This window comes from Urocitellus parryii, chromosome 8 (genome assembly GCF_045843805.1).
Source record: "Urocitellus parryii isolate mUroPar1 chromosome 8, mUroPar1.hap1, whole genome shotgun sequence".
Lineage (NCBI taxonomy): Eukaryota > Metazoa > Chordata > Mammalia > Rodentia > Sciuridae > Urocitellus > Urocitellus parryii.
In genome coordinates this window covers 66715398-66787486 of record NC_135538.1, presented here as the reverse complement: position 1 = coordinate 66787486, position 72089 = coordinate 66715398, and positions in this window count along the sequence as shown.

Here is a 72089-nt window from a genome sequence, read left to right as displayed (position 1 = left end):
AAGGCATCTACTCATTTATGAGTCATGGATGTTCAAAGGAATTGACCTCTAACTTCCCATATAGACAGCCACATGCTGTCTTTATATGTGGGATGAGCTTGAGTTCAGATATTCCTTTTGTAATCAGAATATATGTATTGAGTTTTTGCTTTAATAAATATAGCTATCAAAATAATGGAAAATGAAAATTTTAGACAAATATGGACTCTCCAACATAATGTTTAACAAACAAACAAAAAATGGTTACTGTACTTTTTTCAAATGATTTGTCTCTTATAACTGACAGATGAAATTATATGTATTTATCCTATACAATATATTTTTTTGAAATATACATATGCTGTGGAATGGATAAATCAGGTTAATTAACCTGTGCATTCCCCAACATCATCACTATTTTTCTAGTGAGAATAATTAACATGTATTCTTTTAGTTATATTCTAAGAATATATCATCCTCAACTATAGTCACCATGCTGTACAATTGATTTCTCCTCCTTATTTCTCCTAAGTATGATTTTGCAGGCATCCTTTATCTAATCAACATCTCCCTAACCTCAGCCCTCACTGCAACAGCCTCTGGTAACCACCATTCTTCTCTCAATTTCTGAAAGATTAACTTTTCATAATTCCATTTATGAGGGGATCATGATGTCTTTGTCTTCCTGTGCTTGGCTCATTTCACCTAACATAACCATCTCTAGTTCAATCCCTGTTGTTACAAACAACAGGACATCCTTCCTTTTATAGCTAAATAATATTCCACTGTGTACATGTGCCACATATTCTTTATCCATCCATTCATTGATGTACACTTAGTTTAATTCCATATCTTGGTTCTTGTGAATGCTTCAGTAAACACAGAAAGATAGATGCCTCTTTGACATACTGATTTCATTTCCTTTGAATAGAGACCCAGTAGTGAGATTGCTGGATTATATAGTAGTTCTACTTTTAATATTTTGAGAAACTTCAGTACTGCCTTCCCATCAAGAGTATCTAAGGGTTCCTTTTCTTTCCCAGATTCTTAGCAATACTTATTTTGTCTTTGTGACAATAGCCACTCCAACAGAAAAGAGGTGCAGTCCCATTGTGGGTTTGTGGGTTTGATTTGCACTTTCTGATGATTAGTGATATTGAACAGTTTTCATATACATTTTGGTCTTCTATATATCTTCTTTTGAAAAATTTATGTTTATATCTTTCACCTATTGTTCAATTGATTTGTTTTCTTGCTACTTAGTTATGTGGCTTTCTTGTATAAAAACTTTTTTAAATTGCAGATTTTAGCAAATAAATTTTGGTTAGAAAGAAAAAATATTAAATTCATGTTTTCAGATTTAAATTTTGTTATTTCACATCTCAAAATTGTTTTCTTATAACAGTAATAGAATACTTATGAAAGCATGTTTGGGAACTAAGTCAATAGACTATAATGCACAAAACAGATAAGGTAGGAATCAATAATGGAAGATCATAGATAAATAAAATTAAAGAAGACAACAAGCTATATTCCTGTAGGCTAGATAATATCTAGAAATGGCCTTTCTTTATGAGTAGATATTCTGTTTCTTGTATTTCTTTCTCTCTTTCACTATTATAAAGGGAATACAGAGAATAGCTTAGCTTAAGAACAAAGCCACAATTAAAAGGATTCAGGCAGAGGGACAAGCAAATATTCACCTCTGCTACCTTGAACTTGAAAGATAAGTGAAGTTTCTGAATCAACATGACTTCTACAGAACTATACTTTAGAGATGATTAAAATTCTTCCACTAATGATGTACTCTTCCACTCGTGATATATTATTGAATTCTAGAGAAGAAATTTATCAAGAGGTTTTGAAATATCAAGAGATTACTTATTTAAATGAAACAGCTCCCAGAGAGGGTCACAGATTTATCAGAAAGTACTTAGCCAGTTTTGTTTTGCTGTAATGTTAGAAAACATTGCTTGCTGGTAAGAGAAAATAATAGCCATCTAAGGAGCTACGGGAAAGGAAAATTAGGCACCTAATTTGGAAAAAAAAAAAAAACAAAAACCTTGGAAGTAGAAAGTACTAAAAATGGACTTCCCTGGACGTGTGCCTTTTCTTAGTCTGCCCCGTTCTACCTACAAAGGGGTCCAAGTCTAGCTGCTCTTCCCTGATGATATGATTGGCATTCAGCTGAACGTCTGCACAGAGAATGTCACAGTCACGGCTGGATTTTTTCTGTATTGAAAAAACAGAGACCAACTTCTTGGCACTCCATCACAAACGATATGATTTCCTAACTAAAGCAGAATTCTCAATCAGAAGGTTTTGGAATTTTTCCCTCTGCCATGGAACCTGGTAAATGTTTTCATTTTTTCCAAAATCACTTGAAATTTAGCTGTGAGGAGGTTGTGCCGACCATTCCAATTTCCCTTTCAATTTTGCATTTTGTTGGATGCTTCCCTCAAGTTTTCCAGTGCAGTTTAGTGATTAGTCAGAGCCGGAAGGTTTATTATTTATTTTGACAGTCACCAGCCTATTTTGTCAAACAGTGCACATTTGACAGGTGTTACTCTTAAAATCCTTCCGTTTCTTTTCCCTCCTTTGTGTGCAGCGATTGTATCTGTTGTCTTGTTTTCCTTTCCAAAAGAAGCCCAATACACTTTCTGCTTGATAAAAGCTTTGTTGGCTTGCTATTTTCTCAATGACAGACTAAGCAGCCATTGGTCAGGAATATTTTTCTTGAATTTTAATGAACAAATGGGAGATAAAATAGAAGAGCAGAGGTGAGGGTAAGTAGAAGCAATATAAGCAGAGGCAAAAAAATCACACTGGCATTTCCCCCAGAGTCTGTGTCTTGCAGAGGATACCAAGGCTGTAGCTGCTGATTGGGCTCTGAAGAGCTCCACATTTCCTTGTGTGAGGTTTCAGGGGAAGAAGGCTGCATTATGTATTCTAAACCTCCATAGAAGAAAATAGAGGGGTTTATGCTGATGTAGAGGAAAGAACTAACCCAGCTTAGAGAAATGAGGCCTCCTGGAGAAGATGATATCTGAATGGAGTTTCAAATATTGATAAAAATATAGACCAATAAAAAAAAGAGCTGATAAAAAGGGCCTTCTCTATGAACACCAACACAAGAAGAACAGTGAATTTGGTTCTGGATATGTGGCTTAGGACATATCATGCAAACATTTGGATATTACTGATTTTCTGATATCAGTGCCTATTTGTGTTATCCGTTTAGTTCTCTAGCTTCCTTTTCTGCTCAACTTTTGCCTCCTCTGGGAGCCATCTCTGGCCAGTCCTTGTAAATATTTCTCTAACATCTCTCTGATAGCTTTCCATCTTTAAGTTCTGTTTTGTTTCTTAATAGGATTTTCATTACCTGTCAGGAAAGAAAAGCAAATATTTGTTCAATTAATTTTTGTTAGTCATGTTCTTTTTCTTTGCTGTACTGTGCAACACATGGTCTTAACACTTAGTGGTTTATTTATCATGATTCTGTGGTTCAGGAATTTGAGTTGGGCTTACCAGGGATAGTTTATCTCTGCTCTGTGTATTGTCAGCTAAGCTCAGTCGTTTCTGGCAGTAACTGGGCTAGAGGATCAAAGACAGCTTCATTCACATGTCAGGGACCTTAGAGCTGGGCTGCTCTTGGGGTCCCTCTATCTTCATGACCTATTTCTCCATATGGATGACTTAAATTTCCTTGTCAGGAGCCTCAGGATAGCAACAGAATGAACACATCAGCCGCCATGTCTCTTAACTAGCATGGCATCACTTCCATAGCATTCTATTGGTCAAATCAAGTCTAAAGCCAATCCAGATGCAAGAGAGAAAAAATTGTGTGTGTGTGTGGGGGGGGGGAGCATATACCCAGCAACAGTAGAGGAACATTTTCAGCAATCTTTGCTGACTATTTATCATACTCTAGAATTTAAACTTTCCAATGGCATCACCTAGTGGTGTAGAATTAAGGGTATAGTTGCTCATTTATTTATTTTTTTCATCTTGTTTAACCTCGAAACATTGCTGACTATCACACCCACATCTTTCATTTCAATTTTCTTTTTTTTTTTTAAAGAGAGAGTGAGAGAGGAGAGAGAGAGAGAGAATTTTTAAATACTTATTTTTTAGTTCTTGGCGGACACAACATCTTTGTTGGTATGTGGTGCTGAGGATCGAACCCGGGCCGCACGCATGCCAGGTGAGCGCGCTACCGCTGAGCCACATCTCCAGCCCTCAATTTTCTTTTTAACTAGAAATTTTTATTTCTCTTTGACTATTAGATATTTCTTTTTATATGTCCCAGTATCACTTTGGAAAATAAATTACCACAGTAAACTCATCTTTCTTCCTATGCCAATTTTATCACAATTATTCTAGTCTAGAAATGCTATTATCTCAGATTTTCATTTTCAGCATGGAATTATTATGCAAAAGTGTTTTTTTTTCTTTTTCCTTTCTTTTTTTTTCTTTTTTTCTTTTTTCCTATTTCAATCAAATGAAAAGAGAGCTACATTTGAAAATTTGCCCTTCTCTATACTGGTAGTGTAGAATCACTTAGCCTTTCTGATCTTAATTATTTTCCATTTAAAGTTAATATAATGCCTGCCTTTAAGGATATTTTGAGAGAGAAGTCATAAAAAAGAAAAAAAAAACTTTGTAGAGCGTCTGCAGAGATTGAGCATTCATTAAATATAAATATAAATCTCCAACTTGATAGTGTTTTCCTCTAGGGCTTGTGTGTGTTCTGTCTACTATTGTTAACATTTTATGTATAGGCTATATAATTAGAGCATAAACTCCTTGCAGAGAGTGACTCCAAAATTTTTGGTAGAATTATACAGGTATAGAATTTAAAAATATTATAAAATCTGTTAATTGAGTCACATTAACTTTAATTAAAATGCATAAACCACACTTTAGATTAAGTGTATGTGACCTCACTAGCTTCATTTAAATAAGACAATATACATTAGTTTTTCTTTTGCGTTTTACGTTATGATGTGCTCTTTATAAAGCAAACTCTATTTAAAGGAAATGTTTCTAAGAAAATAAAATGGCTGATCTGAAAGGGATCACTGATTTTGACACTGAGCAGAGAGTTTCAGGACCTAATCCCAGATGTTGAGCTGATTTTTAGCAATCACATCACTTTATGTTTTAAAATAAGGTCTCTATACCTCTTTTTTAAAAGTCCAATAATATCACAGCAATTACATTTTTTAGTCAAATATATTTTAGAGACCAAACGTTTTTCTCTTTCTCTCTGAAATATGATTATTTCAATTACTAGTAGCAACAATTAATCACTGGCTGATTCATGAGCCTGCAGCTGGGATTGGAGAGCTGACTTCCCTTCTCTATTCCTATTTCATGTTCTACTGCACTCAGCAGGGATTGGGTAACAAACTAGGAACCTTTCCCCAGCCTCATGACCTTTCCCTAATACTAGCAAAGAAGAAAATTCAGAATATTTTTCCTAAGTATATTTTTTCCCATACATTTTTTGACACTGTTTCATATATCTGTTGGCTGTTCATTTATGTTCCTTGGGAAAATGCCAGGTTCTTTGATCACATTTTGCTTTGGTTGTTGTCATTTTTGCTATTGATTTATATGAGTAATTTTTGTTATTTGGATATACAATATACAAAAATACATTTAATGAGTTGCCTTTTCATTTTGTTGATTCTTTATTTTGCAGTTCAAAATCTTTTCAGATGAATGTAGTCCTGTTGGTTTATTTTCATTTTTTTGTCTGTGCTTCTGATTATAACCAAAGCCAAAAGATTATAACCAAGACCAATGTCATGGATCTTTTATGCCAAGTTTTCTTCTAGTAATTTTGTGGCTTCAGGTCTTACATTTAAACCTTTAATATGTTTTGAGTTGATGTGTGTGTCTGTGTGTGTGTGTGTGTGTGTGTGTGTGTTTGTGGTGTATGATCCAAGACGAGGATTCATTTTCATTTTATTTTATATTTTGGGTGTAGATACTAATTTTTCAACATCATTTTATTGAAGAAATTTTCTTTCTCCATTATACCCATACATTTCAGAAAAAATTACAAGGGTTAAGTAAAAAGTGTTAATTACAAGTGTTAATTACAAATGTAATTAGAATTACAAGTGTTAATTGTAATTACTAGTATAATAGGGAGGCATTTATAGAAATATCTGTTTCCTTCTGGTGTGACAAATCATCTTTAATACTTTTTATACACTTATGCTTTAGAAATGTTTACATAACTTATTGCAAACAGAAAATTATTTTCTATTTCTTGGCCATCTGACCTTTTGAATTTCATGTGAAATGACATGTAAAATGCTGTATTAATGTTCACAGAAACAGAATGATTCAAATTTACATTAGTGGGGCATTACACATACTTCTAAATTTTGAAATAAACTTTCTTTTACTTCCAATGTACAAAGTAAATCTCAGTTTAGGCATTTATTTCAGACATGTGACTTCAGATCTACAATTTAATCAATATAACAATCATGAATTTATTCATAGACCTTATTCTAGTGTTACAGTTATCAATATGTTGCATTTTCAAGGATTTAGTAATAGGATATTGCTTGAATGACTCCAAGGAGATTCCAGAATAGTCACTAGGAAGCAATATACAAACTCTTTGCTGTAAGTACCAGAGAAGGCATAATGTCTCGGAGAGCAAGGGTTGTCAGTTAAGTAATCCATGAATTCAAATTATCTACAAATATCAAAACTACTTTCTTTCATGGGCATTTTATATGTCTTTCATAGCCTTCTTCAAAATATTGAAATAAATCCCCTTGGTGCAAACTAGAAATTTTCTTCTGGACACTACTGAATAATTCTCTATATAATCACATTCATTTATTCATTTAATTATTTCAAAGTCTAGCATCCCTTAGAAATGGTAGCCAATGGGTCTACAGAGTCAAGTATTATTTTCTGTTTTCCATACTGTATGAATTAAATCATAATTATTATACTTTAAAGAAATTTTTCTTGAAAGGAACTTAGAAGCATCTGAGGTTTTATCTAACTTGTGTGACAAGTGAACTTGCCACAGTTTCATGAGTGCTAACAGACACAAGAGATTCCTTGTCAGAAATGAAGGTCTTTATTAGTCAAAGCAGTTGTTTAAGTCATTAGCATTTATTCTGGTTTCCATAGGACAATGCAAAGCAGGCTAAGTGCCCACCTACACACAGTGGTTTGTATTAGAAAAAAAGAACTCTAATTTCGGGGAATTGAGTCTTTTATAATAGACAACAAACTTTTACTCAAAAGGAACCTTATCTTTGTCATACAGAACATTACACACAGCTTTTACTTTGTAGAGAGACATTGTGCTTAACTTCCATGTCCCTTGAAATGATAGTCCAGAACAATGTTTATCATTTTTATCTGTCCTCAATAAATGCAGAAATTTATAAGACTCATGGAGAATATTCATTTGATAATATTCATTTGATAATATTGAATATTCATTTGATAATATTCATTTGATTCATTCATCACCTCTTTTATCAAATTTTCCTGTGAGTACAACAGTCCGTGAACCTTAATGATTAATTTAATAGAGATTGAAACCTAGTTTGTTTGATTCTTCTCATACAGCATGTAGTAAAGGTTACAATCCATAGGATCCTGAGCAACAGGATGAGAAAATATGTAATATTAATATCAACTGTAGTCCCCAGGGTCCCAGACTAACCCTTGAGCAAACCTCATAGTCCACCCAACTCTGTAATAGAGCCATGTAAGTTTATGTTCTTCCTTCCCACGAATTCCCCAGCAAATCCAGACAAATGTATAAAGCTTCTTTGGTGCTCTTTAGAGTCAGGTACATCTAGAATTCGCTCCAGGGTCACCTTTCTTTTTAAAGCAGTCAAGTTATTGCAGTAGGGAGTAAAGAACCAGAGAGATTGGAGGAATCAAAACGTAAACATGAGCTCAAAAAAAAAAAATCTTCCATTTTTTTCAGTATACTTGAAGCCCTGTATTAGGAAAAATGTTATTCTTATTTACAACATATATTTAGTTTTGGGAATACCTTGGTTAAATAGCCACAGTTGCACTGCTTTTTGATTGAAGCTCTGGGATTCATTTGCCTTGGATAATTTGGATTTGACATATACATTTGTGACTTTTAAATGTAGGGTAGTCCCATTACCAAATAACATCACTAAATTTCTTAACCAGTTTCAAGATAAGGCTTAAGACAGTTTTCCAAAGTCCCATAGCTTTCTTTAAGAATTTGTCCATTTGAGGTGTGTGTGTTTATTTCTAATTCATTCACAGATCTCTTTCATCATCATTGTAAAGCCCATCCAGGGAAGTTAGACTTCCAATAGTTTGGATTGTCTCATCTGTAATTTTCACAAGGACCTTGTCTTTCTCTTGTAAAAATCTGCTGGAGACAGTCGAAGTTCTTCATAGCAGCTAGAACGTACTGCAAAAAACCTTGAAAGGATTTAGGATTGGCAGTCTAAATGCAGGAGGAACTAAGCCATAAGACAGCATGTTTTTCCTTAAAAACATTATATGCTTCACTCTCATTTTCCAATGAATTAGCCAAAATTCTAATGGTTCACCTGATTTCTGACTACAGCAATCATGAATTTTCCTCTTTTCCTTCTCAGTGCATCTCTGTTGAAAAAATCCCAAGACAAATATGTATAGTAGTTATTGGAAGCAGCAAAATTGAAGATGTGATCACCAGAAAAATTGCTTCTATTCCCCTTCTTATAAGACAATGAGCAACAACTAGGGTATGATTTGTTGTTTTTGCACCTACTTCCCTGTGCATGAGCTGAAAGCATCTCTCTTACTCCTTCCAATTGTAGGATAACAATGTGGAGGATCCTATATTACCCAATTGATCATAAATTAGCTTCCCTCTATTCATATTAATTTGCACTGAGACACTATTCTTCCTAATCTTTTATAGAAAACCATGTCTGTGTGAGTATACCATTTTCTTCATCAAAACTCTCAGGAAAACTTGAAGGGTTTGATTTTTACCCTATGAAGAAGTTATGCTGCCTCTCATGAATAATCAGTGAAGAGAAAAAATAAAAATAAAAAAGTAAACTCTTGGATAGGAGACAATGGACTTTATTATTTATAGTGATAGAGTCAGAGTATCAGATTTGAAATTGGTTCCACAGATTCCAGCTCCTAAGGGCTGGCATGAGGAAGTTCAGGTTACAAGGTGACTTTGTACACAGGCTGAGTTGCATTACAAGAAAGGAAGCATGGGTTAGGGAAACGAACCCTTTTTATAATGAGTAGAAATCATAGCTGGTGTTTACACAAAGAACAATATGTTTAATATATTTTTATTTTACTGGATAGTAAAAAACAAAACAAATAGAAAAAAGCCAAAAAAAGACCTTTGCTAAAAATAGAAGCACAATATATTCTGAGGTTCTTTGTTATACTAACATTCTTGAAATTATAATTTGGAATAGAGGCAGTCATTACCTATGCTCATATGTATGAAGACATGTGAGAGAGCCATGGAGAACTGATTCTAAAAATACTACCCTGTAAAAATACACTAAGGTGCACTGTCTCTGAGTATCTGTCTCTCTCTGTCTCTCTCTTTGTCTCTCTCTCTCACACACATACATACAAACACACTTACACACACATAGAAAATGCTACAGTGTTTTTGAGGTATTATATAGCGTGAAAACAATTTCCAGACATTATTCATTGACACATCAAGGTGTTCATTTGATGTGAATCTTATGATTTAAGAGTCAATATAAAAATCCCTACTTTTCCTGTAATTATTAATAAGAAATAGAAAAGTTGTGACTGTATTAATATACAGATAAGAAGAATGACTGTTGAAAGACACAGAATCAGGAACATTGTATGTAGCTACACTCACATCACGCTTTTTATGTAGCTAAACTAACATCAAGCTGGGGAAACAGACTGCACTGAGAAGTTTGGAAATATTTGAAAAGAGAAAACAATTTGAGTAAAATTTATAAATGAAAAGAAATCTAGTCAGTTAAGGTGATAGAGGAGGAGTGAGGGTAAAGCAGACCCGCTTCACCGAGCAAGATAATAGTCTGCTCAGAGTATTCTAGACCCTGGAATTTTAGAGACTAAAGATTTAAGGTGGCTATAAAAGAATGAATTGTAGTAGTTGACATAGGAAGGATGAATAAGGATATCAATTGAAGCCTACTTAACGTAAGGAAAATCTGGCAATGTTTCAGAGATGATGATAGTCAAAACTATATATGGAAGAAGAAAGAATTCTTCTCAGAATTTTTCAGTACAGGACCATTTGACTCACGTGGAAGTGAAGGTCTTTGGAACAGCCAGCTATTTCACAGGACATAAAGATCTGTTCTAAAGTGGGAGGTAACAGATTTAGCCCTCCCAGCTTCAGTATGAAGATATATGCCACACAAGCTTAGGAAATGCCTATTATTATATTATTTTTATTGTACCATAAATATTCATAGCATCATACCACAGAGGAAAATTGTGCCAAAGGAGAGATAGAATTCCAGCACCAATGAGCTTATGGAGCAATGTAATATGCAGAAGGAACAGAAGGAGAAATGTAATACACTGATTTTTAATTTTTATTGGAGGCTAATGCTTATGGCTATCTAAAGGCTGTCCCATTAGCAGAGGAACTAAATAAGTTACAGCAGTATAAGAGAGAAGCATATTACAATTCCAAATCCTATTTTTGACAGACTTATTTATTACATGAATATGATGAAAATGAAAGTATTATAATTTATAATTATGCTTTGCAGTCAGGTTTTGTTTTTCCTTTTTAAAAATGCATAGATGTAATGTGGATAGATGTTAAGGACAGTTTAATTATTCTCTCAAGAATAAATATCTTTGTGTGCGCTCACACAGGGTATAAACATAGGATGGACACTAACTATTTGAAATTCCTATCCGAGTCTGCTTTGAAACTGAGAACAAAAGGGGACAAATGCAGAAGTTAATACATCAAGACTTAGTCTTCCCTAAAATGCTTTATGCATCACAAGTATAATTCCATAATAAAACAGATTTCATTCAGGCTTCACATTCTCAGAAGTCACCTACAGCAATTGCCTCAAATCATGCTGCCTTGCAGTCTATCTTGGAACACAATCTCAGCTAATTTGAATCTGTATTATAGAAGCAAAGCATCTCTAAAAAGGTGTGTGTGTGTGTGTGTGTGTGTGTGTGTGTGTGTGTGAAAAGACTTACCTTGCATTGTCATATATATTATAAAGCAGATCTTTTATTTTGAGTCAAAACTTTGAAACTCTGCTCTACCAATAGCTTTTATGTAGATATGAGTAGACACGAGCAAATGTGGAATTGACTCTGGATTCTAGGAGTCTGGGTTCAGTTTTATTTCTTTTGCCAACATTTCTAGGGAAATTATTAGCAAAGTTGCATTGTACAATAAATATAATGCAATAACTGACATTTTCAGAGTATTTTTCATATATAGCAGGGTTGGGATAAATATATAAATTTCTTAATTAATTGTTATTATAATCCTATGAGATATGTAACATTATTTATCATATCCATTACACAGATGAGAAATTGCAGGCTTAGGATATGTAAACTTGAATGCATAAAGCATTTAGATGAGATTATGTGGATATAGACCAAAATCTTTCTGACCTTGGAAGTCAAATTCTTCATAAAGATCTATGAATGACCTTGAAAAAAACCAAGAACAAATTCTGGGATCCTGAAAAATATTAAATAACAAAATAAATTTAAGAATTGATTAGAAAAGAACAATACAGCTTGAGATATATTTAATGCAGTTTGTTAGAACATATTAGTAATAAAATTTTTATATTTTACTGTCTCATGTTTGAAAGTCATCTTTATCTAGAAGCTTGAGTCACACAGCAAATACCCAACTCAGGAAGCTTCCCTGCAAATACAATCTGCTGCTTTCAAGTAGATGTAATATCATAGTGTGTGTCTCAGCATGAAATATCACTGTTTTCAGAGTCTTCATGCAGCCAATCATTATGATTCCAATGGTAGTGTCGATATCTCAAAAGTATATCTTTTTTTACTCAACAACAATTTGTTTAGAAAAGTAACAATATTGAAAGTTTAGAGATATCTCCAAAAATTTTCTTGTGAAAATAGTCTATATATATGAGTGAGTTTGTGTTAAGGTCTGTAAAAAGTCAAGATGGCGCCTGCCATTTTGCCAGGGGGAGTGGTTTGTGAGGTGGCACCAGAGAGCCATTAAGTGTGGAGATTCCTTATTGGTTGACTGTTGTATCTAGTTTATGTTAATTAAGATAAGCTGTGTGGAATGTTTATATACCCCTCCTGTCCTACAATAAAAGGCTCCCACTCCTGCAGTATCAATCTACACAAGTTGTTTGTCACCCTCTGGTTATTTTGCTGCAGCTGGACTGCAGCAAGTTCGCATATAGAAAAGTCATTAGTCATTTAGGGATTCAGTACATATCAATCAGAAATAACACATTTTTTTAATCTTGCAAAGTAATTCACTCAATTAAATGTTCAAATAAATTATATAATACATGCAGCTAATAATTGAATAATTACATTATTTAATTCTATTTCAATGTGACAGATTCCTATGAGAATAAAATGGACTCCAATTAAAATTTTGATGGAATTAAATTAATCATTACTTAAAGGCTAAAAAAATGTACTCATGTTTGTTATTCATTCAATAAATATTGATTGTGTGTGAACTGTATGTTGGGTGTGTTAAAAACATAATGCTATACAGAGATATCATTTCTCTTAAGAATCTTACAGTCTAGACGGGCTGGGGTTGTGGCTCAGTGGTAGAATGCTTGCCTTGCATGTGTGAAGCACTGGGATTAATCCTCAGCACCACATAAAAAATAAACAAGATAAAGGTATATGTCCATCTACAACTAACTAACTAACTAACTATATATATATATATATATATATATATATATATATATATATGAATTTTATGGCCTAGAAGGAACACATATTAGAATACTTATTAAAGATAAAAAATAGAAATTTTGTATACAAAAAAAATAAAGTTGAGAGCTTTTGACACAAGAGACAAGTGGGGTGAGATGGAAACAAAGAGGTGGGCCATGGTAGTATACAATTATTAAAGAAAATAAATGCTTTATTCTTTAATTGGGGTCAATAGAAAATCAGTGAATGTCTTTAACCAAAAATTGGCATGATTCAATTTAAGTTATATATTGTTACTTTCTCTCTGTCATGAGAGGAATGGGCAGAGAAATTAATCCATTGCACCATCCCAGTAGAAAAATCAGTATTTATATGGAAGATGATAGTGGCTTAAATGATTGGATTCAGTACAAATGAAGATAGAAAAATAAGGTATAAAAGACAGAATATCAAAATTAGTCTTGTGAGGAAGAAGGGTATACTGAATTGGATATGGATTATGTGGCAAGAAAGAATTGCTAAGGACAACTTCTGAGTTCCAAGATTGTGCAATTAGAGGTTTAGTGGTATTGAGATAAGACACCCTGAAACAGTACCAGGATTAGGGAAGAGAAATTGTAAGTGCAATTGTTGAATTAAATTTGAATTCTTTTTAGCAGTGTGGTTCAGCTGGGAAATGCAGTGAACTTTCCTCTGAAACATTTAAGTGGAGATCTTGAGTAGGATGTCCTATATTGGTTTAGATTTCTTAAGTGACTTCTGGAAGATTGCCTAATGTGAATGAACTTCCTATTAAAATCAAAATAAAAATTAACTTGGTGTTATCTGGAATTGTATTATATCCAGGAAAGTCGTCCTGAAAAGATAAAAGGGAATACTTATTAATGCTTCTCACCTGGCTTAATTCCCATTTTTTAAAAAAGACAGGAAAATCAGGATATATTGGGAAAAATTAATATGTCTCTTTATTTGAAGAAAAAAATAAAAAAAAATCAGAACCACTGCCATACACAATGAAATGTAATATATTAACAATGATTATTTTCCCAGCTTTAATTATATGTAAATACACATATATCTTCATTTGGTATTATGGGATGTGTGTGTGTATGTGTGTATATGCACACACAATTTACATACACATACTATAATATATATTTGAATATAGATTTTTATCATGAATATAAGCGAAGTATAACTGTAGTGCATGTGAAATTGTTGATGAAAATAAATTCATGAAAACATAACTTGCTAATAAATATTTTCATTTTACAATACCACAGTCACAAATTATTAAGATTTTCAATTGTTTTCAGAAAGCAAACAATATACAGCCACTAAGATGATGTTAGATTCTTTAGTAACAAAGAATAACTAATTGAATCGAATCCATATTTTACAGGTTAGTACCTGAGATTTTATAAAGTCTTCAAAATTAATGTACCAAATCTACATTCTCAGAAGGCTTTAGATAAACCCCAAACTAATGAACTGTCTTCATTCACCCATTTTCTTTTGTTTCATAATATAAACGTAATAACTTTTTAGATTACAATTGGCAAGATAATAGAAGAAGATAACGCAAGACCTGGGGAGTGAGAGGAATGGAGAAAAATAACACTGTTAGAAAAAGAAAGCCTCTTTAGATGGAAGCTAAAAAGAGAAGAGTTGTTGCCAAAAGCAAAGTAAAGAAAGCACCAGGAGGGCATATCTGCTAAAAGTAAGAAAAACAAAGTGGTTGTGAGAATTCAACAATAGGAAGGACACAACCACAAGGTAAGGAAGAAGGAGAGAGCCCCAGTGCTGGTCAGTATCCTGCATGAAAGAAACACCAAGCCCTGAACAAGCTCATCGAGAGAGAGTCCAGTGAGCCCACTGGACTACAAAACAAATCAAGCAGAAAGATAAGTTTCCTTAGTCAGTAAATATTTATTGACCACATAATCTATTTAAGGACATAGGTTTTGTTGTTGTAGAAAGAACAGTGAACAAGACAAAAAAATAAATAAATAAATAGAAGGCCGTGTTTTAATGAAGCTTATTCAGTGGAAAGAGTCAGGCTTGCTTCCAAACCTCTTTTATTTATAATTAATGGCTGAAACCTCTGGAGCAATACTTAAAATGACAATCAGGAAAGGAAACTAAGATCCATGCCTTGCTGAATTGTATATCAATAGATAAAAAAAAAAAAATCAAATCATCTTGGCCATTTAAGAATTGATAATACAGCCGGGTGTGGTGGCACACTACTGTAATCCCAGGGGCTCCAGAGGCTGAGGCATGAGGATCAAGAGTTCAACGTTAGCCTCAGCAAAAAGCAAGGCACTAAGCAACTCAGTGAGACCCTGTCTCTAAATAAAATACAAAACAGCGCTGGGGATATGGCTCAGTGGTCGAGTGCCCATGAATTCAATGCCTGATACAAAAAAAAAAAAAAATGGTAATACAGTTTCAATGAACCATTATTTAAAAAATGTAGTGCATACATTCTATCCAAATAAATGAATAGAGAAACTGAGGTGAGCATGCAAGCATTGAATCTGAGTAAAGAGTTTAAATTCTAAAGTATAGGAAGAAAACAAATGGGATGATTATTGTGGAAAAAAGAACAAAAAATTTTGAAATCCCAGATAAGGAAATAATAGAATTGATCAATTCTAGTAAGATAGATTTCAAAATCTATATAAAATTGTTTTTTTTGAAAATATGACTTACTTTTCAGTTCAGAGTACTTTAAAAAATTGGTGATATGAATTTAAAGAATTATAAAGCACTGACTACCAAACAGCACCAGGTCCAACTGGTTCCATGGAGAGATCATACTATGCGTTTAGTAAATACACATTCTAATACTCACCATGTGCCAAAGCATAGAAGAAAGTGGAATATTGTAAGGTTTTGTTGAAAGCATCACAACACTGGCACTCAAATCTAACAAGAAAAAATAATAGGTAATTATAGATCTATATCATTTACAGCTAGTGGTGCAAAATTTCAATGCATTGTTATTTAAGGATTGTGTCTAAAAGGCAAGGAGATTCTGTACTAAAGCATCAGTTTTGCTAGGTACTTGGTTTGAATCTCTCTACTCATCTTTATCCCAGTTTCCTTAAATAATATGGAAAGCAAACTACACAGTTGTTTTTTTTTGGTGGGGGGGTCGGTACCAGGGATTGAACTCAGGGGTACTCGACCTCTGAGCTGCATTCTCAGCCCTATTTTGTATGTTATTAGAGACAGGATCTCACTGAGTTGTGTAGCACCTTGCTATGTTGCTAAAGCTGGCTTTGAACTCTTGATCCTCCTGTCTCAAGCCTCCTGAACTACTGGAATTACAAACATGTACCGCTATTCCAGGCTCAAACAACAATTTGTTTAGGCTATTAGTTAGGCTTTTTATTAAGCCTGCCTTTCTCTGTCTCTCTGTCTCTCTCTGTCTCTCTCTCTCTCTCTCTCTCTCTCTCTCTCTCTCTCTCTCTCTCTCTCTCTCCCTCTCCCCCTGTTCATGCCATCTATTTGGAGCTGCATGGACAGAAAATTATTAGGAATGCTCATTGTAAGAGCTGAATTCCACATTCTGTGGTTGGGTCACCAGAGTCATGATGTTGGTAAGAGTAGAGTCTTGACTTTGTATCTCACAGGAAATTATATGACCTTGAAATCAAAACAAGTGCAGTTTTCTTGACTCTCATTTTCTTTCTGATTCAGTTATGTCTGATTTTTACATTTGCACTCATCTCTGCTCCTGTTCTCCTCTTGCAATAGTATAGAAATCTTTTCTTTAACTTCATGCTGAATAAACCTTATTACTTTTGAATATGACCCTCATCTATTCCCACCTGATGTTTCTGAATATAGTAAATACCATCTGCAAAGATTTAAACACAGGCTGGGGTTGTGGCTCAGTGGTACAGCGGTTGACTAGCATGCACGAGGCACTGGATTCTATCCCTAGCACCACATAAAAATACTAAATAAACAAAATAAAGGAATTGTGTTCATCTACAACTAAAAATAGTTTAAAAAGATATTTAAACATGTTCAAATCCCTAGCTTAAGTAAATTGATATCTGATGACTGCTTAACAGATCTCCAGAAAAACTTGTTGATCAAAACAGACTAAATTTATTAACAAGTAAGTAGTCTTTTCTTCAAGAGAGAAGATCACAAATCTTTATAGTGTCTCAAAGAAGAGAGTGAGGAGATGCATTTTTATAATTTTGTTGCCTATGCTGAGTGATGCTGCAGTGAGTTCTCAAAGTAGAGAACTGATTGGTAGTGGGCAGAGTTTAGGACTGGATTGATGAATAAAACAAGTCAAATCTTCAAGCAAGTATTGAGCAAGGTATTATTGTTAATAAGTAAATTATTTTAGTTAGTTCAGAGTCATAGCTTATAGGAGCAAAGGTCTAAGTTGTTTCTGGTTACCAAGAAAGTTTTATATAAGTACTGTCAAATTCCGATACTCTTTCACACAGGGGCAGAAAATTCTTTTTGTTAAAAAAAAAGAAAGAAAAGAAAAAGAAAAAGAAACAAACATTTTCAGGCATAACCTCTTTTTATTAAGCCTCTCTCTCTCTCTCTCTCTCTCTCTCTCTCTCTCTCTCTCTCTCTCTCTCTCTCTCTCTCCCTGTTCATAATTAAGTTCTTTAAAATGCTATATATTCCCACACAGAAACACTATAATCTATTATCTACTTCAACTTTGTTAAGATCACCAATGACATTTAACAAGTGCATAGTTTGGGTCTCTGTTCTTATTTGATCCCTCACCTTTTAGGGATTGTCAAACCCTTCTTGTCCTTAGAAACTTGCCTTTCCCTAGACTGCCAGGGTGTCATCCTCTTCTCTTGCCTCTCTGTCCCATCTCAGTATCCTTACATCACTCTCCCTCCTCTGCATGAACTATCTGTGGATGTTCCTCAGGTTGTGCCTAAAAAATGGATTCTACCTTTGGAGATTATTATGGTGTGAACCTAGAAATATCTGCCAAAAAGCTGATGTCTTGGAAACACAAGCCACAATATGATAAATTTCAGACATGGGTTTTTTTAGGCAATGTTGAAAGCTGTAACCTCATTAGTGAATTAAACCTTTGGTGGATTATTAATTTGAATGTACCTCTGGTTGGTAACTGTAGGAAGGTAGTTGTGGATGGAGATAGTAGGTCACTGGAGGTGTTGGGTGAGACCTTGCAGATTGCATCTTGTCCCAGGCTCCTCCCAGTGTGCTCTCTCTTTCTCTCTGCTTCCCAGATTCCATCAGCTAACCAGCTTTCCTCTGCCATGCCCTTCCAACATGATGGACCTCCCTATATGCCCAGGGCAATGGAATTGGTCAACTGTGGATTGACACTGAAAACATGAAACAAAACAAAGTTTTCCTCCATTTAATAGTTTTTGTCAGATATTTTGATACCAGTGAAGAAAAGCTAATACAGAGATCTTTTATTTAAGAGGACTAATTGATATATTTCTCCTAAACTATTACTTAATTTATAAACCCAGTTTAATATAGTTATTTATTAGCATATAAACTGACTTTTATTTTACAAAATTTTAATAATGTATAATTTTTATACGTTAGTCTTTTTTTTCAGTTTTTCTACTGGTCAACAAAGATCTTTGAATCTATACAGGAAAATAAAGAAGAGGAGGTATGGAAAGAGAATACATTCAGAGTATTTTTTCTCATAGAAGAAATATAAACTGGTTATTGAATTTTTAATATTTTTTATTTGTTCTCATCAGTTATATACATGACAGCAGAATGTTCTTTGATTCATTGTACATAAATGGAGCACAATTTTTCACTTCTCTGATGGTACACAAAGTAGAGTCCCACAATTTGTGCAATCATACAAGTACCTAGGGTATTGATGACCATCTCATCCCACCATCTTTCCTACCCACATGCCCCCTCCCCTTCCCTACCTCCCCTTTGCCCAATCCAAAGTTTCTCCATAAATCCAATGCCCAACACCTCCTCCCCCCACCATCACCATTATGGATCAGCATCCACTTATCAGAGAAAACATTAGCCTTTGGATTCTTGGGATTGGCTTACTTTGTAGCATGATATTCTCCAACTCCATCCATTAATTGTAAATACCCTAATTTTATTCTCTTTTAATACTGAGTAATATTTATTCCATTGTGTGTGTGTGTGTGTGTGTGTGTGTGTATATATATATATATATATATATCTATATATATATCACAGTTTCTTTATCAATTCATCTATTGAAGGACATCTAGATTGGTTCCATAGTTTGGTTATTGTGAATTGAGCTGCTATAAACATTGATGTGGCTGCATCACTATAATATGCAGATTTAAATCCTTTGGGTATAGACCAAGGAGTGGGATAGCTGAGTCAAATGGTGGTTCCATTCCAAGTTCTCTAATGAATCTCTATAATATTTTCCGGAGTGGTTATACCGATTTCCGGTGCCACCAGCAATTTATGAGTGTGCTACTATCCCCACATTCTCACCCACACTTACTCTTGCTTGTATTCGAGATAACTGCCATTCTGACAGGAATGGGATGAAATCTTACAGTAGTTTTAATTTGCATTTCTCTAATTACTAGAGATGTTGAACATTTTTCACATATTTGATCATCAATTTTATATCTTCTTCTGAGAAGTGTCTGGTAAGTTCCTTAGCCCATTTATTGATTGGGTTATTATTATTGTTATTATTTTGGTGTTAAGTGTTTTGATATATCCTGGAAATTAATGCTTTATCTTATGTGCATGTAGTAAAGATGTTCTTCTACTTTGTGGGTAATCTCTTCACATTAAAGATCATTCCTTTTATTGAGAAGAAGCATTTTAGTTTGAATTCCTCCCATTTATTGATTCTTGATTGTATTTCTGGTGCTTTAGGAGTCTGGATAAGGAAGTCAGCACCTAATCTGACATGATAAAGATTTGAGCCTACATTTTTTTTTCTCTTGAGTACAGGGTCTCCTGTCTAATTGCTTGATCCACTTTGAGTTGAGTTTTGTGCAGGGTGAGAGATAAAGGATTAATTTCATTATGCTGCATATGGATTTCCAGTTTTCCCAGCACCATTTGTTGAAGAGATTATCTTTTCTCCAGTGGATGTTTTGGAGCCCTGGTGTATTGTGAGATACCTGTATGTATGTGGGTTTTTCTCTGTGTTTTCTGTTGTATACCATTGGTCTACCTGTCTATTTTGGAGACTATACCATGCCATTTTTATTACTATAACTTTATAGTATTGTTGAAGATCTGGTATTGTAATGCCTCTTGCTTCACTCTTCTTGCTAAAGATTGCTTTGGCTATTCTGATTCTCTTAATTTTACAAATGAATTTCATGATTTCTTTTTCTATTTTTATGAGGATTTTTTTGGAAATTTAATTTTGATTGCATTAAATTTATATAACACTTTTGGTAGTATGGCCATTTTAACAATATTAATTCTTCTTTTCTAAGAACATGGGAGGTCTTTCCATCTTCTAAGGTCTTCTTCAATTTCTTTCCTTAGTTTTCATTGTATAGGACTTTCACCTCTTTTGTTAGATTGATTCTCAAGTTTTTTTGAAGCTATTGTGAATTAGTTTTCTTAATTTCTCTTTTAGAGGGTTCATCATTGATGTATAGAAATGCATTTGATTTATGGGTATTGATTTTATATCCTATTTTGCTGAATTTGCTTATTAATTCTAGAAGTTTTCTGGATCCTCTAAATATAGAATTGTGTCATCTGAAAATAGTGATAGTTTGAGTTCTTTCCCTATGTGTATCCTTTAATTTATTTTGTCTGTATGATTTCTCTGGCTAGAGTTTCAAGGAGTATATTAAATAGAAGTAGTGAAAGAAGTCATCCATGTATTGTTCCATTTTTTAAAGGAATGCTTCCATTTTTTTTTTCCATTTAGAATGATGTTGACCTTGGGTTTAGCATAGATAGTTTTTAGAATGTTGAGGTATGTTCCTACTGTCCCTAGTTTTCTAGTGTTTTGAACATGAAACTGTGCTGTATTTTGTCAAATGCTTTCACTGCATATATCATTATAATCATATGATTCTTATTTACAGGTATTCATGTGAAGAATTATGTTTATTTCTGTATGTTGAACCAACCTTTTATCCCTGGGATGGACCCTATTTGATAGCTATGCACTTTCTTTTTATTATGTTTTTGTATGCGATTTGCCAGAATTTTGTTGAGAATTTTTGCATCTATTTTAGTTTGGGAGATTTGTCTGAAGTTTCCTCCCTTGTTTTGTCTTTTTCTGATTTTGATATGGGGTGATACTAGACTCCTAGAATGGGTTTGGAAGGTTTCCCTCCTTTTCTATTTCATGAAACAACTTGAGAAATATTGGTATGAATTCTTCTTTGAAGGTATTGTAGAACGTGGCTGAGAACTTGTCTGGTCCAGGGCTTTTCTTGGTTGATAAGTTTTTTTCTATTTCATTGTGTGTAATTGATTTGTTTATGTTATGTCTGCCATCATAATTCAGTTTGAGCAGATAATATGCCTCTAGAAATTTTTCAGTGTCTTCAAGATTTTCTATTTTACTGTAGTGTAAATTTTCAAAATAGTTTCTAATTTAATAGTGTCTGTCATGATATTTCCTTTTTTATCACAAATTTTAGTAATTTGAGTTTTCTCTCAGCTTTTTGTTAGGGTGGCTAAGGGTTATCAATTTTGTTTATTTTTTCAAAGAACCAGCTTTTTGTTTTGTCATTTTTTTCTAAGTTGTTTCTTTTGTTTCAAGTTCACTGATTTCTTCCCTGATTTTAGCTAATTCCAGTATTATTTTACTTTTGGAGTTGATATGTTCTTTTTCTAGGGCCTTAAGATATAATATCAGCTCATTTATTGTTGACTTTTTATTCTTCTGATGAATCAGCTTAATGCACTGAACTTTTCTCTTAGCTCTGCCTTTATACTGTCCCAGAGATTTTGATATATTAGAGTTCTCAATTATCACTAAGAATTTTTTTTTATCTCTTCCCTGGTGGCTTCTATTATCCATACCTCATTTGATTGCATATCATTTAGCCTCCAGTTGTTGGAGTAGCTTCTATTTTTAAAATTTTATCATTGATTTTTAATTTCATTCCAGATAGAATGTAGGGTATTATCTCTATTTTTTTTTATTTTATAAGATTTGTTGTGTGGTATACCATATAGTCTATTTTAGAGAAGAATCCATGTGCTGGTGAGAAAAAAGTGTCACTCATTGATGGATGGAATAGTCTATGTATGTCTGTTAAGTCTAAATTATTTATAGTATTATTGAGTTACATAATTTCCTTGTTTAGTCTTTGTTTGGAAGATCTATCCATTGGTCAGAGAGGTGTGCTAAAGTCACCCAGTATCATTGTGTTATGTTCTATTTGATTCTTGAAGTTGAGAAGGGTTTGTTTCATATGCATAGATTCTTCATTGTTTGGGGCATATATATTTACTATTGTTATGTCTTTTTGATATATAAATCCCTTAATCAGTATGAAGTGCCCTTCTTTATGCCTTCTCACTAACTTGGGTTTCAAGTCCACTTTATCTCATGAGGATAGCTTGTTTGCATCATCCATGTGAGTGATATGTGTTTTCTTCCCAACCTTTCACCTACAGTCTGAGGATGTCTTTTCCTGTGAGATCTTAAAGCAGGATATTATTTGGTACTTTTTTATTTTTAAATCCAACCTTCCAGTCTGTGTTTTTTAATTAATGAATTTAGGCCATTGACATTTAGGATTATTATTGAAATATGTTTTGTATTCCCAGTAATTTTGGTTGATTCTTGGTTTTTAACTTAATTTGGTTTCTCCTAGGATTGGCTTTTCTTTTAGTGTAGTTACTTCCTTTGCTGATTTTCATTGTTGTTTTTTATTTCCTCCTTATGGAATATTTTGCCGAGAATGTTCTGTAGTGCAGGTTTTCTTGCTGAAAATTCTTTTAACTTTTGTTTATCATGGAAGGATTTAATTTATCATGAAATCTGAAGCTTAATTTTGCTGGCTATAAGATTTTTGGTTGGCATCCATTTTCTTACAGGCATTAGTATATGTTGTTCCAGGATCTCCTAGCTTTGAGGGTCTGGGTTGAAAAGTCTGCTGAGATCCAAATTGGTTTCCCACTGTGTATAATCTGAAAATTCTCTTGTGGTTTTAGAATTCTATATTTATTTTGTATGCTAGTCATTTTCATTATAATGTCCCTTGGTATAGATCTGTTGTAATTTTGTACATTTGGTGTCTTGTAGGTGTCCTGTATTTGATTTTATAATTCATTCTTCATGTTTGGGAAATTTTCTGATACTATTTCATTGAAGAATTTGTGCATTCCTTTGGTTTGTATCTCTGTTCCTTCCTTTAGCCAAGTAAATCTTACATTTGGTGTTTTGAAGTTATCACATAATTCTTGGAGTTTCTATTCATGGTTTCTTACCATCTTATCTGTGTCGTCAACTTTATTTTCAAGATTGTGTATTTTGTCTTCATTGTCAGAGTTTCTATCTTCCAAGTGACCTAATCTGTTGATGATGCTTTCTATTGTTTTTTTAATTTGGTTTATTGTTTTCTTCATTTCAAGAATTTCTGTTTGTTTGTTTTTTTTCCAGAATCTCTCTTTCTTCAGGTAATCTTTTGCTACCTGTATTTGCTCTCTTATCTTTTTGTTGGAGTGATCAATTTTTGCCTATATTTGCTGTCTCATCATTCTTTGGTTCACAGATCACTTTAATTTTGTACATTCTGAACTTTTTTTCTGACATTTCATCTATTGTGCTGTCAAAGTAGCATCTTTGTTTGGGACACTTTTTTCTTTGTTCTTTTCATGTTGTCTGTGTGTCTTCCTCTGTAGCCATGGAGTTCCAAGATATTACAGTTTCTGCCCTATAATCTTGTGATGTCCCTGCAGGTCACCTTTAATGGGGAGATCAATATTTACAGCACCTGGTACAAACAGTATGCAGCCTTAAATCATATGGCTTCTATTTATACAATTACAGTTCTGTCAGTATATTTAAAAAATTATGTGTTTGATTATCATCTACAATATAGACAGTAGGTTTGCATAAGGTTTTACAGTTTCTGATGGTGGACAGAGACAAAATGAGGGGGTGTAGAATGTGATGTGTATGAGGAAGGATGTGAAAATATAATGGTACTGAATTATAAAAAGAGTGAAAGAGGCATAAAAATAGGTTGGCTGTTAGCAGAAGGAAAAAAAAAGTCTGTGTGGGGAAACTCTGTGCAATGCTCTCTTTTACCTCTTTTAAGGACACCTCTGGTTTTGACCAGGCACTCCAGGACCTTGGTGATGGACTTCCAGGTCCTGGCTTTTGTCCCTTGATGGAAGCAGCCATATCCCTTGTTGGTGAAGGTGGTAGCATTCAATCTATAAGCACCTTGCTATGGGCTTCCAGGCCCCAAGTTGGTGTCCCAAGATAGAAGTTGCCCCAATGAGATGGCAGAGCTGGAGGCTGAGGTAACCCAAGATGGCAGTGAAGGTGTCCCAAATGGAGGCAACCGCTTTAAGAAATGGAACTGAAAGGGCAGGCTGTGCAATTGGCAGTCCTATTCATTGTTCCACTTTGGAGACTACCATATGGGGAGGGTGATTGTGTTGGCTACAGTGTCCCAAGTTGGAGGTGGACTGGGGGAACCACATGTTGTAAGATGAGGAGCCACAACACAGTGGTCCTCTCTGCTTGAGCATGGTGGTCACCTCTACAGAGGCAGAACACTCACCTGGGCAGGCACTCCGGTGTCTAGCAGGTCAACACAATTGCTCTGGTTATCGCATTTTTAATCCACAGATTTCTCTACTAATATTTGGAAGTAACTCTTCTTCTAAAAATTGATACTCTGAGTATAGAATTTTTTATTTCTTCTTGATAATCCTTTATTTTTATTTCCAAATTTTTTCTATCTCCCAACATCTGATATATATATATATATATATATATATATATATATATATATATATATATTAGTTTCACTAAAGTATAGCTATGTTCAGTCATTCATTCCTTCTGATACAAAAGGGATATTTTTAAGCATTAGATCTGGACTTCAATTCAGAAAACTTGTTGATTTTAACATCAGGGGAACATTTTTTTCAGTAAAATTATGTGTTAAATTGAAAGTTTCATTACTGTAAAAATGTTATTTAATATCAAACTGATTTGTTTTCAACTTACCTCAAGCAAAGTTTCAGTAGATAATATGTGTGTGTCAAAAATTATCAAACTGTTTCCAAACTTTTTTCTTTATTTGTGACAAAACATTGACAATTATGATGATTTACCTTGTGTAGGACTATATGAGAAGTGGGAAACACTTAACTGACCAGATTGTTCTCATGAAAGTTTTAAAACTGATTAACATAGCAGTCATGCATTTTTTCTCATCCTGTGTGCTTTGCATTTATATTTGTTTTCATGAAACTTCCAATGGCTCTACTGTTGTTCTTACCTCGATATTACTACTACCAACACCAAAGACATTCTTACTATGTAATTAATCTGTTTTGTGTGTATGAACTCATTTCTAACCATGACACTTTCATGATGTAGGTATTAGGTTTATTTTCATTGTAGAGACAGTAAACCAGTCACAGTAAGGACAAGGAGCTTCCCCAAGATCATGCAACTGATTATTCTGTGTACTAGAAGATATTGGATCAGGTCACATCTTAATCAAATGTCTCTTAAAATTCTTTCCCTTTAAAGTTCAAATAACAAATTCCTCTGTTGCATTCCTATGTAGCACCAACACAGATGAACTTTTGTTTCTCTGCTATTTGTTTTTCATTCTTTCTCGTGCTCACCAGCAATATGTGTTTGGAGTTATGTTTTTATGATCCACTATTTATTGTTTTACACTGTGTGTAGCAATGGCAGCATCCATCATTGCCCAGTAGAGCTGGGCAATGGCACGGGTAGTACCCAGTGGGCATCAGACTGAAGCATTTCTTCAACGTTGTCTTGGCTATGGTTCCTTATACCCAGCTTCTGTTGTTTTCTGCCCATTTTCCTGCTAGGTACCCCATCCTGCCATGAATTCTGTGTGTGACTCCAAACCCTTTCAACAAATTTATTTTCTCTTTTTATTATTTTGTGCTGCTTTTGCTGTTCCCATCCAAAATCCCTAACTGAGAAAAATTTGTTACCAGGGAATGGGGTGTATCAGAACCTGAAAGAAAATGTAGGGAATGTCAATGGTTTATTTGGCATAGCTAGGTCAAAAACTAGTCAAAATCTTGCTTAAGCGCCAAGATGGGAATTCACGGCAGTGCAAAAGCTAATCAAATCATTGCCTGTGGTCACCTGGCATGAAATGCTCATTTGCAGGGATGACTTTGGGAATTGAGTTGCCCCTATCAGAGAATAGTAGGATGTACATGAGGAATTTATGGGCTTAGAGAAAGAGTAATTGTTTTGAACATCAATGAACAGCTTAAAGAAAAAGAATGACAAGTTAAAATCCTTGAATTCTAGGCTCATAGCACTGACTGAATTCTAGGGAGTTTCTAGGATCAAGATAAAAGAATCTCTTATCTTTGGTTGCTGCAGGGACTGAGTTGGCACAAAACAAAATATAGTGTTAGAAAAATTAGACTATCTGAATTCAGAGCCTTTCCTTGTGTCATAAAAATTAAACAATTGGTCAGGAAACAGTATATTGGGGACCTCAACACTAACTCCCATTGATAGTTAATTGACACTGAATAACTTACCAAGAGACTTTCTTCCACTGCTCCCTAAAGTCACCCAGGGTAAATATTCCCTATGGAAATATTCCCTATGGAAATGAAAATGCACAGATTTTCTGGATAAGTTTAGGCCAGGCATTAAATAGACATTAGCTGATTTTGACCATTGGAAGGATATCATTTCTGTATGACCTACTAGTTCACTTGTGGAGCTCATATAGTAAAATAATGTCATACAAAAAAGTCTGGTTTTCATCTGTGCTAGTACATAATGTGGAGTTTACTAATAGTTTCATATTGCCTGAAATAATCTACTGAGATCTGTGGAAGTAGTGGTTGGTCTGAATAAATAGTAATGTAACTGCATTGATAATAATAAGTAGTGGTTGGTCTGAATAGATAATAATGGAACTGCACTGGGGGATTAATGACAGGGATTTGGTTACGTGTGTGTAGGGGTAGAAACTGGAAGAATTTCTTTAAATAGCCTAAGAACATAAATAGTATCAATGCTACATAATGGACTTTTCCAGCAAAACAGGATAACATTTAGCATTTAGGTGGACAAGAGAACCTTCTCTATCATCTTTCTTCCATAGAAACCTCAGGACATATTTAATAAAGAATGCTAATATTGAAAAAGAGGCTCTTCGTCCCTACCCTGTCCTTGTTTCCTCCCCTTATATCAGAGGAGTCATTTGGTATTTGGTTTTTAAAAATTGACTAGCTTCACTTAGCATAATCTGCTCTAATGCCATCCATTTCCCTCCAAATTCTATGATTTTGTCATTTTTAAATGCAGAGTAATACTCCATTGTGTATAAATGCCACATTTTTTTAATCCATTCATCTATTGAAGGGCATCTAGGCTGATTCCACAATCTTGCTATCGTGAATTGTGCTGCTATGAACATCGATGTAGCAGTGTCCCTGTAGCATGCTCTTATTAGGTCTTTAGGGAATAGACTGAGAAGGGGAATAGCTGGGTCAAATGGTGGTTCCATTCCCAGCTTTCCAAGAAATCTCCATACTGCTTTCCAAATTGGCTGCACCAATTTGCAGTCCCACCAGCAATGAACAAGAGTGCCCTTTTCCCCACATCCTCTCCAGCACTTATTGTTGTTTGACTTCCTAATGGCTGCCAATCTTACTGGAGTGAGATGGTATCTTAGGGTAGTTTTGATTTGCATTTCTCTGACTGCTAGCGATGGTGAGCATTTTTTCATGTACTTACAGGGTTGAGAGGTGGGAGGGAAAGGAAACGAGAAGGGGAATCGCATGGAAATGGAAGGCGATCCTCAGGGTTATACAAAATGACATATAAGAGGAAAGGAGGGGTAAGACAAGATAATTCAAATGGAAGAAGTGATTTACAGTAGAAGGGGTAGAGAGAGAAAAGGGGAGGGGAGGGGAGGGGAGGGGAGGGGGGATAGTAGACAATAGGACAGACAGCAGAATACATCAGACACTAGAAAGGCAATATGTCAATCAATGGAAGGGTAACTGATGTGATACAGCAATCTGTATACGGGATAAAATTGGGAGTTCATAACTCATTTGAATCAAACTGTGAAATATGATGTATGAGGAACTACGTAATGTTTTGAACGACCAACAATAAAAAAAATTAAAAAAAAAAAAAAAGATTTGAATCTTGAAACGTTTCCTTTTACATATTCAAAGGAAACATTTATTCAATTCATTTAAAAAAAATTTCCTTTTTTGTTTTGTAGAATTATGGTATAACCAAAAATAGGATTTCATGCAAAATGTGAAAATAAATTATGATTTTCCTAGTAAGAAAAAAAAAAAAAAAAAAAAAGAAAAGGAGGCTATTCGAAAGGACAATCATACAGGATTCCCCTTAGCAGTGTACCATGATATTTTTTCCAGAAGAAAAGTCTGAACCCGTAATATACTCTTAAGTTATGTATTTTGTTATCCATTGATGATTTTTACAAATGTTTTTATCATGGGGAATTCCTGCAACCTGAAATGCCTCAACTAATAATGTTATAACTGTCTCATATAACTGCATACATTATTCAACATCATGGTATTTTTTATAATTTCTTCCAAAAGGGGAACTTAATTTTCTATCAAAGGATCAAAGTGAAAAGACAATACCCTTTGTTTACTTTAGTATTATCATATACCTCATTGAAGAAAAATTATGATCACATCAAATGATAATACCTCTTTTTTGGAATATTGCTCAAAATATGATACCATTTCTTTTATAGTTACTATACATGTGTCTAAAATCTAAAGCACAGAACTGGAATTAGTACATTTTCCAATTAACCTAATCCATTGTTCACATTTAAAAAAAAAAATCTGTCTCTGAGATCATGGGAACTACTCATTTAGATATTATTAGTATCCAAAGGGAAAATGATATAATATGGTATTCAGAAATGGTTTTATAGAAATAAATATCACCACATGGCCAACTTAGGGTCTCATGACCTGAGTCAATTTGGCAATAAAAAGAAATGCTTGTAGTATTTAGGGTAATGGGTCCTTAAAGTCAATAGGAAAGAATGAAGTGAAATACATCAGGGAGGATGGTTTCACAACTACTCCTTCTGGAAATTTTCTCATGATAGTGTTTTATTGTAAAAAACTCATACTTGCATAGATTGAACTAGTATGTCATGAAGGGTTAATCATCGTACTGGGTTAAGAACCTTGTAACAGTAGATGGTAAAAAAAAAGATATGAAATGGATTGAAAAAATATATGCATATATGGATAATTAGATGGATAAATAGATAAATAGGGATATATATTTAGATGGATAAATAGATAAATAGGGATATATATATATATATATATAGAGAGAGAGAGAGAGATAGAGAGAGATGTATATACATATGTATGTACACACACGCACACACACACACACATATACATTTACACACATATATCTTCTTCTGTCAGCCTCTATTATTACAAGCACAGGTGATGACTAAACTGATAATTTCATATATATTTTGCTTATCAAAACTGCATCTAATAGAATTTCAGTATTGAAATTATCCAAGGATTCTGGTCTAGAAATAGTGGCTCAAGATTGTGGATTGTCTTCTTTTGGAATGCTGATTTTTATTAGGAGAGAAAATCACATAGTACTAAATTGGAGGGTTGTTGGGTTCTTTTTGTTTGTTTTACTTTGGTTAGGAAGGGAAAATGATTTTATAGGGATTCTGTATTGCCTCAGGGATCATTTCTAGTGGGCCTATCATGAGCTCACTGTGGAAAGGCTTATTATTTTTTATTAAATCAATTATTATATGGATATTGGCAGGAACTACAATTCAAAATCTGCATTAATAGAGTGAAGTTCTCTTTCTTTTCCCTGTCAATACCTAGAGTAATGCAATTGACTTAAGTTTCATACTGGATGCTCCAATTTGAATTTACACAAACTGGTTCAAATTAGAAGGGACTGATAAGTGTCAATTAGCTATAGTCATGTTCATGGCAGCTGTGTCCCAGGACTGCAGGTCTAGTGCAGTGGTATACAGGGTCAGCAGAATGAGAGGCCCATGTCTTCTAACCAGGGAAATGCTCTGATGGGGCTGAATATCTAGTTTATGATGTTATACCTTTCTGATTTTTTCAAAATCTGGTTCTCAACCTTTTGATCTGATTCTAGCATCTGCTGAGTAGCATATTAATTACCTGTTGAATGACTTCATGATTCAACTCCATTGTTGACATTACTTTCAGTGTAATGGTCTCTCTGACACTACATTAATAATTAAATGTCACTCCAAAAGTTTCATAGTATCACTTCTATCGTGATTCTTTTGTACTCACATTACAGGAGTCTTCTTTCTCATATTATCTTTCCTATTAGAAATCGGACTAAAACACCCCTGATGTTGAAACATTCTAGTTTCAGAAAGAATTTGGTGTGATGTAGAAATAGTGTAACTGTTTCTAATCAATTACTGTAGTTGATCTTTTAGCCGTCATTAAATTTTTGCTATCAACTCAAAGTCTTTCTCCTAAACTCTGTTCTATGATGTTGGGCTGGAAAACAGCAAAGTCCACCTTCTTGTTGTATTTGGTCAGTAGAAAACACTGCAGAAGTCTACAGTGATGGAGAAGTTTGCAGTTTTCTATACTTACTCCTGCAGGATTCCTTTCCTGCTTTGGCTCAACATCCTTCCTAAAAGGATTGGGTCTCAGTATCATAACGTTAGAGACAGCAGCATGTGTGAAAGCACTGTCCCTTCTCTGAGGTCTAAGCTTCAGCTGCAGGGCACCATGTAGAGGCATGTATGTTTGAACTCTGAGCCCTAGGAGGGTTGCTCTATTTTTTAACTTCTTCCATATTAACATGATTTTTCTTTTGTGCTTTTAATTTTTTAATACCATATTAACAATGTTTTATAATACTATGTGTGAGTATAACTGATTTGATTTTCTTCTTACCAGACTCCAAATGAAACAAGTCCATTCCCGTGGTAGTATATGCAAAAACATGTCAGATAAGATTGTAAAGTTCTGGGTTTGCCGTTTTAACATAACTACTTGTGAAAAGTCCATGCTACTGCTTATTTTTCTGCATGCGATGTATTGTCCCAAATAACAAGAAAATTCCAAGTGCTTAAGCCCATTTTACCTGTATTTTCAGTTTTCATAGTCAAGAGATACGGTAAGGATGTTCATATTTCACTATATTTTTGTATTTTTTGAATAATTTACAAGAAGATTCATATATCAAAGCCTGCAGATTAAGTACTCAAGTTGAGTAATTTGAGATGAGTTTAATAAAAAAAGCTTTCTACCAAAGCCAGGGTAGAGTATGGAGAAATCAAAAGATATATTACAGTACCCCTGGGCCAGTTAGGAAAGGAAAAAACCTATTGGGAGACCTGTGTGGCAAGAATCTCTTGTCAAGAGCTGTGACCTTTGGCAGAGCTACACATTCAACCTGCAGGAAAGGAAGAAGGGAAATAAATCTCCCTCCCTATTTCTGATCTGCCAGGGATCCCCATAGACCAGGCTCATCTTAAAACTGTAGGGCAAGGGGACCACTTGTTGCAGTTCATACAGGTCAGTCTCTTGGGGGTCTAGCAGGCATTGGGGAGATCTCAGAGAATGAATAGAGGACACTTGCATAAAAGGGTTAATTACAAGCACAACTAAAATGTGTTTAATAACAGGAACACTTTCAAGAAGAAATCCTTTTGAATAAATGAGGAAAAGTTACTGAGGCAGGGATGGAAGGGAATTCGAGAGAAGAGTACATTCACAAAGCATTTCTGGAAGCACAGAAGCTAAATATCAAAGAGAAACATGCTGTCATCTGAAAACATGAGAGGAATTGGAAATATAAGCATTCTAAGTCACACTTCTACTTTTAACAATAAATACAGATTCTTAACAAACCTCCATCTCAATTCTGGAAAGCATTTTAGTGCTAAGTAGCATAAAGAAATACTGAAACAGTCTGACAAATACCTCCACACATATATAACATGTGTATATATGTATGCTTTAACATTTCAAAATATAATATGTGATAAGTTGCAGAGCATTTATAATTAATTAAGCTGTTTCACAGCCCTCTAGAAGAATATTTTTCCAGGATAGCTGACTGCATAATGCTTTGCATGATTTATTTATAGACCACTAATGAAGACATAGTTAATCATCATAATTAATTGGCATTTTCGTGCTTTGGGGCCTAATCACAAAATCTTTCACATGCTGGCTCAAAGTAAGCCTGGCTATGGGCAAACATTTAAGACAAACTCTGCTTATTGTCTTTAATATACAGTCCCATTTTATTGATTTATTTATTCAGCATCTCTGGTTATGATTACATAATGTCAGGACAAGAAACCACTTTGGTTAATCCAACTTTTAAAAACATTTCCTTTAATAGATAAGCAAAAAAGAAAAGTAAAAAAAGGAATAATATTTAGCATAGTAGATGAGAACTTCAGTTTTTTACATTATATATTGTTTTATTGTAAGATAGTCATGCTGCTATAGGAGTTTTTATTATTTTAAAGTCAAAGCAGATTATTTTCTCTTCAAATTCACTTGTTAATTTTCCTTCCTCTTCCATTTATATGAAAATTTATTTTTGTCTCATCATTTAAAGAAGGATGAAGATTTTTTTTTGCATGTTTTATTATAGCTATTGGGATTTTCTGAGGAAGACCCTCAGAATAATGTCTTTCATGGTGGATGGTGGATATTGAAATTAAAAGAAACTGCACACAGAACAAAGACGAATAACAAATATCACTTTTATTATCAATAGAAGACAGGTTTAGAATGCGGTTTATATTTGCAGCAAGGGTGAAAATTAGGCTACTCCCTACCCTGAGTTTAGAGACAGCAACATGTGGAAGGCCTGTCTTGGAAGAGCAGGGTAGAGTTCACATCCTCATAGCAGCTTCCCTCAAGAAGGTGAAAGGACAGAGTGGATGTATAACTAGCTGTTCCTTTTCAAACTTATAAGCTCCATAAATCACACCACCTTCAACATATTGAATAAACAAAGAGTTAGAGAGAGGACCAGAATTAAACTGATTGATCTTTCTCCAAAGAATACTTGGGGATAAAGTTTGGGGTTCTGTTAAAAAGAAAAAAAAAAAAGAAAACAATACTTTGATACTTTGAATTTGCCAATGTCTTTATTCAATTTAACTGTTTCTATGCAATATTTTAGGATTAAAATATTCCAAACAGTTCTCCTGGTATGTCTAGTAGGAATCCTGAGATCCAGAACATGGGTGCTATTTCCAAAGGAAGAGAAAAGCATTTGGGTGTTAACATTTCCTCCCTGTGCAATTCACTGCAGGTAAAGTGTGGGAGAAAAGGGAGTCAGTGGAGCAAAGCTGTGGTCAGCCGATAAGCAGTGGTCTTCCACAGTGAAAATCAGTTTCTTGAACAGCAGACTGTGGTAACCTTCCTAGGCTGGTTGATTTCAATATAGACTTGGTAGAGAAAGAGAGAAAGTGGCCAGAGGAGTCTGAGTAGCCTCAACAGGCTCAGTATGTTGTATTTGTGCAAGTATTCTGACAGAAAACATCATTCAAGATATACGTATTTGCATTTACCCACAGTACAATGGTAGTAAGTAATCTCTATTAGCCAGGTGTTTTGCTAAAACCTGAAATGTGCCAACTTGATCCCGCTCATCATGGGGAGTACAGCCCACAGACATCCTGAGCAGTTGCCACTTCTGGGATGTTCCTTAGCTCCAGGAGCCTGCTTTGCCCTTCCCAGAGCAGCCCCATTCTGTTGCTGAGTGAGGTGAGGAGAAAAAGGTTAGGTCATTTGGCCCAAAGCAGGGCAACTCTAACAGGAAGATTTGGGTCATCTTTTTCAGTTTTGTAAACAAACTGATCTCTCTTTCTTCCCAGTCCTGCTTCAGTGTCCTTCCCCATTAGTGATATAAATCCATCTTGAATCCCAAACCCCACCTCACTATTTGATTTAGAGAACCAAACCTTTAATAAGGGCCCGATGTTTTATGAATATGAACAAGTAATTCTCACAATAAGACAATGATTCAATTACATCAGGCAATAAGAGAATATTAACAAAGATAATAAAAAATAACACAACATTTTATGTTTAGTTTTCCTTTAGGAATTATTCAAATTTGAGAACATCATTTGCTTTTTAACTAAAGACACCATCTGTTTGATTTTCTGCAAAGGATAGTATATCTTCTGGACATTAGCTTCTGAATTTTCTGGAACTGGAATAGCATTTAGCATTCTTAATGAAATTAGTATAAAAACTAAGCTTATTTTTATGCTTCTTTTGTATCTCTGCATTTTATTTAACTGACTTTTTTTTTTTTTTTTTTTTGGTACTAAGAGATGAACTCTTTGGTACTCAACCACTGAGCCACATCCCCAACCCTATTTTTTATTTTATTTAGAGTCAGGGCCTTGCAGAGTTGCTTAGTACCTAGCCATTGCTGAGACTGGCTCTGAACTTACAATCCTCCTGACTCAGCCTCGGGAGCCGCTGGGATTACAACTGTGTGCCACTGTACCCGGCTATTTAACTGACTGTTGACTCATTGTTATTTACATACTTCTGCAAAAATTACACTAATTAAATAATTTATTTCTGAAAAACTAGAAACAGTGAATATTCAATAAATAAGATGGATTAAAACAAAATGAGAGACAGATTAATGTAATTAGCATGAATTAACCTAATATAATCTTTTTAGAATTCAAGTATGAGGAAAATTGGGAGCAAAAGAGGGTGGTATTTCTAAATTAATTAATTTATGAAAATGTGATTTGTATAACTATTTTCAGTTGTCAGTTTGGGCTACTATAACAAAATACCATGCTCAGGGGCTAAGGAATGGACATTTATTAATCACAGTTTGGAAAACTAGAAAACGAGATTAGGGTGCTATCTGACACAACTCCTGATAAGGTCCTGTTTGGAGTTTACAGACAGCCACCTTCTACCAATGTTCTATTATGGTAGAGAGAAAACAATTCTCTTATGTCTTCTTACATGGCTGCTAATCTCTCATGAGAGCCCTACTCTCATGAGTCCATCTATCCCTAATTGCCTTGTGAAGGTCCCATCTCCAAATACTATCATCCTAATGGATGAGGACTTCAAAGTTTAAATTTTGGGGGACACAATTTAGTTCACAGCACTATTTACAATTTACATTTTAAGACAAGTAGATAAATGAGTTTTTCAGATTGTTAAGAAGCTTTTAGAAGTTATTGTTAGGATAGTGATGAGCTGAAACTAGAGCCTGGGATTAAGTTCCAACTGCAGGGCTGAATGCCAGTATAACCTGTGACCAGTTGAAAATATCCATGACTTTAACTTTCTTTGGAATAAGATGGGTCTATCAAAAGATATTTTTCCACATTTGTGTGATATTTCTAAAAGGGATATAGAATGTGCTATGTCAAAACAATAATAGAAAATTAAATGTAAGATATTATTAAAATAATTTCTTCATTTTAGAGATTGACATGATACATGAACTAAGTTTTTAAAGGAATTTAGGGTGTATATTGAAAGATTTTTAATAACAACTGTTTTATCAGTCTTGCTGTACACCTGATCCATTATTGTTTCTCCCATCTCAGGAAGTTAGATTCCATCTTTTTAAAATAGAACCTGTGAAATTTTAAACTACACATTTGCATTCAACTGGTGGAACAATTTAAACAGAGTTGACTGATTTCCAGAACAGTTTGGTTAAAACTGGTGAGTAATTTGTTAAAGAACAAAAGCAAAACAAGCTGGGAAAAAAGTATACCATGTGTGTAGGAAAAAGTATACCTGTCGGTAAGAAGAGAGGACATGGCTTTGAGATCCCAGTGACAGTGTCAGAGTATTGGGTTAATTATTGCTTCCCAAAAGTTAATGCTGAGAACTCTTAGTTTAAACTTATAAGTGACTGAGGAAAAGAAACACAAATAGATCCAACAGTAATTTATCTTACAAGTGTGGGAAAATAGAGTCTCCTTGGAATGCGTGTACATATTATTATGGATTAAAACATAACTGTTAGGGACAAACTGTGACCAGACAGCATCAGCAATTTATCATTAGTGCAGTATTCTCCATTAGCACTAAAAATCAGCAGATATTTGCTAAAAGAATGACACTTTTATTAAATCTAAGTATACATTTTCTATTTTACCCCATTTTTTTTTTTTTACTTTCATAAACGGGTTTACCCTCCATCTTTAAAAATTACAGCCTGTGCAAAACAAATAGACAAATTTCACTACCACAGGAATAAAAAGACCTGCTGTGTTTTATGCCATGTTTATTTATCCAAAATATAAAAGCACAAATGATCCCCAAAGTAGTGCAATGAATAATGATTGAGGTTGCTCAAATTATTGTGACTAATCATGTTTACCCTCTTTGGTTAAACTAAATGAATATCAAAGTAGAATTTCTCTTTAGATAAATTCTATATTTTATTACATTTGTAAAATGATAAAACAGTTATGTCTTCCTCAATTCTAAAAAATAATTACATTGTTTTTGAAGCTGTCAGAATGTATTTCCTGACTGTATATTCTATAAACAGGTAAGCAATCTGATATGGTGACCCATATGTTCCTTGTTTGACCATCACAAAAATTGGAAGTTTTTCTTCTTCTGTTAGAAAATTGTGTAACAGTTGCATCTTCTACTATGTTATGCTGAGAGATCAGATAACATGCCAATATTGAAGGTTCTCAGGAACTGAATTTCTCAATTACAGTTACTTGTATACCAACTTTGATTACAGTAATCCCTTTTAGGCTTCAAAATGGAGGAATCTTTTAAATTAATTTGGAGAACCCTAAACTTTCTTGTCCATTTTTTTCCCTCCAAGTTTGCTATTAATGAGGTTTAAACAAAGGTACAATCTGGTGAATAAACTAGTTTGACTCTTGACATGATTGATCAATTTCAAAATTGTCAGTGAATTACTTTGCTTCCATTTCTTTTCCTCCATGCCTGGGTTTAGCTATCTAATAGCCTATTAGCCTGGTTTTATGTATTAGCATAATTTCCAGTGAAGAATTTCATCAAAATATATGTACTTAATAATATATGTACTTGTTCAATAGAAGAAACCATAAGAATATTTGTCAAACTTCTGATATGTTTTAGCCAATAAAATGAGTAACAACTCCTTGGTCCAATCTTAGCTAGGGTGCATGCCCCATGGGAAAACATACATTGTCTTGCTGAAAGGAAAGATACTTCTACTGTAGCATTATTCAAGTTGTAAGGATGCTGGGAACTAGACAGCTGGATTAAACCCTGAATCACATCTCACACAGCTGCTGTTTTAGGTTCTGTCAGAGCAGAGCTATGCTGATTAAGCCCTGAGTATTTGAAGAGATTTTTTTTTCTTTTCTGTCCATCTGTAAATCATGGAAGTACATAAATTGGTGAATTTCTTTCTTTGGCGTCAGGTCACCAATCCTAATACTATTCCCCACATATAGTTACCTTGGTCAAACTGTTTACCATTCCTTCATCAAATTCTGCGCTTCATTGTATTTTCTTATTCTGTTTCTTCTGACTAAAGTGATTTTCCTCAAATATTCAATTATCAATAAGTATAAATGATGACTTCTTCCTTTAAACCTTTATTTAATTCATCAATTTAACTTATTCTTCTGTGGTATCCATAAATTCTTAGAATGCTTTGCCTATACCACTGTTAAGGAATTTTTTACACATAGCCAAGCATAACTTACTATAGTAAACTTATTTATAAACATTCCCCCTTCTTTGATTGTTTGTTTTGTGATGGGATTCTTCAGTGTTGTCAAGGCTAGTCTCAAAGTTATGAAGACAAGTGATTCCCCTGCCACAGTATCTGAAGTAGATGGGACTATAATAGTGCCCTACAGTACCTAGGTGTAGTAATTTGAAAGGCATGCCCACAAATTCTTTGATAATCCTGTTGTAAAAGGTGCCGCTTAATTCTGCTTCTTTTGAGTACAGACTGGAGTTGGTGATGCTCTTATGGTGCATATGCCACAGTGATGGAAAGTCACTTGCAATATTAGATTATAATGAAGTTATGCAATTCTAGAGTGTTATAGTTCTCTTTCTTTTCCAAATCATTCACTCTGGGAGGAAATAAGTATCATGAATATGTAGACAGCCTTTGGATAGGTCCACTTAGTGAGGAACTGAGATGTGCCACATCATATTGGAAATGAATCCTCCCCCAATAAATCCTTAGATGATTACAGCTCCAGCCAATCTCCTGGCTTAAACTTTTGAGTGATCTCAGTTAGAACTATTCAGGTAAGCTCCTGCATTTCTGACCCTTAGAAACAGGGAGATAGATAGTAAAAAGATTTTCTTTTGCTTCTGAACTTGAGGTTATAGAGAACAAAATTTTATATCCTTACTTTTTCCTTCTCTGGATTATATATTTTTATTTGTTCTAATTAGTTATACATGACAGAGAATGCATTTTGACACATCATACATACATGGAGTTTAACTTCTCATTCTTCTGGTTGTACATGATGTAGAGTTACACCGATCATGTAGTCATATATGTACATAGGGTATTAATGTCCGATTCATTCTACTAACTTTTTTACCCCCATCCCCCTCCTCTCCCTTCACTCCCCTCTGTCTAATCAATTCTTCCCCAGCACCTCCATATTGTGAATTAACATCTGCATATCAGAGAAAATATACAGCCTTTGGTTCTTTGGGACTGTCTTATTTCACTTAGCTTGATATTCTCCAACTCAATCCAATTACCAGCCAATGCCATAAATTCATTCTTTTTTAGGCTGAGTAATATTCCACTGTGTATATATACCACATTTTCTTTATCCATTCACCTGTTAAAGGGCACTTCAGCTGGTTCTATAGTTTAGCTATTATTATACTAATAGCAGTATTAGATTCCATAAAGTACAGATGTGTGCCGTAAGTGTACAAGTAATTTCTGTTTAGATCTGTAATTATGGATTGTCTAGTATTAAATTCAGACTGCCAAATGATGTTTCTTGTGTACAATTTAAATCCATGAAAACTGAATTTTTTGAAGGAAAGGAAAATTTATTTTAAAATTAGATAGTTTATGCTTTTATAAAAATGCTGGAGTCATTGTGAATATGTATGTGTGGTTTTGCTGGTTTTTTTTTTTTGTGATACTAGGGGTTGAACAGAGGAGCAGCCTACCACTAAGCTATATACTCAGGATTTTATTTTTTATTTTGCTAAAGAGTCTTGCCAAATTGCTGAGACTGGCCTTGAACTTGCAATCCTCCTGCTTCAGCCTCTCAAGTGTCTGGGATTACAGGCATGTGTCACTGCACTCAACAGATATTTTGATAGGTTTTATCCCACTCAAATACTTTTAATTCATAGTTTTTAGCTTTGGATAAAGATTCTCATTAATGTGATAAATAAATTTTAGGGAGTGCATTTCAGTTAAATTTAAAAATTATTCTCAATATAGTTATATGAACAAATATCTGTAACACTATTCAATAAAATTTGCTAGAGAAAGATCTTTAAAACCATTTAATATACCATTATATATTAAATAATACATTATTACAACAAAATATCAATTTTAAAATATTGAACAGCTTCTAGTTATCTTCTTTACTTTATTAATTTGCTTAGATTATTCCTTTACCCTTTTTTAATTTCAGAACACATTATATTTAAATTATCTTAAATTCTCAGTGAAAAATTCCCTTGCATACGTTTTACTGAATTGCTGGGATATTGGTCCATTTTAATTTTGAAATTAAGTTATAAACTTTCTTTTTTTAATGTGATTAAGAGAGATTATAGTATTTTGATCGTGGTTACATAATTTTAAAGTATGTATTTTGTAGTCATCTCATTAATTTCCACAACTTTTAAGTGGAGGGGTAATAACCTCTTTTTCTCTCTCCTTCACACACACACACACACACACACACACACACACATACACATGCACATTCACACACACACACACACACACACACACACACACATTTCCCAAATGAGGGCATGTGCAGATAGTGGCTTAGACAGGATAAGCAACTGCTGAAACTCACATAGCTGATCTCACTTCAAATTGCTTCTCAGTGAAACAAATTTCATTTATTGTTGTTTTGAGAACTTCAATGAGAACTTTAATGAGAAAATATAGAGATTTTTACTTTTGAGGTAGAAGATCTAGCTAACATAGGTATATATGTGTCCAAAATATATATAAATTCCTGAACCTCTCTTTAAGACCTAGTAATCACTTCTGCAAAAAAAGTTAATATCTACTTTGTGAAACTGTTAGGATTATATTCCAAAAAGTTTTTTCTTACCCAAGTGTATTTTTCTTTGTGTTTTTAAAAAGGATTGGGACATGTAATGAGAAGCCAGATGAGGAAAGACTCATTTGACATGTTGTGCAGGTGTGAACGGAGCTGTACTAATGATGGGTTTTGGCTGCAGAAACTTAGCTGGAGAGTGTACAGCAAATGTTGTCTTCCCATGGTGATATACATGGGCTCCATGACAAAGAAAATGGGTGCCATGCACCTGGAATCTACATAGACATCTACATTTGTTTCTATTGATAGGTAAAAAATTTACTTAAAACACCACTCATGTATTTTCTTATATTTTTTTCTAGGTGAGAAATTTGGCCAAGCTTAGCTGGGTCCTCAGTTCTGGGTCTCACAAAGCTGAGATGAAGGTGTTGGCTGGGGCTGCAATCTCTTCTTAAGCTCCAAGTCCTCTTTGAAATTCTCTACTTGTTGGCACCATTAATTTCCTTGTAGTCGTAGTCTGGAAGCCCTTAACCCTAGAGGTCATTCATTCTTCTTTCTATGTAACATGCACTTTGATTTTTCAAGGCTGATAGGAGCAAGTCTACTGTTGCTTCTTATCTTTTACCTAAAGAGCTTCTTTTAAAGCACTCATCTATCTGATTAAGTTAGAACCATGTAATGTTATCTGTTTTTTTTTTATTAACAAAGAAACTTAGATCTGCTAAATTTCTTTGCTTTGCTGTTAAATTTAACTAATCATAGGAATAATCTCGTATTCACAAGTCTCACTCCACTATTCAAGAATAAGGATTCCAAATGGGTGTCTTGTTGCAGTTCCAAAATAGTTGGCATTATGGCTATCTTATTATTAACCATTTTATGCTTTACTCTTATTAGCAGTTAAGTACTTTGGGGGTAATAACTTATATCTTGGAGCAAGTCTTGATTAGAATAAGCAATCTCTCTTCAAAAATCTTTAACTTCCACCTATAGTCATATAATTGTAAATTCATAAGCTTCTTGTATTGTAATTGAATATACATACACATGCACACACAATTAAAAAAAATGTCCAGCATCACTGTATTCAATTCATACTATGTTGTTCTGTTCTTCCTATTCTAGCTTGGTCTATTCTACTGCCTTCCACAATTAAGAAAATGCTAGGTAAATTTCAACTGGTTGCAACTCAAACTCATTAATGTATTACCCTATGAAGTTGAGAAACATTGGACCAAGCTAGTAACTGTGATCTTATTTTCTGCCTAGTAGTTATTTTAAGAAAGCTGAATATTTTTTTTTCTAAAACCAAAGAAAACTAACAAATCAGAGGGAGTGAGTTCTCTAGTAGGATAATTAGTGGGTACATAGGGCATACTAAAAACAATAAAATCAGCCAAGTCTAGAATAAATGAGAATTTATGTAAAAGCTTTGGAAAATATAAGGGAAGACACCTTACAAATTATTATTTCTTATTCTACCATGTCTGTCCTGTACTTACAGCAAACCATGCTGGAGTTAATGGTGTCCCCAGTCTTTCTATATACTCTTCTCAGTGGAGTAAAGCAAAATTGCAGCTGAAGTCTTGTCTCACTTCATTTATTTAATGTCACCATACTTAGGGATATAATGGGGGACTTGGAAGCCAAGCTGATGTCAAAGTTCTGTGTGTACAACGGCAGTAACAGTTTTCTGAAATTCAGATTCAGAGGATCAGATTTACATACCATGTGAAGACTAATTGTATAAATGTCAATCTTTTTGGGGGGTTTCATTAAATTATGATACTTAATTAACATCAATGTCACTGAAAGAAAAAAAAATATCCAAAGCTTTCCTAAAAGCTGTTCATATTCAAATATATGTTGATTGATAGAAGCCTATTGTTTCCCAGTGTCTAGTAATAGTCTTCACTGCATATATTACCTGGAGGCTTCCCCAAACCTGAGATATTTGGAACACTAATGAAAAAAATAGCTTCTATTGTTATATGGGAAGTTCAATTTTATGAGCAGACCTAGTGACTCTCCCTATCCATCCATTGAGCATGTATCTACAACTTGATTGATTTCGACACGTTCTTTACGAGCCAGTTATTGGTTACAGAATCCCATGAATAAAAATAAGAATCTATTTGTTGGTTGGCATATCAGAACATGTTAGCAAGGCATGGTTTCAATTTGTGAAGTATCATATTGACTTCATTCCTAGATAATGTGGAATAATAATATAAAAGCAACTATGCTTTTTTATTTGAATAGTATTTTCTAGTATAATTTAAAGTAACTTTGTGAAGATCATAGCAAGTGATTACTAAATAATGAAAATGATTATGCCCAGAATTATGTTAAAGTTTACAGAAATCAGGCTGCTGTCAACTAAGGGTGTTAATGGAAATATGAATCTAGCCTTAGCTTTCTTGAACTTTATTATTGGATATATAAAATGCATTAGTTCTATGATATTTGTAAATAAAGGAATGTTTCTACATTTCTTTTCAGAATAGGAAGAAACATGAGGTGAGGAAACGAACAATGCTGTGTTCATGGTAAAGATCCATTATTGTTTTTAAGGCCTATTTCTTTCACTTTAGTCAAGCAGGCTTCTGGAAATCATGATTATCCTATAGCAGAATAAGTAGGTAGCAGGGTTAAGGGCAAAGAGACAAACTAAGTAAAATTTAAATGTGTTTATTAGGAATCACAAACTACATGGCATGTTCTTATGTAAATACATTGTCAAAGGCTTCAGCATATGGCAAGAATAAATTATTTCTTTCCTTTTACCCCTAAATGCCTTTAAATTCATTAAGAATAATTCACCAGAGAATAGGCCTAGAAATAGAAAGTAGAAATAGCGAAAATAACAAACAAGAGAATCTATAAATCAGCAATCTCAGTTCTAATAAGAGAGGAAAATTTTAAGAATAGATTGAAATAAAAGCTACAGTTGTAATATAATATTAACCTCCAAACAAAATGTAATTAAGTATAGAGGCAAGATCTAGTCCATAAATAGCTATTCATAATCATATACAATTGTGTGCCATTATTTTCTATTAGAAAAAAGAAAAAAAATGAGATAAAATGCAATGTTAATGCCTGAAAGAACTGAGCTCTAATTAAGTCTTCAACTGAATTAAGTAAGCATCTCCCTTTCACTTTTTCTTCACATCTTATGTATAGGCTGTTAAAAATGTTTGGCATAATTACAGTCAAAATAGATGTATTTTTGCCGGTTCTGAACAACATGAAGTTTGGCAGGAAATTAAGAATGTAAACCACAGCCAAATTACTGAATCCTTGAATTGCTCATGCAAGCAAGAAAACCCTATGGTCTCATAAACTGAAAAAAATAATTGTACATTTGTGACCTTTCCTCTGTCCAGCATATAGTTTACCACTACAATAACTTCCTAGCACATCAAAAGAATTGATTTTACTGGAACTCATCCATTAGCAGGATTTTAAACTACTAAATGGGTATTTTAAGATCTTCACAAGTATTCCTTATCTTAGTAAATTTAAAAAAACATTATTAAGCATTTCAACATTTGTAAAGGGTGATTTTTCCCTCTAAATTTGTTGCCATTTCATTGGGCTTCCCCTCATTGGACTTTCTTAATAAGCATGAAACCTCTATATTTCAATTCCTAAAACATTTCAATTTTGTGGCTGAGATAATACATAGTGGAATATAAAGCTTTTTGTCTCTAAGTTTTAAATGTGAAACTATTGTCCATTGTCAATGGGCAAGAATTATTACATCTCATGATCTCTCTAGAATAGCTATAATGATTGAGTTGCCTCTTCACAATACCCAACTTGAAATTACACTCCACAGTCAAAGTAAAATGAATAGCATGGTGCTGCATAAAAACAGACATGTAGTCCAATAAAACAGAACAGCAGACGCAAACCCACACAGCTTCAGTCATCTGATTCTTGACAAAAGGGCCAAAAACATAGACTGGAGAAAAGACATTATAAAAATGATGCAGGGAAAACTGGATATCCTTCAGTTGAATGAAACTAGATCCCTATCTCTCACCCTGTATGAAAGTCAACCTAAATGGATGAATGAACTAGGAACTAGATAAAAAATTTGGTACCGTTAAAAGAGAAAAATAGAGAAGAAATTCACCATATAGGCACAAGCAATGACTTCCTGAATAGGACTCCTATAGCTCAGGAAATAGAAGCAAGAATGGGATGGCATCACTTTTAAAAATTCCTGCAGAGCAAAGGAAAGAACAGAGTGAAGAGACAATCTTCAGAATGAAAGAAAATCTTTGTCAGCTTCTCTTCTGACAGAGAATTAATATCCATAACACATAAAGAACTAAAAATAACAACAACAATAATAATAAAAACATGAAAATAAATAAAGAAAAACATACATAAATAAATAACTCACTGATTCAGTAAATGTTCAAAGGATCTGAACACACATTTTCCAAAAAAAAAAAAAGAGTACAAATGGCTAAAGAATTATACGAAAAATTGTCCAACAGATTTAGCCATCAGGGAAATGTGAATCAAAACCACACTGAAATTCTATCTCACAGGAGATCAAATTGCCTATTAGAATGGCAAATCTTTAGAATACAAATATCAATAAAAGCTAACAAGGATGTGGAAAAAAAGAAACTATAATACACTGTCACAGGAAATGTAAATTACTACAGTCATCATGAAAATTAGTATGAAGATTCCTCAAAAAGCTGGAAATAGAACTACAATATGATCCAGCTGTAGTACTTTTTGATATTTATATAAAAAATAAAGTCAGTATACTTTAAAGATACATCCATACCTATATTTACAGAAGCACAATTCAAAATAGCCAAGTTATGAAGCCTGCCTAGGTGTCTGTCACTAGATGAATGAATAAAGAACGTGTGGTATATATACAAATGGAGTTTAATTCAGCCACAATAAAGAATGAAATTATGTCATTTGTAGAAAAATTATAGAACTGGAGATCATTATATTAAGCAAAATAAGTCTGAATCAGACAGATGCTGATAAAATAGAAGAAAAACCATTACAGGAAAGGAGCGGGGGAGGGACAAGGAGAGGTTAGGAGAGGGATTGAGGAGTAAAATTGATCTAATTTAGTTTTTAATACATGTATGAATATGTCAAATTATTATTAAGTATACTTGCAAATATTTTGTATTAAGTACCAATAAAAATTTAGTTGTCTTAATTTAATATCTAGTAAAAATGCTATTTCAAACTAAAAACCATGATTGGTTAAAAATCTCAGTGAGGTCCACAATGAATTGAGTCAAAGAATATGCTACATTCTGAGTCTTAGTTCAGTTGGGAAGATTGTGCTTTGGTATATACTTTACAAGGCCTGTAGGGAGAAACAAAGTATGCCTCAAAGTTTGCCAATTATATATTACAATTATGAAAAGTTGGAAATTAATTAATCTGGGAAGTTTTGAAGAAGGCTATGATTTTATCTTTACTTGGAAAACTGCTTGGGACTTCTGCTTCTCTTTATGATGAAACAGCTGATTTTTCACTTAGAAATCTTATCATTACAGAAACACTACCAATATTGGAATGACATGTAAGGCCACTTTTTCAGGCACTAGACAGAAGAAACATGGTTACAATTCTTGAGAGAAAGTATAAAATACGTTCATAAAATAAGGTATTGTGTTGTTAAATATTCAAAGGCCTAATGGTTATGATTTTTAAAAATTAAAGAAGTAGCATATTGGGTTGGGGTTGTGGATCAATGATAGAGCTCTTGCCTAGAACATGTGAGGCCCTGGGTTCGATACTCAGCACCACATAAAAATAAATAAATAAAATAAAGATACTTTGTCCAATTACAACTAAAAACTACATATTTTTTTTTTAAAAAGAAGCAGCATATTTTCAAGTGTAGTTTTCATTTCCATGTTTGGGCTCATTTACCATATTTAATGTATTGTGTAAGCATGGTATATTATTATCAATGGAAAATCTGGTTGATATCACAAGGAATACAGTTGCTCATATAGGGCAAAAATTATATAAATTTCTGTACTTGTCCTTGTCCTAAGAACATTTAATATTATTCATCTTTTCTTTAAACATCTTTATCACAACTCAATATTTTAGTAAGTAAATATTTGTGGACCAATTACTATTTACACAACAGCATATTGTCACTGCTTAAATAGTTTAGATCTAAACTATTTTGAGTTTGGTATTCCAGAAAGATGGTATTTTAACATGGCATTGATATAAATAAGGTTCACAAATATAGACAATGCAATGTGAAATCAATTGGCATGTAGTTTCAGTCAATGGCCCTGTTAGAAAAAACTTGTGAGAAATACTGGAAAATTCTTCCACAGTATTTACACAAAATGATTTTCATTGTTCACTCAGTTCAGTTCTCAGTCTGCTAGGACTGAAGATCTCTATTGAGCCATTGGAGTAACTCTTCCTTATTCTTTTGTACTTTAGAATGAAACTATTTTCCAAATCATCCAAGAACAGCAAAAGTCAAATTTTTCCATGTATACAATTAATGTTAGTTATTGACAACAAGTAATCATTAAATTGTGAGTAAAATTATATTTTATTCAGGGAGAGATATTAAGAGAATTAAAATGTAGGGCTGGGGTGCATCAGGGGGTAGAGGGCTTGCTTAGCCCAGGTGAGGCTCTGGGTTTAATCACCAACACTGCAAGGGGGGGGGGTGTACACAGAGAGAGAATTAAAAGGAGGAAAACAAAATGCAAAATAATAAGTGAATTAAATAAGAGAATAAAGACGTTACATTGTTGGGTTGCAAATTCTTTCTCAGCTTCCCTTTGGTGTGGTAAAACATGAACAGTTTCGAATCTGATAGTATATTACTTCTCCTTGCCTCAGCAAAACTATTTTTGAATCTACAAAGGCTTTACCATCATCCTATTCAGGGAAATCTATCACAGCTTTGCAAATCACTCAAATTTTGCAGGAAATTATAATGCTGAGAATGATCACATAAGCCTCCATTTTAGCTTCAGCCTAGTTCTGTTCTTAGATATCAGAATATATTGCAGGTGTTTAATTCTAAAATCACTAAACAAAATTTGGTTCTCATTATCAATGAAATGGTCATGTCACTTCAAAGCATTCAATCTGGTATCAACAATATGATTGTGTTTTATACATTCTTTACAGCTACAGTATAGTAAAACATCCACATTTCCAATTATTTAAAAAGTCAGCATTTTTATATTTACTGCTATTATTTTAATAGTAAAACATTACAGTGTGAGTATATTTGAAGTTTGTTTATTTTAAGATTGAACAATATTAGCCATCTGCCAGAGGACAAACAAGCTAGGTAGTTTAAACTTACAGAAAAATTTATTGAATTGAGTTAGAAATTAATGCATAAAAGATGACTGAGGAACTTGGAGAATAAGATACATTTGTGCAAGCAATAGCTTTACTTGATATTTCGGTTTTATATATGATTTTGCAGTTACCTAAGGAAGATATTTATTTATTTGTTTTGCTGGTCGCTAGTTACTTAGCTAGAAGTAGTAGTTTCAACTTAGAAGTTGAAATTTAAAGATATCATTAACAATACACTTTTAAACTAATTTTCATCAGCTACATATTTTAAAATACTAGAAAAAAATTTCCAAATACTGCTCTGAAATATTTCAATAACATTATCAAACTGAATAAAATGAGGAAATAACCTAATAATGTACTGAAGTAAAATTTAACAATCAAAATTTGGCACTAAAGACAGTTAAAATTATTGAAAAATAGATGTTTCATGTGAAATATTTGATATCTACAATATTACTGTCTGAATTACTGTAAAAATGTTAGACTACACAAAAATCCATAAATCAGAAACTAATTAAATTTTGTTATAGTTCTACATATTCTCATGTAGATTATCTCTAACCCATAACAAGAAATTTCTGTTTTTACAATGCAGCCTGAAAAACCTACTAGAATTCCATGAGATGCAGATGTAATGAAGTAAATATAGGATAGCTTTAATTCTTTTTAGCTTTGAATGTTACATTAAACTTGATGTTAAGACTGACTCACTCTTCTGAACAGTATGGGGAACAAGAAATTTGGGGGTCATTTTCCAGTGAATTTTGCTGTTAGATTGATTTCACGAAAAACAGACCAATGTTGATGTTCAATGCCTATAATAACCTATGCATGTTTATTTCTTAATTATTTGGATTAATTAAGTGTAACAGGGAAATTTCATTTCTCACAATTTTTCAGTTTCCAACATAGTCACCTCTATGAACAAGACATATTTTCAGGTGGTCAAATAATCATTTGCAGAAACAAAGTTCTGGTACTGACCTTAGTTCAAGAACAAAGACTAAAGGTAAGCCTTAGAACTAACTTCTTGAAATCATGTGTGCAAGTAGGAAATGTCTCATTATTTTTTTCAGTACTGGAGATGGAACCTGGGGCCTTAAGCATGCTAGACAAGCACTCTATTGCTGAGCCATAACCCCAGATCCAGGAAATGCCTGACTTTTTAAAATGATTGTATCAGAATAGTGTTAAACCAACCTCCATAAAGTTCCAAGCAGTGCTAGTTGTGAGTCTTGTGTTAATTTTAAGTAGCTCTAATTCTTAGATTTTCTCAACATTCATTTCTTTTAATTCAGCAATTAAGTAATTACTTTCAAGGAGATATGAAAACAACACGTGATGAAAAATAAACAAAGGAAGTATGGTTGTGTTGTAATATTAAAAGGAATATATAATAATACCCAAGAATGTGCCAATTAATCGGTCTTGGTGAATGCAAAAACAAGGACTTAGACATTAATCAGGGACAAACCAAGTGTATGCTCTGTGGTGTTTAAGGATACCTGGTCTGTCATCTTCACTTCTCTTTTAAAATCTGCTGGTTATTTGTTCTTTCTGAAGGCTGTTTTTCTCTGCCTGACTTGCATAAGGTAGATTTACATTACTCTTTACATCTTGTGTTAGTAATATAGTACTGTAATAATCTTTAAAAGAACTTTACACTTAGTAGTTTGCTATTAGTGATATTTATAATGTGATTTGAAACCATTTATAAATATGATAAGTATGTAAGTAATTATATTAATCATTGTAGAAACTAAAGTCAAGATATAAAATAAATAAATATAAGTTAAAAGATATTAGATAACAATCTATATCAGTAAAATTGATATTTTAATATGAACTCATGTTATTCATAAAATATAATATCAAAGAGACATCCGCACTCCCATGTTTGCTGCTGCACTAAACATAATAGCTAAGAAGTGAAAACAACCTAAGAGTCTATCAAGTGGTGAACGGATAAAGAAAATGTGTTACTTATCCACAATAAAATACTACTCAGCCATAAATAGAATGAAATCCTGTCATTTGAGACCACATGGGTGGAACTGAATGTCATTTTAAACTGAATGTCATTTTGATCAGTAAAATAAATCAGGCACAGAAAGACAAGTTTCGCATGATGTCACTCATATATACAAACTAAAATCATTGATGCTATAAAATTTGAGGGTAAAATGGTGGTTACCAGTGGCTGGGGAGAGAAGTGAGTAGGAAGGGATGAAGAGAGGTTATCAATGGGCACTAAGTTGCAGTTAGATAGTAGTAAGAAGTACTGGTGCCAGGAGATGGTGGGAAGGGAAATAAGAGAGGGGATGGACGAGAGGCATGATGGGAAAGAGAAAGGAGAAGGAGAATCCACCTTTAAGCTCTGCTTACAACAATCTAAAGTGTTTCCAGGGCTGGGGATGTGGCTCAAGTGGTAGCGTGCTCACCTGGCATGCGCGAGCTGGGTTTGATCCTCAGCACCACATACAAATAAAATAAAGATGTGTGTCCACCAAAAACTAAATAATAATAATAATAATAATAATAATAACAATAATAAAATAAAAAAATAAAGTGTTTCCAGCTTGCAATGCTACACATCTCAAAATTTCTCCAACCACTTTTGAAAAGCTCCCAAAGCTTTTGAACCACATGGTCAGGTTTGTCACAGCAATGCCTCTACTTCTGGTACCAATTTCTGCTTTAGTCAGCTTATTTTTGCCACTGTAACTAAAAGGTCTGACCAGAACAATTGTAAAGGAGGAAAAGTCTATTTGAGGGCTCATGGTTTCAGGGATCTCAGTCTACAGACAGCCTGCTTCATTCCTCAAGGCTCAAGGTGAGACAGAACAACATGGCAGAAGAGTGTGGTATAGGGAAGCAGCTCACATGGTGATCAGGAAGCAGAGGGAAAGGGAATCCACTTGTCAGATACAAATGTGTACCCTAAAGCCACACCGCCAATTCCCACCTCCTCCAGCCACACCTACCTGCCTTCACTTACTACTCAATTAATCCCATTAGGTGATTAATACACCAATTGAGTTAAGATTCTCACAACCCAATCTTTTCCCTCCTGAAGCATCTTTCATTGTCTCACGCATGAGCTTTTGGGGATATCCCTATCATAACAATAACACATGAATATTGCATATTCCCATTTAGTTCTATCTTTTCTAATATCTTTCAATTTTTTTCTTATATAATATTCCCAGTTAACCTTCATTTCACTATTACTATCATAAAGGGCATCATAAAAACATACTTCTCATATTTTGATGCCTTCATATATAACCATAATTGATTTTTTTGTAATTCCATATATAATTTTAGTTTTTGTTGGTTCTTTTTAGTTACACATAACATTTGTATTCAAAGATTCATTTATACATAATTATTAAAGCATGGAATATCATTTGCTCTAGTTTAGTCTCCAGTACTTTTTGTTTCCCTTCCCTCTTCCCTTCTCCTTTTCTCTTCCCTCTACTTTACTGATCTTTCTGTTATTTCCTTTTAGTTTTTTAAAATTAACGTCTGTGGATGTACCTAATGGTGATATTCACTTTGTATAACCATATATGTACGTAGGAAAGTTAAGGCATATACACTCCACTGTTCTATCCTTATCCCTGCCCTACTAAGTTCCTTCATCAACTCCTCTGATCTTTCTCCTATTTTGATGGAATACCCATACCCTCCCATCCCCCTTTATTTTGGGAAATCTTCTGCAAATCATAGAAAAAAATCTAACCTTTGACTTTATGGGTCTATGTTATTTTACTTAGCATGATAAGTTCCATTCATTTTCTGTCAAAGACAGTAATTTCAATTTTTTTATGGCTGAATAATACTCCTTTATGTATAAAATTGATTTTTTTAAAGAGAGAGAGAGAGAGAGAGAGAGAGAGAGAGAATTCTTCAATATTTATTTTATTTTCAGCGGACATAACATCATTGTTTGTATGTGGTGCTGAGGATCGAACCCAGGCCGCACACATGCCAGGAGAGCGTGCTACTGCTTGAGCCACATCCCCAGCCCTACAATTGATTTTTAAATGCTTATTTCATATACAATGTGACAATCTACCTTATTTAATTAATCATAGTAGTTTAGATGTAGATTCTTTTAAATATTCTACAGAAAAAAATCCTGTTGTCTGAACATGGACAGTTTTTTTTTATTTATGCCATTATTATTATTATGCTTAGTGTAGTGGCTCAGCTTTCCAGGGAATATTTTGTAAGGGGATAATAAGAGATATCCCTAACTCATTCCAGAACTCATAAATCTCTCACTAATTAACTATTAAATTTGATTTTTTAAAAAGTTTTTAAGGTAGATATTCTGTTTCAGAAAAATAAAACTTTTTTTCCTAGTTTTTCTGTTCCTTAAATTTGCAAATGTGTCTTGAGATAGTTATTATAATCAACTCCCTTTCATTCATTTATAAAATTTTCTGTATCATTTTTAAAATTTGATAGTATGGGCAAATGTAGCTCGCTGGTAGAGTTCTTGCTTACTATGTGAATGGCTGGTTTCAGTACTGAACATTGTAAAATAAAGGAAAAAAATATTTTTTTTCTGTGTAAATTATGTGTGTGTGTGCACACACATACATACAAATAGACATTTGAAATATTTTCTTAAGTCTTAGAACAAATTTAATGTTTTCATGATGCATTTTATTTTCTAATAATCAATATATTTTCTTTAGAATCTTTCCATGTATTCATTAGAGATGGAAAAGGCTAGGGATATGGCTTAATGGTAGTGTGTCCCTGGATTAATACCCAGTACTGCAAAAAAACCCAAACAAAAAAAAATCGAAAACAAGATTTGTATATTTAATTGTCTGTATGTTAATTAAAATGTGTATATCTGGAGTTTTATCTTTACTTGGAATTTTAGCAAAAGCATTATTTTAATAAGGTTAAATTGCAGTAGGACTAATTAGATTTGAATAAATGTCTCTCATTTTCGAAATCTGTATTTTATTCAGGAATTTCATTTAAAATTTTAGGCATGAAAGTCTTTTTGTATAGCAATCTGTTTTTTTAAAAATTTTTTTATTATATCTTCCCACAATAACCCTATGAAACAAAGTACCATGAGACTTACTCACTTTAATCAATATGCTGGAGAACTGGAAAAAAAATGTTGCTTTTTGTGCATTGACTTCATGTCTTTAAACTCTAGAAATTCATTAGTTTTCGTGGTTTAAATGGATTTGTTAGAATTTTCTATGTAAAAATACTATTTTATCTGCAGAGAATGAAAATTTTGTTTCCGCCTTTCAGACATTACATGTCTGTTTATTTGGTCTTGGATTTGCACTTTCTGTTTGCTAACATCCTACAGCTTTTACATTTTGAGTTTTGCTTGCAGAGGCCTCTCATGGATTAGCAGTCAACTGTGTTAATCTGGGCAGCTCTACTGGTCTTGGCTAGGCACTCTCAACATATCTAGAGCCTCAGCCCTGTCTTAAGGAATCATTTAACTTTCTTTTATATGGTTTCTTATCCTTTCAGAATAACTTAGGCTTGTTAATATGGAGAAGGCAGGAGTAAGAAAGAAGAGAGGGATAGGCCAACAGTGAAAGGTTTTTGAGACTTAGACTTAGGTCACTCACCAGCATATTTCACAACATTTTATCAGTCACAAAATTTGCAAGACAAGATCCACTTCAAGTGAGAGTAGAAATGCTCTCTTTTTTTTTAATAGAAAGAAATACAAATTCATACTCTAAAAAGCAGAGAAAATGGGTGTTATGGTTTAGATATTAGGTGTCCTCTAAAAGCTTATGTTTTAGACAATGCAAGAAGGTTTAGAGGTGAAATGACTGGGTTAACCCAATTAGTGAATCAATTCAATTCCCTAACTGTGATCAACTCTATGATGACTGAAGGCAGGTGAAGTCTGGCTGAAGGTGGTGGTCTTTGGAGGCTTGCCTTTACGGTATATACTTAGTGAGCTGAACTTAGTCTCTTTCTTCTTCCTGAACATCATGTGAATAGCTTCTCTCCATCACTCTTCAGCCTCAATATTCAGCCTTACCTGCAAACTCAAGGAATGCAGTCAACCAGGTATGTACTGAGACCTCAGAAACTGTGAGTCCCCAAATTAATTTTTTTCTCCTGAAAATCATTCTTGTCAATCTTTTTGTCACAGTAAGAATAAAGCTGACTACAAGAATGTGCATAAAATATATATCTTTGCAATCAGTCTATTGATATTCATTTCTTTTCATTGGTTTTGCCACACAGTATTTAACATGGTTTATTCATAATATTGTTAGTTTGTGAACTTTTATCTGGTTTCTTAGTAGATTCTTATAGGGTTATCAATATATTAACCTTTTCCCATCATCTAACAAACACAATTGATTTCACTAATTATTTCTCTATTTTATGTTTGTATTCTATTTCATTAATTTCTGCTACTTATTGCTTCCTTCTTTCAACTTTGTAGTATTGCTAATCAGCTATTTTAATTTTTTATGGAAATTCTTAAATTATATCTCTTCAATGGATTTTGTTCTCTGATATATGTATTCAAAATGTGTCTTACTTGCCAATGTGATCTTAAATACCAGATTACAAACTATACTATAGAGCAATAGTAACAAAAACAGCATGGTACTGGTACCAAAACAGGCGGGTAGACCAATGGTACAGAATAGAGGACACAGAGACCAATCCACAAAATTACAACTACCTTATATTAGACAAAGGTGCTAAAAGCATGCAATGGAGAAGTGATAGCATCTTCAACAAATGGTGCTGGGAAAATTGGAAATCCATATGCAACAAAATGAAATTGAATCCCTTTCTCTCATCGTGCACAAAAGTTAACTCAAAATGGATCAAAGAAATATGAATCAAACCAGAGATTCTGCATCTAATAGAAGAAAAAGTTGGCCCTAATCTCCATCTAGTGGGATCAGGCTCCAATTCCTTAATAGGAACCTATAGCACAAGAGTTATAATCAAGAATCAACAAATGGGACATATTCAAAATAAAAAGGTTTTTCTCAGCAAGAGAAATAATAAGTGAGGTAAATAGGGAGCCTACATCCTGGGAACAAATTTTTACCCCTCACACTTCAAATAGAGTGCTAATCTCCAGAGTATACAAAGAACTCAAAAAGTTAAACAACAAAAAAACAAATAACCGAATCAACAAATGGGCCAAAGATCTAAACAGACACTTCACAGAGGAAGATATACAATCAATCAACAAATACACAGAAAAATGCTCACCATCTCTAGCTATCAGAGAAATGCAAATTAAAACCACTCTAAGATACCATCTCACTCCAGTAAGAAAGGCAGCCATTATGAAGTCAAACAATAACAAGTGCTGGTGAGGACATGGAGAAAAAGGTACACTTGTACATTGCTGGTGGGACTGCAAACTGGTCCAGCCAATTTGGAGAGCAGTACGGATATTCCTTGGAAAGCTGGGAATGGAACCACCATTTGACCCAGCTATTCCCCTTCTCAGACTATACCCAAAAGACCTAAAAAGAGCATACTACAGGGACACAGCTACATCAGTGTTCATAGCAGCACAATTCACAATAGCTAGACTGTGGAACCAACCCAGATGCCCTTCAACAGATGAATGGATTAAAATGTGGCATTTATACACAATGGATTATTACTCAGCATTAAAAAATAACAAAATCATGGCATTTGCAGGGAAATAGAGGGCACTAGAGCAGATTATGCTAAGTGAAGTTAGCCAATCCCTAAAAAACAAATGGCGAATGTCTTCACTGATATAAGGGAGGTGACTCAAAACAGAGTAGGAAGGAAGATCATGAGAAGAAGATTACCACGAAATAAGGAAAATAGGAGGGAGGGAAGGGAGGGAGAAGGGGAAATGCACGGAAGACGGAAGGAGACCCTCATGGGTTCACAAAATACATATACGATGGTGTGAGGGGGAAGGGAAGGGAAAAAGAAGAGAGAGAGGGAGATAAGTGTCACAGTAGAATGGGTAGACAATAGGGATGGGAGGGGAGGGGAGGGGGGAAAGGGAGGACAGCAGAATACAAATGACACTAGGATTGCTGTATGTATACACATGGATGTATAATCAATGTGATCCTGCAATCTGTACACTTGGAAAAATAAGAATTCATACCCTATTTGAATCAAATGTATTATATGTCAAGATCATTGTATTATCTTTAACAACTAATAAAAAATAATAATAAAAATACACTGCTTATGTGATTGTTTTTAAATATTTGAGAATTTTTAATAATAATTTTTTAATTGACTTGTATGCAGTTCCTTTTTTACCAGTGACAAACTGTATATCTTCAAGCATTTGAAATTTGCTGAACTTTATTTATTTTATTATTTTCTTTCCCTGGAATTTGGTCAATTTTTGTGATTTCTGAATACTTGAAAACTATATGGAGTCAGTCATTATTGATTGCAATTTTCCAATTATAGCATTAAATGATGTTTCTTCATCATTATGTTCAAATAAATTATGTTCTATACTCATAATATTTCTGTTCTTTCCTCTTCTTGAAAAAATAAAGTTTTCATAACACTATAAGTGTTTAGATAAAACAGTTAAATGTACGTTTCTCCATAATTTTATAACAAAAACCAATAACCATGGAATCAGTTTGTTATGTATATGACTGTTGTAATTTTTTCAATAGTTTTGTATGCTTAAAATTTGCATAAATTATAAATGTTGGTGAAAACTCAGGAAGGTTCTTAATCTCTTTCAGAAGTTGCTTAGAAATATCAGCATACAATTTCTTACTGTAGGGTAGGTATGAGTTCCTTTTTGTTTGTTTATGTTCACACCATAACCCTTAAATTAATCCTATTCTGAACATCTTGCCTAATATGGTGAAAGCAATCATCTAACCCACATGTCTGCATTACCAATTTCTTTAGATTATTCTGTGGTAGAAGATGTTTATTTCCCCTGTGTCACACAGTTAGTGAATACATAGTGTCAAGTGACTACTGATGAAAACCACTGTTCCATGGGGTGCTTACTTCCCAATTTAGGACATTAGGGATAATTCCATCTTGGATCAATAGAAATTGCCACATTATCTCTGAAGACCTGTTGCATGTACTACCAAACAAGTAATAACTATCAGTATTGGGCCTGTTTAATTGCAAGGAACATAAGTCTACTCATGTGATCTCAAGGAAGGGGGGATTTATTATACAGATATTAATAAAAAGAAAATCTTATCAGGGCATCTAATGTAAATAAAAGTAGGCTGTCACATCTTGATAATAGGAGTATGATTTTATCTTCTTTTTTTTTTCTGTCATCAACATGCCTTCTTATTTTTTCAGCATATTTGTCTCCAGTTTATCAGAAGACATTATCTGATTGAATGAATTGATAGGTTGGTCTTCTTTAGAGCAGTAGTCTTCCCCATTCAATCACATGCATTCAGGGTAGAGGGAAGACATTTTTCCCATATTCAAAATCTAAAATGATGCCTGTAAGTTCTGAAAGTTCTTGTAGAAGAGAGTGTGAGCTAGAAAACTGATAATATCTCCAAAATATCTTGTCAACTCGAATATTGCCGAGGCCATTAGAAAACTGAGCAAGTTTTCAGCACTGATTCTAATTTCAGAAAGCCAAATAGTATGTCTTCATTGCAAGAATTCAGCTGAGGTTTTATAATAAATGATAGGAGCATTTTTATCTCATTCTGTATGTGTCGTGATCAGTTTTCTGGAAGAAGAGGCTGCCTTGAATATATTACTGAATCAGTATTATAAGAAAATACTTCAGACCTTCATCAAGGTGTAACAAAGTGTTTAGATAAAAGAGCCAATTTGTAATTACAGCAATAATAGAATCTACTCTGTTATCTGATCCATGAGTCTTCCTTGAGAAGCATTTTGAATTTATGGGAAAAATGGAGAGCAGATTAAACTCACCTTTTCATTCTACAGTGACACTAATCAAAGAAAACTGAAGTATTTTGAAAAGGATTCCAAGGAAAGCACACTGGTTGGACTGTGCTGTTTTACTGAGGCACTATTTCAATTTAAGAAATATATATGTATTAAAACATAAAAATGCTATATTTTGTGATATTAATATAAGTGAAATTCTTGTGCAAATACAGCTTATATATGATTATAAAATGTACATTAATGTGTGAACAATTCTGTTAATCTATGATAGAAATGTTAGCATTGATGATGTAACTCTAAAGGAGTAGATCTGAGCAAAATAATATGAAACTTTTCTAGGTGTGGAGGATAAAGGTCTTGAAAAATGGGTAAGTTCTGGATAAATGGACAGGAAGAGGGAAACACAAAAATAATAGAAGAATACCATAAATAGCATCCAGTGAATTAAATATAGGAGTACTAAGAAACTATAGGCTGAAACTGTTGATAAATTTTTAATAAATTTTTGGAAAGGAATAAATAGAACACATCCTCTCTGCCACAAATTTAGGGAGGATGCTGTTCCACTTAGTAGAATCAGGACGGGAAAATTATGCCAAACAAGTCTGATGAATTTTAAAAAAACTGTTTCATTTCTTTGCTAATCTGTCTGAATATTTAATGATTCATTCAAGATGTGTGTCATTTTGTGAGTCTATATTAGCTGTTTTCAGAAACATTATCCAAACACTGAAAACACAAAGAGAGATCATGGACTGTGTCATTGTATCTTGGCAATAAGACTAGAGAGTAAGTGGCTATAGTAAATTGTATGATTTATTTCAACTGTTATAATTAAAGTCTGATAAAACTCTATTAAAGTAATATGTTTTCTAAATATCATTGTATATGTGTGTATATATGTATATCATATATATATATATATATATATATATATATATATATATCAATTCAGTGAGAATAATTTAAATATTTATCCCAGGCAAATCTAAAACCTTGAAAATGCTTTTTCAAGAGAAATGAAATGTACATATTAAGTAGTTAAATGTATGAATTAGAGTTAAAACTTATGCACTGAAAAATAATTCTTGCATTTATATTCAACTAGTACTATAGAATTTGTAGATGCTTTTATCACTATCCTCCATAATTTTATAAATCAAATGGGGTGGTGATATCTTACTTATAGGCTATAGTGAAGACTAAATGAGATATTTGACTACATTTAAGTGTGAACCAGAGTAAGCTTCTAATATGTATGAACTGCTCTAATAATTCTAATAAATCTAATCACAAAGTACCTATCTAGAGTGCAATTCAATCCTATTAATTTTATGTGGAAGATGCCATAATGTAGTATCATTACATTACAATCCTGCCACTGTCCTACTCTTCTCTTTAGACTTTGTTTCACCTCTGTTCTCCATCTCCTATAAACAATCATTTAACTATATACAGGCTCTTTCTTAAAATAATTTTTTCTCTAGTCAACTCATTATTCATGAACAATTATCTATTCAGTTCTTAAAATGTGAACATTTAAAGGCTGAATTTTAAGTTGGTCAAAGTATTTGTAAGTTCTCTGTTAGAATTTGAAAACATTAATTGATCTCCAAAGATGCTGAACAAATTGAGACATAAATATAGCTTCAACAATGGCCCACAATGTTCACTCCTGTTATGGATTGCAGAATAAGACATCACTAATTTACCAGGAGTAAGGGCTAAAGCCTGTAAAAACTAATGAAGCAGGTTGAACTTTTATCCATACTCCACTGGAATACCTGAGGTTATTGGTAGGAACTTTTTATTCATGAACTGAGGGGAAAATGCAGAAAATAGGGCATGTCATCTTATACCATGTTACCTGTTCAGAGTTTGGAGATTATATATATTATTGTATAATGTATATATTATTGTATAATATATATAAATTATTGTATAATATATACACACACACAAAAGCAATATGTATATTATATAATTAGAGATGCTTACTCTAGTTCACAAACTGCAATAAATATATTATATAATTAGAACTGTTTATTCTAGTTCACAAACTTTTAAATGTATTCAAATATCTCATTTAGTCCTCACTATAGCCCTATAGCCTTTAAGGTATCACCAGCATCACTATATATATATATATATAGTATTATGATATATATATAATACAGCTTTATATATATAATACAGCTTTATATATAAACTGTATACATATATACATCTGTATGTATATGTGTATGTATGTATATATAGACATGTATAATATATATAAATGTATGCAGTAAGAAATATTTATTATATATGTTTTTCATATGTTATATACATATATCAAAGATGATGCTTACTATTCTTCTGAAGTTTGAAAATGCATGATTCTTTTTACATGATTCTCATATTACTATTTTGACCATTTGCCTCATTCTGATATTAATATTTTGAGCCAAATTTCACTTTATATACTCTTTTATTAGAATTCTGCTCATTAAACACTAAAAGACTGCTCTTTTGAGTAACTGTCACATTTTTTGTTGGAAGACCAGGTAACACTTTTTTGAGAATAGCCTAAGGAGTTTCTTTAATAAGAACCATTTTGATTTTCCTTGAATCTTATTCATAGTCATTACTAAGCTCTTTTATTTTCTTGTTTCATTTTAATTTCTTTTAAAGATCTTTATTTAAATATTTTTATGACACGTTTGTAAATATTTATGAGGTACAAAATGATCTTTCAAGTGTACATTGAGTAGTAGTCAACTCATAGTATTCAACATATCTATCACATAAAACTTTTGTCCTTTCTTTATGGCCAGTATATTCCTATTGCTTTCTTTTAATTATTTTGACTTATATAATGAATTATTGTTAATTATATTCACCCAATTTAGCCACAGAATTTCAGATCCAGTTCCTCCTGTCAAATATATGGTGTATCTGTTCATCAGCCTGGTCTCTTTAGACCCCTGGGCCCTTTATCATCCCCAGTCTCTGTTTTTTTTTTTTTTCATCTGTTTTGTTGGATACTTCTGGGGAGTTTGGAATGGAGATTTTAATAATGAATTAACCCATGTTGTTTAAACTTCTCTTAAGACAATTAACAAAGTTAATATTTCATGAAATAAATTCCCATTGTTTTCCACTGTCCTTGTCATTCTATTTAATGAGATATAACATTTTATTATTTATATATATATTTAATTTTGTTTCAACATCAATAATTTATAATTCATTTAAGAGTTCCTTTACATATTAAAGTTAAAACTGCTAGTAATATACTTAACTTACCCTAAGTGATTGCATCTGATAAAATTATTTCAGCTTCATGTCATGGAAAACCTGACTGAAACTAGCTCCAATAATCAAGAATTCATTGTCTCATAAATGCAAGTCCAAAGGTAGGATATATTTCAGGGCCAGTTTATTTTAGTATTCCGGCTTCATTTATTATTTTGTGTGTGACATCTTAATTGTGCACATTGGCGTAAACTACAGGCCACATTCCTCAAGATGGCTCTGGTTTTCAAATTGGCACACAGCAGCATGCAGAGTAAGAAAGAATGCTTTGTTTTAACATTCCTGGGAAAACTGGGATTTGTTATGGATAGAATGTTTAGATAATAATATCCACCTTGATGCTGGCCATGAGAAAAAAAATATACTGATTAATTTAGGCAAAGTTTTGACTATCATAGGAACAAGAGCAATGGTCTGACCATTATAGGACTATGTAAGTGATCAACCTGCCCAATTAAAAAAACAAACACAAAAAACCCAAAAACTTTGTTTTGAAAAATAACCTTTCATCCATTTTTTCTTTCTTCATGATTGTAGGCAATGCCATTCCACATTGTGTAAAAGTAAGAATTGCTTTGTGTTTATGTGGAGGTTTTTTTTTTATTGGGTGGTTGTTTACAAATCTTAAAAGAACATATTTAGTTAAAGAAAATGATCCTACTTAAACTCCTGGATTTATTGTATCCAGAATGATCCACCAGATGATTAAAGACAATATTTAGTTTATTAAGAGCAATTGATTATTTGTCCAATTTATTTGCAGTGGTGGTGTTTCTAATCATTTCCACCAGAATGTGGTATCTTACATTTGCCAAAACTATGTTTTAAAACTAATATATTATAACTAACCTTCAAATATTTTGACATTTTTTATTCCTGGAAAAAATTATAGATTGAAGTAATGGATATCAGATATGATGTTTCTATAAAAACAATATTGTAGTATGAAATTATGATCCAGACCAAGGGCCTAATGTATTTTTTTGTTTGTTTTGCTTTGTTTTAACAATGACAATAAACTATTTTATCAAATTCTAATCTGATACAAAAATATACTTATAATACGAATAGCATGTTACTTTTGTGTGTGTTTATTGAAATGGACAACATGATATCCAAGTACATGAAATTTCATAAATTCTGGAATTCATTCTTTTTTATACTTTTTATGAAAGTAGAGGTTTAAAGAAAATATCAGTTGGGAACATATAATTTAAATAGATCCTTTGGAGCAAATTTTACAGGAAATCTTAAGACACTTTTATCCCCACATTTTTTTTATTGGTGCATTATGGTGGGATATGTTGTTATATGTTCATAATGCACACAATATCATAATATAATTTGGCTAGTATTTCCCCTTTCCCTTTCCTCCTCCCTTCCTCTTAATGTAGTTTTAAGAATCCCAAGGATGGCTACTGGACTTCATTTAAACTTTTTTTTTTTTTTTTTTTTTTTAGTTTTTTACTTATTTATTAGGAAGCTGGTTCATGGATGATTGTCTTACAAGTTTTCTTGATAATTGCAGTATTCTATTTAGCAAAGGTAAGCTTGGATTACTCAATATTTTACCTTATATCATTTTCTACAATAGTGACTATATAACAAAATTGTGTCATACATAGAATATCAGGAAAGTGGTACAAAAGACAGTGTTGTAATTGTCGTTGCCAATATTTTAATACAGTTTTGACTGGGTTTTTAAATTTTGTTTTTAACATATTTGCAAACAAGAATTTGTCATATATGAAGGGAACAATGAGGTATTCCTGTAAAACCATGCACTCCATGGGATGGCTCTCTTCTGTAGCAGAGCAGACAACCCTGCTGAGGTGCCTGCACTCAGGACGAGCTCTCTTCCCAGGCCTCCACATTTCATGAAATACTTTTCCCCACTCCAAACAGTTTTGATGTGAATAGTCCAATCACAACTCTCCCCTTTCCCTTGGATCCAGGGGTTTGTCCTTAACTTTTTAAAGTTCATAGGTTAAGTTCATAGGTTAGGGTTTACAGTTAGTGTGTGGACTCATGACCCATGTCTGATTAATTGAACGACTGAATCTCATATTTTATATGTGGATAAAGAAATAAAGAATCTCTCTTCTGGAGTTTGAATTTAATCAAATTAAACCTTAAAATATATAAGAAGTACAACATCACAGGGAAGAAGCATGTTTACAGAAAAAAAAAATGAGGCAAACACTCAGAGAACCAGAATGCCAAGCCCTCTTGATGACCACTTCTGCCTCAAGTCAGTTCTAGTCTTACTTAATTTTATGAGCAAATTAAAAAAAAGAAAAAAAAAGTATTGTTAGCTGGCACTGTGGCATGTGCCTGTGATCCCATCTTGAGAGGCTGACATTGGAGGATGGGAAGTTGGAGGTCAGCCTGGGCAAATATGGAAGGCCCTGTCTCAAAAATACATACATACATAGCATACATTAAGACTGGGAATGAGATTCCATTGCAGAGGTCCTCTGGATGATTCAGTCCCTAGTACCATGGGGAGGGTGCCCTACAGTTCACCTAACAATAAAATATATATATATTCCATCTTATGCCACCAAATTTGTGGTGGTTTGTTATAGCAGATACAGGAAAATAAAGCAATTCCTAGTGGATTAGTCCATGCCTCATTGTAGCCATTACTAAATGACAAACCTTATTTGGACGTCTCAGTGATGAAATGGTGTACATCTGTTTTCCTGTCTACTTGTTTTTGTAGAAGTTCTTTTTCAATCAACATGCTGTTTTTAAGACTACAAATATTCAGTTTTGCACAATCTCTCATCCCTCTGCTTCTTTCTACTACGTTTATTGCCTCACATACATTCAGGAAGGAAATAGGAATGAAAGGAAAGACCATGTGCATTTTATTCAAGATAAATATGTTCAATGCTGGCTTCAGCCTTTCTATATGTTTCATTTTGTACATGTTGATTGAATTATTTGATTGACACATAGGCTTATATCAATACACGCTCATAAAGAAAACTTGAAATACAGTAGATATTAAAATACTTCTTTGTTGCCATTCTCAATGGGCTATCAGTCTTCCTCTCTATACATGTAGATGTATTCTTTTTTGTCAATGGTCAGCATCTCTCTTAAAATATTGCTCTCAAATCCGTGTACAATAGCTTGATACAATAAGATATGTTTGGACTAATTAGGATACAATCCAATACAATTCTTACTTCCCTATATATGGAATATTCACAATTTTCTTATTATGAAGTATTTCAAGTAATCATAAAAAAGTGCATTGGGGCTAGGGATATAACTCAATAGTAGAATGCTTGCCTAGCACAAACAAGAAAGGGCTCCAGTTCAATCACAGTACCACAAAACAAAACAAAGCAAACAAACAAAAAGCAGCATATTGGATACCAATATACTCCAATCACAAGCAAGCAGACATTTATTTTATCATTTTAGTCTCATGCAAAGATATAAAATGTGACAGGTGTATTAAAGTTCATTTTCATCATTCCTACCTACTAGCCCTTATGCTGTGGGATTAAGGAAAGGAAATTCTCATCTGCAATTGGTACATTTCAATCTGAACCATATTTTGGCCACTTGGTAGATAATCTAAGTGTTATTATTTTCTATAATTTAAAAATAAAAGTGTTACATCATATATACTACTTTTTTATTTTCTCTTTTGTAACTCAAACATGTTTTTAAGATTTATCCATGCTTACTAAGTTAGAACTAGTTAATTTCTACTAATTATGCTATTAAACTCTGTTTGAATGCTTATGTTTGAACCATTCAGTTATCAATTGCCCTACAGATGAATAATTAAGTTGCTTCCATATTTTCCTTATTACACAGCCATGCAATTATTATGCTTAAGTATTTCTCTCGTGAATTCGTGTTTGTAAACTACTAGATAATAAGAGTTTACAACTTTCTTGCATACTGTCAGATTGCTTTCCAAATCCATCCAATCTCATTGCTCCACCATGAGCAGAGCAATAAAGACTATTTCCCCACATCTTCATCAACATCTAGTGTTTTCAAACTAAACTATGTCTAAATTTGCAGTTTTACTGATTATCTTGTAATTTTAATTTGCTCTTATTGATTACTAGTGAAGTTGAATATTTTGTCAATTTTATTTTCCTGTTCTATAAATTAACCTTTCATAATTTTGCTCATTTATTTTATTGGATTTTTTAATTGGGCGAGATTTTTTTTTTTTTTTTGCGTAATAATTTTTTTTTTTTTTTTTTTTGCGTAATAAATTTGGAGGATTTGTCTTTCTCTGAATTTTGAAGTTTTGTTATTTATATTTGTTAGAGTTTTCTTTGATTATCCTTGTTTTCATTTAGTTGATATTGTTTTGATTGTTTATTAATATAAAAGTATAAATATCAATGTCATTGAATCTAACTTCTTCAACTTATGTCATAAAATATCTGTCATGTTTTATTTTAATAATTTTTAAACTTTTTATAGTTTTATTCCATGTAAAATTTAATGCACTGGCATATTAAAAGCCATTTTTTTTTCATTTGTATCATCAATTTTTCCATTACTTTAAAGGCTTTGAAATTCTTTCTCCCATATATATACATGTGTATATTTATCAGTTCTGTAACTTTATAACCCTTCACTTTCTATAGGATTATTAAAATTAGTTTAATTTTACATTGTTTTAATAGGCTGTTACATGAGTCTTGAAATTTGACTGGACTATTCTTAGGGACTCAATACTCACATATATATTTCAATTATTTTACCAGATTATATAATATTTTGATTTGAATTCCATTTAATTTCTTATGCAATTTGGTGAAATGACACCCTTATGATTCTGAATCTTCTGATCCATAAAGATTATAATCTCTCCATTTACTTGCCTACTTTTATGTACTCCAATATGGTTTTATAAATTTTTCCATAGAAAACTTTTACTTACTTGTTGTCTTTACTTCCATGTTTTTTGATTTGTGTTGATATTGTGAATGTTATTTTTTATCAATTAATTTGCTAGTTATTTATAGTGTAAAATATGCTACTGACTTCAGAAATCATTCTTAAATCCCTCAAAATTTATTGTCATTATTTATTTTTTTAATTATTTAAAAAAATTTATATATGACAGCAGAATGCATTACAATTCTTATTACACATATAGAGCACAATTTTTCATATCTCTGGTTGTATACAAAGTATATTCATACCAATTCGTGTCTTCATACTGTACCTTGGATAATAATGTCTATCACATTCCACCATCATTTCTAACCCCATGCCTTCTCCCTTCCCTTCCTACCCCTTTGCCCTATCTAGAGTTTGTCTATTCCTTCCATGCTCCCCCTCTCTACCCCATTATGAATCAGCCTTCTTATAACAGAGAAAACTTTTGGCATTTATTTTTTTTGTGGGGGGAGGGATTGGCTAATTTCAGTTAGCATTGTCTTCTCTAACTGTATCCATTTACCTGCAAATGCCATGATTTTATTCTCTTTTATTACTGAATAATATTCCATTGTGGAATATTTTTAAAAATCCATTCATCTCTTGAAGGGCATCTAGGTTGGTGAATTGTGCTGCTATAAACATTGATGTGGCAGTGTACCTGTAGTATGCTGAGGTATAACTGGGTCAAATGGTGGTTCCATTCCCAATTTTCCAAGGAATCTCCATACTGCTTTTCATATTGGCTACACCAATTTGCAGTCCCACCAGCAGTGTATGAATGTATCTTTTTCCCCACATCCTTGCTAACACTTTTTGGTGTTTGTATTCATAATAGCTGCCATTCTGACTGAAATGAGATGAAATACTCTTCAATATATTTCAGGAAATAGAAAAAGAAGGAGCACTTCCAAACTATTCTATGAGGCCAGTATCACCCTGGATTCCAAAACCTGGCAAAGACACATCAAAAAAGAAAACTTCAGACCAATATCTTTAATGAACACAAATGCAAAAATTCTCAATATAATATGGCACATAGAATACAAAAACATATCAAAAAGATTGTACACAATGATCAAGTGGGATTCATCCCAGGGATGCAAGGTTGGTTCAACATATGGAAATCAATAAATGTAACATATCACATCAATTAACTTAAAGGTAAGAATCATATGATCATCTCAATAGACACAGAAAAAGCATTTGAAAATACAGCATCCCTTCCTGTTCAAAACACTAGAAAAATCAGGGATAATAGAAACACATCTCAACATCATAAAGACTATCTATGCTCACCCCCAGACCAACATCATTCTAAATGGAGAAAAATTGAAGGCATTCACTCTGAAAACTGGAACAAGACAGAGATGCCTTATTTCACCACTTCTATTTAACATAATTCTTGAAACATGGCCAGAGCAATTAGACAGAAATTAAAGGGATACACATAGGAAAGAAAGAACTCAAATTGGCACTATTTGCTGATGGTATGATTCTAAACCTAGAAGACCCTAAAGTTCCACCAGAAAACTTCTATATCTAGTAAATGAATTCATCAAAGTAGCAGGATTTAAAATCAACACCCATAAATCAAATGCATTTCTGTATATCAGTGGCAAATCCTCAGAATGGAAAACTACTTCATTTACAACAGCCTCAAAAAATTGAGTTATTATTTCTAACAGATTATATTCTATAAATTATAGTATTTGTTCCCACATCACTTGCAGGTTTTATTTTTATGTCTAGTAACTCAGTATAATCTGTTCAGATTAAAATATCACGAACCTTTTTGTCTTCTGATTTTAAAGATAATGCTTTTGGAAATCAAACAGTATATTTATTGTGTATGTTGTCTTATTAAACATTGCCAAGTTATAGATGTTTATTCTAGTAGTCTTCTATGAATTTTAAACATAAATGGAAGTTTCAATGTAGATTTTTCCCTTCACTGAGTAACATTTTCCTATTGTTTTTTCCTTTAATCTGTTAATTTGTTGAATAATACCAATCTACAATTTAATATTCAATACCTGAATTAGAAGGCAAATCCAGAAACCTATAAGTGTGTACTAAAATTTTAAAATGCCTAGGGATCATAAGCGAATTTTCTTCCTTTTTCTAACAATTTTGGATTTTATTGCATCAGTTGAAGCTAGGCTGGCCAACTATCCTAATTTCCTTGCATTTTTTTTTTTTTTTTTGTCACTGAGAGTTCTAACTTCTGAGACACCCCTTTGTGGAACTCAAAAACTTTAATTTTTCAGTGATGAATGTGGCATTTTGGATGAAAAGTACAAAGTGATACAGTGGCCAAATAATAGGGGCAGAAATCAACATTGTTTAGTATTAAATGGGTACAGCACGTACATTCTGCTTTCTTTAGTCACTGTCCTGTTTTTTCCCCCAACCATTGAGGTTGGCAATCATGATTTAAAATTCCTAATGAAGGATCACCCAATGTTATTCCTTGATTGCAAACTAATTGTGTAGCTTAATGTGTCATGTTTGTGAGCATTAAAACTTTGTCTTTGATTTTGATTATGGGTTAAATATTGTGGTTTATCCAGATACTACTGGTTCAGTTTTTAAGATTTCGAATATTATGACCAGTTTTTCTAAGAATTCAGATGATGAAAATAATAGCAAATATAACACCAGCATCAATATGACCCACCATTAAAAGAAAAAACAAAAGGGTAAACCACCACAAAATTTAAAGCCAGATTTAAGTATTTGTAAAAGTGAACTAAAGAGATGAATAACAAAGACAAAGTTTACTATAACGATATGAAAAATGTTGGGGTTTGGGCAGGTGGTGAATGCACATGTGAAGACCAGAATTCACAAGACCAGGAAGTGCTGGTGAATCAATCAAAATATTTCATATTACAAAATGATACTGGCGGTAAATTGAAAATAGCAGCTGTTGAATTAACTTGGGCACACCACATGCACAAACACATGTTGTTATATCTATCCCTTGATTGATTGAAGAACATGAATGCAGTTACATTTCCAGAAAAAGAGGTTTCAACTAAAAGGTCTGGTGTTACTCTCTAATGGTGTAGAATTGACTTTGTCAGATGTTAAATGGTGATCATAGCTTTTTACAGTACATCAAATGATATTTCAGATCGCAGCACCAAAAAATACAATTTAACAACAAATTCAACATTTAATAACAAATGTTTCTCTTAGCTCTTAGTTACTTCAACTTGAAAAATCAACTAATTCCCTTGATTTCTATGAAAATTTTAATAAAATTACAGAAACTATCCAATAATAGATGGCTGATACCTCATTTTAATACAAACTGGGCTGTGTTTATTCATTGCATATTCAACTACAGGTTCAAACAATGTTGGGAAAATCCATTCTTTCATAAACTTCTAAACAAAGAAATTGAACACATCATACCTGTTAAGTGTCATACATTGTTCATATACATAATTACTAAAAAGATTTGTGCTTTGCCTACCTGTGATATCAATTCTATCATAATGAAAACTTTTGTCACTTTTTATTTTTCTAAAATGGGCAGAAGGTCATAGTGACAACTTTGGAAATAGAGTAGATAAACTCCTACACCTTTTACCTACAGGAAGTATGTATATCATCATTGCCTACCATAAAAAAGATATTTAAATATGCTGTGGAAGCCTGTTTTCAACCTGTGAGAAAAACACTGATGATGAGAATGAGAAAAACAGTTTTTGGAAAACAGAAATTCATATGCTATTTTTCTAAAACTCTTCCATGATCTTTTGAAGTGGTCATCAACAGTCTAGGAAATGATAAACTAACTACATTTGAAGTGTTTTCTGTTGTGTGTAGGTTGTGACAAAAATTCATAGTGTAAGAAAATTATCTATTTTTTTGAATAGCAATAAGATTGTTGGACTAGAAAAGGACTGTGAAGATAAACGGGACTTTCTCAATTTCCTTTTTAATACTCTTACTTAACTGGCATCTAATTTTAATTTGACATGTTCTTATTACTCCTTTGTTTTGAGCCATTTTTTTCCTAGTAAAATTGTATAAATTCTGATGATAATCAGTGTAAGTAAATTTAAAAACTATGACTATTTTATGGAAAAATATCTTATATGATAAATTTATAGATGTAAAGAATCTATTTGCAAAACATTATTTACCAAAAGAAACCTGGAGATATAAACTGTATGGGAACTTTTTGAGAGACAAAAGGTAATTCTTACAAGTTAAATATGTGCCACTGCATTTGAGGGAAATACTAAATATCCCATATTCAAATACATAAATACTTTAGTAGAGAGTCTAAATAGCTTGATGTTATCAATTGGAGTGACACCAGAATCAGTGCAATGGGGAATTCATAAAAAGCAGAGCAAGAAATCAAAATGAATCTTATCGTTGATTGTATTAACTTTTACCTGCACATAGAAGAAAGATGTCATGAAGGTTTTCTGTTACAGTAATACATACTCATATAATTATTATACAATATTTACTGCTGTTATTATTGTATAATTATTATTATTGTCTGATATGAATATGCCTTTAATTTTCATTCTAAAATATTGGCTGCAGTAACTGCAGCCCTTAGCTGTTTTTGGTATTTGTTATTTTGTAGTTTAGTATTGGGTTAAATTTAGCAAACATTTGCTTGGACATAATAAATATTCATAAATTGTAAGACTGAACAGTTCTGTATATGTCTTGTCTACAAGCCAGTTGTGCCAGGGCTGTGAGGTAGGCTACATACAGGCCAAAGAACGTGCTTGGAGACATATACGGTTTATTGGTGAAAGCTTAGAAGAGATGAAAGTCTGTTCCAAGAAGAGTGATTAACAGGTGACAGGCTGACAGATAGCACCTCCATTCCTCATGATGCTTTGACAAGCAGTGCTTCCTCTGCTGCAGGGCATGTTGTCAAGATGTGATCTGCTGGACCAGTGACACATATCCTTTCTACTGTACCCAAAGTTTCGCCCCCACTCCTGCTCAGGGAGGGCTTCTATATTAGCCTGCAAACGCAGTGACATCATCAGTATTAGCTTGGTTAGTTTGCTTGTCTGAGCAGGATCCTGAGGAGCACTGGTCCAGTGTACATGAAAGTAGCTTTCTACCAATACCACCAACTTCCCCTATTTCCCAGTGTGCATAAGAGAAAGCCAGTGTCCTCCACAATAATAGATATCTAGACTTTCCATCCCATGCTTGCTCTCATTTTCCCCTTACCTTGGCTAGTTTTTGAGGAACAGAAAGAGAACATTCAGGGACATTGTGTTTTACTGTTACTTCCCCTTTGCTTTAAGGATGAGATAATGTACATGCCAATAAATGGGGAATAAGCTTGTTTAAATCACATTCTTATTTTTGTTTTGTTTGATATCTTGTTTTCTGAACCAGTGGTATTGTAATCTCCTATATTAACTTAAGATATGTACAGCTTTGTCAAAACATAGGCAAATTTTGAATGATTTTAAGTTCATATCTGTTTTGAATTATAGAAAATTATTAAATTGTCCTATTGACTATTGTATACAATAGTGACTTTCTAATAATGATTGTTTTAAATTCAAAACTCTTATTAATATCATTATATCAATTTTCCTCTCTTCAGTATTTGCCTATATGATTTTCTTCCATTTCCTATGAAGTCATTGTCATTTTATGTAGCATATCATGTAAGAGATTTCTTTTAAAGAATTAGTTTTGAATGTTTCTGTCAATTTGTGAAATTGTTCTGTTGCAATTTATCATGACTATTGCTGTGTTTGGATTTATTTCCACTATCATATTTTATAATTCTTATTTTCCATGATGTTATTTCTTTTTTTTTTTTTTTTCAGAGTAGAAATTAGAAATTTATTAAAGGACAGAAGAAAAGACTTCTCCCGGAGGAAGAAGGGGACCCAAAAGGTGGAATCCATGGAAGTGTAGTTGTCTCCCCTTTTTATAGTTCTTTCAGTAATGGAATGTAGGTTGGAAGGCCCGAGGGGTGGGACACAGGTAGGCCAAAGAGTCAAGTTTGCTGTTCATTAACATTTCTTTGGGATGGGCTATCTCCAAATCTGTTGGGGGCTGTATCCTGGGCTTCATTAACATTTCATTAACACTTCTTTGAGGTGGACTTTGGCCTAGGGCCTTTTTGGAACTTTATTA